Source organism: Drosophila sulfurigaster, unplaced genomic scaffold (genome assembly GCF_023558435.1).
Source record: "Drosophila sulfurigaster albostrigata strain 15112-1811.04 unplaced genomic scaffold, ASM2355843v2 contig_88_pilon, whole genome shotgun sequence".
NCBI classification, from domain to species: Eukaryota; Metazoa; Arthropoda; class Insecta; order Diptera; family Drosophilidae; genus Drosophila; species Drosophila sulfurigaster.
The window spans coordinates 116830-188918 of record NW_026909673.1 but is presented as its reverse complement, the minus strand read 5'-3'; the positions used below and the strand labels follow the sequence as shown (position 1 = coordinate 188918).

The 72089-nt window shown below is 37.7% G+C and overlaps 1 protein-coding gene and 1 pseudogene across 1 annotated transcript; both read left to right on the top strand.

The window, feature by feature from the left end:
• The first annotated feature begins 35838 nt into the window (after nucleotides 1–35838).
• On the top strand, nucleotides 35839–36757 carry LOC133849835 (putative nuclease HARBI1; annotated as a pseudogene).
• Nucleotides 36758–48192: 11435 nt separating this feature from the next.
• Nucleotides 48193–51271, top strand: LOC133849834 (uncharacterized). Its single transcript, XM_062285897.1, has 4 exons — nucleotides 48193–48200; nucleotides 48593–48794; nucleotides 49672–49904; nucleotides 51085–51271. Exons 1-4 carry the CDS (start codon nucleotides 48193–48195, stop codon nucleotides 51269–51271), a joined length of 630 nt encoding a protein of 209 aa, XP_062141881.1.
• The last annotated feature ends 20818 nt before the right edge of the window (nucleotides 51272–72089 follow it).

Below are 72089 nucleotides of genomic sequence, written 5' to 3'. Positions count from 1 at the left end.
AGCGGCTGAGCGAAGGCGATTCTAGAGACGTTCAAAGGAGCGTAGATCTTCCGGCGAGAGATCTACGGCTCCACAAAAACACGCCAGTACCATCTGCATTGGATTGTTTTCGTTCGTAAAATGCACTAAGAGTGCCAACATGGTTTGAAAAATAATTGTGAAATTAAATAGAATTTGTAATAAGTACTTGCCAAATCAACTAACTCATTTTTTTCGACCTTTATACAGCCAACATGGGGGTACATAGGAATTTGATAGCCTGATAACCATAACCCTTTATCATCTTTAACAGCTAACATCAACAAGCATATATGCTACGACGGATTCATCAGTTATCAGGCCTGCTAACATCGATGGAAAGTGCGTAAGTACGGCATAGCCGTGTCTGTATAAATAGTTGATTGGGGTTGTGATTGTGAGGTTTTCAATTCCGTGTGTTCCGTGTTGGTTCTCTATCTTTCGTATTATTAAGTCATGAAGACAACCGTTTAATCAAAACTAATTAACGTACGATAAATAAAAGCGCAAATAAATCAAGCACTATTGTTAACTAGAGATAATTTTTATAAACAAAATGAAGTATGCTTATTAAATTACTGTGTATCATGGAGAAGAAAACAATGATGTGTTAAACTTTTAATTCTAATTGGGCACTGAATATGCGAACGTTTGAGATAATGCGAAATGAGTACTGTCCCTCTCCCCTAGTATTACACTCTGTCTACACCTTAATTTATGCTGACTTACTACCCAGTCGAAGCCAAAGACCCACCCCAGCCCTGAACTGAGCCGGCAAGTTAGCTAGACAGAGTAGGCTTAGACGAGTAGAACCTCGTGGTGTTCGTCACATAATTAAATGGCGCCCAACGTGGGGCCTATGGAAAATGTGCCCCAAAATAAAAAATTTCCTCATCAAACTATTCATTCTTTTTATTGAAAACATAGATGTATGAATTTTCTGCCTTCTGGATTGGCTGTTTACTGATGAGAAAGTCGGAAGCAGACCAGGCGAAAAGAACATACAAGTACATAGCGGATTCATTAATTGATAGTGTTATCAATGAATTAAACCTGCTAAATACAATTTTCTGGCCAATAATGTGATTCAGGAAATTTTTGTAGAATTGAATGAATTTCGATTCTCTACCGAATCATTGTTAGGCCCAGTATACAATATTGTGTTGTGGTATTGAAATCGAGAATTGTTCAGTATTGGTTAATATCGATCTGTTCCTCTTTCAATTACAAACACTCATCAAATACGTTACTAATCAAAATAGATTCAGATTCTCAGTACTCACTTCGCATTATCTTGAAATCGTATTGAAGGGTAAGTCCCAAACTTAAAAACTTAAAACTTGAACACTATATTATCGCATATCGTAGACTTATTTTTGTCAATTACCTTGTCAATATCGAATACCGTACTAGTTCACATTCATACTTTAATTCAATATGCCGGTTACTCGCAGCCACGAAAACCTCGCATCAGCTAGTTCATTAATTCTTTGCAAAATTTGCAATGATTTAAAATCGTCTGAATTTGACTTAGTAAAAACCCCTTGTAGTCATAACTTTCACTCCGAATGTATATCCAATTGGCTCAATAGTAGCGAAACTTGTCCAACTTGCAAAAAGCCGTGCAGGTTAGGAGATATTTTTGGCTCAGAACAATCTGAAGGGTTAAGCATGCTTCATACAGTTGCAGCACCCCCAGTTTCACACGATGCCTCGGGAGCCTCTGGCACTAAACCGCGACCGCGACCCAAAACAAGAGCTAATCAGAGAGAGTATCTCATGAAAAATGCTGCACAAGCAAGTCGCCTACCCCGAGCATCAATAGGAAGTATAACCGCACCCGTTCCAGCTGTGTCTGAGCAACGAGTTCAAGGACTTATCACTTCTTCACTCGATAACTTTCGAGCTGAACTAGTCGCTACTATCGCTGATCAGGTTGAATTTGCCTTCAGAAACTTAAATATTGCCGCCCAACCGCCAATAGTTCGTTCCGAGGAACCGCAATTGGAATGGGATAACGAAATTCCAGATCAGAATAACGAAGGATCGGGACAATCAGGAAATATATCTGGTAGTCTCGATCGGCCTGACCGAATTTCCAGTACCATTGTTAATTGGCATCTTAAATTCAGTGGTACACCAACTGATATACCAATCGATGACTTTATATATCGAATAAATTGCTTGACCTCTCGTTGTTTGAGCGGAAACTTTGATACGTTGTATCAGTTTGCTCACTTACTATTCTCAGGTCCAGCGTTAACATTCTATTGGAGGTTTCATCGTAGCTCTCATCATAGGAATTGGTATAATCTTTGTTCTCGTTTATGCGAAAGATACCAAAATCAAAGAACCGATGAAGACATAAAAGATAGCTTACGGCGCAGGAAACAAAAGTTTAATGAACCTTTCGATGAATATTTGATGCTATGTTGAACATAGCAGATACGCTTAATTCTCGTCTATCCGATACCGAATTGGTCTCTTATGTTAAACAGAATTTGAAACCAGATCTTCGACATGAACTATTACATGTTCCAATTTCAAATTTAGCTATCCTTCGGAGAGAATGTCACAAACATGAAGAATTCTACTCACAACTGCCTAAGCATCAAAATCGATCGAATAACCCCAACCGAGTTGTTCATGAGATTGCTTTAGAAAAGACCTGGAGTTAGGCTCTGAAGATGAAGACTCAGAATCAGCAGATGTAAATGCTATGAAGTATTCTGATAATTTCAAATGCTGGAATTGCGATGAAATTGGTCATCGTTACCAGGATTGCCTGAAATCACGTCGTATTTTTTGTTATGGCTGTGGAAAACTTGACACATATAAACCAAACTGTACAAAATGTAAAACCAAACAGGAAAACTCGCAGAAGGGTATTCGCTTACCACCAAAAGCGGATATCCGCAATTAAAAATAGAAACAAATTCTCTAGAGTATTCTCAACCACCAGCTATATCGAATAACTTACCTGACTTACATTTTATACCTTATCATTTGCGATTAGGAAAAATACACCCATCTCCAAAATCGCGTGCTGCTCATCGTATGCATACATTTTGGTCGAAAAAGCGTGTACTAAATTCTTATAGGATATCAGCTATCGTAAATAAAGACAACGATATACGACCCTTTACTTACCTCAACATTCTCGATCAGCGTTGTTTGGCCTTGCTCGATAGCGGAGCAAATAAAAGCGTGATTGGAGGAAACTTAGCAAAGTTCATTCTTGAAAACAATATTAACTATCTTAAATCCAAAGGATTTGTTAAAACTGCTGATGGACACCCTCAAAAGGTCGCTGGTACCATTAACATTCCGATCGAGTATAATTCGACAAAGCAATCTTTTGAGTTCCTAATTGTTAGCGCCATCACGCAAGATGTTATTTGCGGAATAGACTTTTGGAATAAATTTGGAATTTCTGTTAGTTATGTTAGTGCAGTAACTGAATCTGAAATTGAAAATGAAACGATACCCAAATTGTCGCTTACAGTGATGCAAAAACGCAGATTACAAGCAGTTGTTGATTTTTTTCCGTCATGCGAAACGGACGGCTTAGGAAAAACAACACTTCTTGAACATTCTATAGACACAGGAGACAGTACTCCCATTAAACAAAGATACTATCCCATATCTCCAGCTAAAGAAAAGCGACTTTGTGCCGAGATTAACCGCATGTTACGTTTAGGAGTAATAGAAGAAGCTTCGTACTCTGCATGGTCCTCGCCTGTGGTTTTGATTGTTAAACCTGGCAAAGATCGCCTATGTCTTGATTCTCGAAAGCTAAATGCAGTGACGAAGAAGGACGCATATCCCATGCCTAGCTTAGAAGGTCTTCTAAGTCGATTGCCATCTGTTAAGTGCATTTCCAAAATCGATTTAAAAGATGCCTTTTGGCAAATTTCTCTAGATAAAGAAGCGCGACCAAAAACTGCTTTTACGGTACCAAATAGACCCTTGTATCAGTTTACTCGGATGCCATTTGGCTTGTGTAACTCCCCTCATACAATGTGTCGTCTTATGGATCAAGTAATTCCCTATGACATGAAGGAACACGTATTCGTATACCTAGATGATCTATTGGTCATGTCCTCTAACTTTGAAGACCACTTACTGCATCTGACCGAAGTGGCAAATAGATTACGAAAAGCGGGATTAACAATAAATGTTGCCAAAAGTCAGTTTGGAATACGAGAAGTAGATTACTTAGGCCATGTAGTAGGAGAAGGCACACTTCGAGTAAATCCAATGAAAGTGCAAGCCGTTTCCGAATTTCCGGTGCCACAGTCCAGACGCCAACTGAGACGATTCCTGGGCATGACTGGTTGGTACCAGCGTTTTATTCCCCAGTACTCAACGGTCATCTTTGCACTAACAGAGCTGCTAAAAGGAAAGAAATTTGAATGGAATGAAGAGGCCCAACATGCTTTCGAAGCAATAAAACATAGACTATGTGCTGCTCCGTTTTTGCGTCATCCCAACTATGAGTTGCCATTCATAGTGCAATGTGACGCTTCAACATATGGCATCGGCGCCGTATTAGCTCAACTTGATGCAGAAGGCAACGAACAACCCATTGCCTATATGTCGAAAAAGTTGAACAAAGCACAACGAAATTATTCTACAACGGAATTAGAATGCTTGGCAGTTGTATTAGCCATTAAGCGATTCCGTATGTATATAGAAGGCCAATCATTCAAAGTTATAACTGATCATGCAAGTCTGAAATGGTTGATGAATCAAACAGACCTTCATGGCAGACTTGCTCGATGGGCGTTAAAGCTACAAGGAATGGATTTTCAGATCGAACATCGAAAGGGCAGTCAAAATGTAGTCGCTGACACTCTTTCCAGAGCATTCGAAGAAAATGTAGATGTTGTTGAGCTCGAAATACTACCAGAGATAGATTTAAACTCGGATGCATTTCTCGAAAGTGATTATGTCGAGTTAAAAGAGAAGATGAGCAAATCCAATCTTCCGGATTTCAAAATCATAGACGGATATTTATATTACAGAGCAGTATTGCCTTCCGACGTCAGCGAAGATATTGGCGATGGCTGGAAACTGTACGTCCCTACATCTCTCAGAAATTCGGTGATAGTTTCAGCTCATTGTACCCCAACGTCAGCACATTGCGGCACAGCGAAGTGTCTAGAACGCATTCGTAGGCATTTTTATTGGCCACGCATGGTAGTGGAAGTGCGAGACTTTATCAGCAAATGCGAAATATGTCAAACCTCAAAATACCCAACACAAAATCTAAAGCCGCCAATGGGTATTCAAACAATTAGTGAGCGAGTATTTCAAAGACTCTACATAGATTTCATAGGTCCGTTTCCACGCTCAAAACTTGGTAATATTGGAATTTTTATCATCCTAGATCATCTTTCAAAATTCACATTTCTTATACCAGTTAAGAAATTTTCGACTTTAATAATCATTGATCACTTGCGCAACACAGTATTTAACTGTTTTGGCACACCAGAGTTCATAATCAGCGATAACGGCACTCAGTTTAAAAGCCGAGAATTCGCTGCATTTTTGTCTTCGTATGGTATCAAACACATGTTCACTGGAGCATATTCCCTCAAAGTAATGCAGCTGAAAGAGTCAATAGATCCATTAATGCGGCGTTAAGATCATTTATTCGATCAGACCAGCGAGAATGGGATATATATGTTAGCAGTATCAATTGTGCTCTACGCAATAACATACATCAATCCATCGGCGCGTCACCGTACTATGTTGTATTTGGACAGCATATGATGACGCATGGTAAAGACTACTCAGTGCTTAAAAATTTGAATCTCTTAAGTGAAGGAACTGCTCGACTCGAGCGTGCTGACAAATTCTCTAAAATCCGTGCTGATATTCACAAATATCTGAAAAAGGCATACGAAAAGAATCAGAGATCGTATAACTTTCGTACTAAACAACGAACCTTTGAAGTTGGCCAGACAGTAATTAAGCGTAACTGGGCACTGAGCAATATGGCAAACAATTTCAACGCTAAGCTTGCACCAGTCGGCCTTAAGGCACGAGTAAAGCGAAAAATTGGACAGGCCTTATACCTATTAGAAAATTTAGAGGGCAAGGAAATTGGTCAATTTCATGCTAAAGACTTGTGGAATTCAAAGAGTAACTACCTTCTTTCAGATTTTACGTCTTCGATTGAACTCTCGATTAAAATCTGCTGTTGTGAGGTAGTTGTCTAAATTAAAGTTGCAAAAAACAAGTAAGAAAGTTACAGTCGAGTGTGCTCGACTGTGAGATACCCGCTACCCATTTTAATAAGGGCAAAATATTGTGGTATTATTTTCAAAATATACCGAAAATACTAAAATATACCAAATGGTATGTTTGGTATACCGATACAGCACACCATTCAAAATATACCATAGACGGCACAATGTACCAGATTGTCGGCCAAAGCAACTAAGAGCCCTAGTAAGTGGGCGTTTTGCCCATACAAAAGTATTTCTTTAATAACTTCCACAATTTTTATCTGATCGCAACCAAATTTTCAGGAATCATAACTACTATAGTAATTATACTATATACCAAAATTCACAGCTCTAGCTTTAAATTTACGCTTGTTTTTCGATTTTTTTGGTTTGCGGGGGCGGAAGTGGGCGTGGCAAAAATTTGAAACAAACTTGATCTGCGTGCAAACATAACAAATACTGTCGAAAAAAAATTATAGCTCTATCTCTTATAGTCTCTGAGATCTAGGTGTTCATACGGACAGACGGACGGACACACAGACGGACAGACGGACAGACACACAGACGGACAGACGGACATGGCTAGATCGTCTCGGCTGTTGACGCTGATCAAGAATATATATACTTTATAGGGTCGGAGATGCCTCCTTCTGCCTGTTACATACATTTCCTGGCGGCACAAAGTTATAATACCCTTCTACCCTATGGGTAGCGGGTATAAAAAAATATAAACATCTGATTGTCACAAATCAAAGCATCAGCTGATGCGCCAAAGCCTTGATTAAGTTGGCAACTCCACTTAGCATAGCTCAACTGTTGAGTTTATCGAACGGGGAGTAAGTATTGCATTGATCCACACAGAGATGCTTTGAGCACTCACTAAGGGCAGCCATCTTCACTTTTGCAATTTTTTTCACTGAGAACGCTTACATCAGACCAGAATTTGCAAAGAAAAATTGCAAAAATAATTACAAAATAATACTGCAACCAAGCCAACAATTTTGGCATCCAGGGTTTTCTTTCGTCGATTAGTGGATTGGCCGGCTCTATTAGAAGAGAATTTAGAATTTGCTAAATTTTCTTTGCCACTGATTGGTAAGTAGTGTCAATCTGATTAGACCTTGCAGTAAAAATTTTATTTTATGCAGCTTTTGGCCATACCTCTGGCAATTGCATCCGCTAGACCCTCCATAGAGTGGAATAGGTGTTGCACATTGCGATCCTCGCCTTCCCCCCCCTTGTTGAACAGGTGCCACTAGTGAAGCGCACGCGGATTTTCACCCTAACCTGCAAGCCTAAGGGAGTATTGGTGAAGGCAGCGAACCTCGCTGCGAACAGCCAGCTAGAGTGGGAATAAGGCGATAATCTTGCGGCAGCGAATCTTCGCTGCAGATTATCTAAACGGTATTCGATAGCGGCTGAGCGAAGGCGATACTAGAGACGTTCAAAGGAGCGTAGATCTTCCGGCGAGATCTACGGCTCCACAAAACACGCCAGTACCATCTGCATTGGATTGTTTTCGTTCGTAAAATGCACTAAGAGTGCCAACATGGTTTGAAAAATAATTGTGAAATTAAATAGAATTTGTAATAAGTACTTGCCAAATCAACTAACTCATTTTTTTCGACCTTTATACAGCCAACATGGGGTACATAGGAATTTGATAGCCTGATAACCATAACCCTTTATCATCTTTAACAGCTAACATCAACAAGCATATATGCTACGACGGATTCATCAGTTATCAGGCCTGCTAACATCGATGGAAAGAGCGTAAGTACGGCATAGCCGTGTCTGTATAAATAGTTGATTGGGGTTGTGATTGTGAGGTTTTCAATTCCGTGTGTTCCGTGTTGGTTCTCTATCTTTCGTATTATTAAGTCATGAAGACAACCGTTTAATCAAAACTAATTAACGTACGATAAATAAAAGCGCAAATAAATCAAGCACTATTGTTAACTAGAGATAATTTTTATAAACAAAATGAAGTATGTTTATTAAATTACTGTGTATCATGGAGAAGAAAACAATGATGTGTTAAACTTTTAATTCTAATTGGGCACTGAATATGCGAACGTTTGAGATAATGCGAAATGAGTACTGTCCCTCTCCCCTAGTATTACACTCTGTCTACACCTTAATTTATGCTGACTTACTACCCAGTCGAAGCCAAAGACCCACCCCAGCCCTGAACTGAGCCGGCAAGTTAGCTAGACAGAGTAGGCTTAGACGAGTAGAACCTCGTGGTGTTCGTCACAAGCTCCAGCCTAATAATTCGTGTCAAGGTCCATCCACTATCTTTTTCCTGAAACTCACTCATTTTTGCGTCTATCACATTTTTATGCGATTCAAAGAAGCGGGTGAAGTCGGATCCAGTCGTAACCTGAGACATTGTGCTCTGGAACGATTTTATTTCTTGTTGAATATCATACTCTTTTATTAGCATGTACTCAGCAAACAACTCAAAATTGCATTTGGATGATAGGTGGGTAGTCATCACGCATTCCAAGTGAGGGATCAGTGCTAATCCAGCCTCATTTAGGAATTCAATAGGCATCCTTACATCCGCTCCCTCATTCTCAAACATGTATTGGAGAATACGTCCCTTGTATCCACTCACAATCTGCTTGATTCTTCCGTCCACCGGACAGATAGACTTGTATTTATGTATTTCGGTGCGAGCGTGGAAATGCCATTGCATACCTGCAGGTAGGTAATGCTGGCAGGAATAGCAATACTCCCCATTGATGGTGTTGTTGAAGTTGTTGGTATTCTCGGGATTCATGTTGATGTTTTTGTTTATTTTTATTTTGTTGATTGAATTTAATAAAGTTTATTATATTTGTAGTATTGTTTTTAAAGTATTTGATTATGTATTGTAAAATTGATTTTTATAATGTTGATTAAGAATAATTTTTGAATTTTACAATTAGTTTAAACAAACTTTCGAAAGTTATTATCAATTTTCACTGCACAATTATAATTTGTTTTCGACGAGGGTTTTATTGTTAATATTGAAGGTTTAAACAATTTTCACTACACAATTATTCACTTAACAATTTTAAATATTGTTAACTTTGGAGAATCGCGGAGTCGATGTGTATCTTCGAGTCACAAACTAGAAGTGATTTTAAGGATTTTAGGTTTTGGATGAAAACCGAGGAAAATTGAATAGTGGGCGAATATCTATGGGTATTCATAGTGTGCTACCCTCATTGCATCTTAGTTATAATATTCGGCTTTTCTTTAGATTTTCTATTTTATCTTCTTGTGTGTCTTGGAAATGGTGTTGTACTCTCGTCTGAATTACATCACGTTCTCATCCTTTTTAACGTTCATCACGTCTTCGTTCCTCCGCTCCGATTTCGAATACATTCGAATTGACGAGAGAAGTGGGCGTGACACCTTCGTTCGTTTTATATGTAGCGTGGCGCCTACGATCGTTTTACAGCTAGCGATGTGTCACGGCAAGGCGCCTTCGATCTACGAATCGTTTTCGACTGCGACCCCGACCCCTCACCGTCTCGTCTCGGGACACACGACCTCGAGAGCGTATCGTAGCACGTGTTCGTTGCACGTTTTCGCCCTCGATCTACGAATCGTTTTCGACTGCGCCCCCGACCCCGATCCTCACCGTCTCGTCTCGACCTCGAGAGCGTATCGTAGCACGTGTTCGTCATACGTTTCGCCCTCGATCTACGAATCGTTTTCGATTGCGACCCCGAGTGCGAGACCGAATGCGACCCCGACCTCGAGGGCGTCTCGGGACAAGCGACCTCGACCCCGACCCCGACCCCGACTCCGAAGGATTTGTGTGACGAAACGCCCCCGACCCCGATCCTTTCATCGCCCCGTCTCGGGTCGCGTACGATTCGTCACACAAATCCCACACTTGTCATTTCCACAGCTAACCCTAATTAAATTGCATCTTTATTACCTCACACTTGACATTTCAATAGGTGACCCTAATTAAATTGCATCTTTATTACCCCTAAATTGACATTAATGAGAGGTGACCCTAATTAGCACTTCCTTGCACAAGAACTTGATTTGTATAGAAACGTGATATTCCAACTACTGACGTCTATCTGCTTACTGTCATTCTCTTGTGTGAAACAAAACGGTTCCGGTCAAAACCACAAAAAACAGTGTTGCCATGCTAGCTTCAATTTGGTGACTCCCAAAATCTGGCAACACTGACTCGGCGACAGCGACGCCAGACGTCGTTTCATTACGGTTGTTCTCACAACTACAAAACCACAACGACCACTAAACAGGGTAGTGGTCTTGTAAACAATATAATAGACTCTCTACCTTTTGAGGCTTATATACCTTGATACAATTACTGCGGACCTGGGACAAAGTTAGAGAAACGATTAGCACGTGGTGACCGTGGAATCAATGCTTTAGATGAAACGTGTAGAGAGCATGATATTGCATATTCAAACAGTAAAGAGTTGAGTGAACGTCATAAAGCTGACTCAGTTTTAATTGAAAAGGCTTGGAATCGTGTAAAAGCGTTAGACAGTAGTATTGAGAGAGAGCAACAGCATACTTTGTAACAAACATGCTGAAGACGATGAAAATATTTGGAATGGGATCAAGTCAGGAGAGAAAGAAAAGAGTGAAAACCGTCTTGTATTTACCACCATACAGAAATGGATATCGTATAGAAATAATCAAAGACAAAAACGCGTTCAAAAAAACTAATAGGTAAGCTACCCAAAAGAGCATTATCAAACTTTGATGAAGTTTGCCTTTAGAAAGATTCCTCATTTTCGAGGTGTTTATATAAAGGATCAATTACCCAAATTTCCACATCATTTCGAGTGTGGAATAATAAATTTAGCAGACTCAATATCGAATGGAACGCATTGGGTAGCATATTCAAGATGATCAAATAGTCAAATATTTAGGAAAAACATTAAGTACAATTATGAACGTTTACAAAATTTTGGGACTTTAATCTTTGGACATTTGTGTTTAGAATTGAAGGGTAGGGAGACAGTTATCAGTGGGTTGGTTGTCCTTCTTTAGCACTTGAGAAGTGCTACGGGTAGCACCAGGTAGCAACAGGTAGAAAGTCAACTAATCGAAGGAAAACGTTCTTAGATAACGAAAACCTTCCAAAACAACAGTGGAAGGGGAAAGTGACAAGTATAAAATCAGCCAGCCAATCGAAGGAAAAAATCATTCGGTCATCAGCACTCACCAACAACACCAGCAGTAGCAGTATCATCACCACCAGGAGCACGCACGACCAACACTGAACAGCAGGAGCAGTAGCACTGAATAGCACCAGCGGTACTACACACAAACACACACACATCAAATAATCAGGATGATTGACTTCACCGAAGTTTATTTTCCTCTTATTACTCCTCTTGCTGAGGACATCCAATTCCTCTCCGATGACATCGAGTTTTAATCAACAGCGAATTATTTGAATAGAATAAAGGAGAAGAAGAAGCTCCCTTTCCACGCTCTACCAAGGAATAAGGAATTCAGAATCTATGGAGCGGCTAGGGTTCCTAGTAAATTTAATACTAATTCCACGCTATGATAAAGTTAGTGATGTGCTCATTAAAAATTAAATACTGGTAATTATACTCTATCAAAACTGGATGATGGAGATATTTTATTAAATTTGAAATTGTAATTGAATAAAAATAAGCAAAACAATAAATTCTATTAACAAAATAAATTTAAAAATTTTTTAAATGGGGAATAGGAAATTGGGGAATTTTCAGCTTTCTTTTCCAGCTTTATTACTTCAAATACTTAATTCAATTTTTTCAGCTTTCTTTTCAGCATTTTTACCTTTTACATTGCGTGAATAAATGTATTTGAAATTTAATTTCATCATTTTTAAATGGGGTATGGGAAATTGAAACAGGTCTGCCAACAGAAACAGGAGCGTTATCAGAACCGGATACTTGATCTGTACGACAAGGTCTGTTAAAAGAACAGCTCCCTGATCTATACAACCAGGTCTTTTAAAAGAACAGCTACCTGATCTGTTTAACAATCAAATCAGATAGCTGATCTGTACAACTAGGTCTATCCATCAAACCATGTTAACCCAGATGTACATATGTGTTTATTCCATATATATGATTATGCTTCGTAAAAAGATCACAGCACATTCATAACCACAAGACTAAAATAGTCAGAGCACCGCTAACAGCTAAATAAGATTAAAATGTATTAAAATGAATCAATGTACTTTAACCCAATTAACCAATAGCCGAAATGCCAGATAAACATTAACTTCAGCAAATTTAACCAAAAATCTAAATTTTGTGTTTCATAACTAAACTAACTTAATTGCATCCAATTTTGTTAACATTTTTTCTTAATCAGATTAAACACTACATAAATCCTTTTAAGAAATTTAAAACTTTTAAAGCCATTCCTTATTTGACAATCTAGAACCACTTGAGAATTGCAATATTCAAATTAATAAAATCTACTGTTTACCCTTTTCATTTTAAACAAACCTGAACTTATGCCACCGAAATTTGTCATTGAAATACAAAAGAACATTGCATACTTTTGAGTTGATCATTTCATCTGCATGAAAAAATTATAGCACCTACCATACATTACATAGATGCTTAAGCCCGTACAAATTTTTGTATCATTAAAAACAGTATTATTGCAGCCCCAGTCGGACCGTGCGCTGCGATTCGAACACCGAGCCTCTTCGGCTCATTCGAAAATTCGAAGTTCTAACGCAACGCGCAGCGTTGAGTTCAGTCGCAGATCAAATGCGGAGCGATGAGCACGGGTGTATTTCGTTGCGCTCTGCTCTCGCTTCTATGTATGCGTGTATGTATCTACATGCTCGCCTATGTCAGTATGTGTATGCATGTGAAGTTTTGCAACATGCAGTTGCCTCACTGACAATCAGCTAGCGCACGTCAATAGCAGACTCAATATCGAATGGAACGCATTGGGTAGCATATTCAAGATGATCAAATTTTTATACCCGCTACCCATAGGGTAGAAGGGTATTATAACTTTGTGCCGACAGGAAATGTATGTAACAGGTAGAAGGAGGCATCTCCGACCCTATAAAGTATATATATTCTTGATCAGCGTCAACAGCCGAGACGATCTAGCCATGTCCGTCTGTCCGTCTGTGTGTCTGTCCGTCTGTCCGTCTGTGTGTCTGTCCGTCCTTCCGTATGAACACCTAGATCTCAGAGACTATAAGAGATAGAGCTATAATTTTTTTTCGACAGCATTTGTTATGTTTGCACGCAGATCAAGTTTGTTTCAAATTTTTGCCACGCCCACTTCCGCCCCGCAAATAAAAAAATCGAATAACAAGCGTAATTTTTAAGCTAGAGTTACGAATTTTGGTACATACTATAACTACTATAGTAGTTATGAAAATTTGGTTACGATCAGATAAAAATTGTGGAAGTTATTAAAGAAATACTTTTGTATGGGCAAAAACGCCTACTTACTAGGGGTCTTAGTTGCTTTGGCTGACAATCTGGTATATTGAGCCGTCTATGGTATATTTTGAATGGTGTGCTGTATCGATATACCAAACATACCCTTTGGTATTTTTTAGTATTTTCGGTATATTTTGAGAATAATACCGCAATATTTTGCCCTTAAAATGGATAGCGGGTATCTCACAGTCGAGCACACTCGACTGTAACTTTCTTACTTGTTATTATTTTGATAGTTTTGGGAATTTACAACCACCATTAGAAGTAGTCAGATATTTAGGAAAAACATTAAGTACAATTATGAACGTTTACAAAATTTTGGGACTGTAAACTGTGGACATTTGATTTTAGAATTTAAGGGTAGGGAGACAGTTATCAGTGGGTTCGTTGTCCTTCTCTAGCACTTGAGAAGTGCTACGGTAGTCAACCAATCGAAGGAAAACGTTCTTAGATAACGAAAACCTTCCAAAACAACAGTGGAAGGGGAAAGTGACAAGTATAAAATCAGCCTCGAACTCGAAGGAAAATATCATTCGGTCATCAGCACTCACCAACAACACCAGCAGTAGCAGTATCATCACCACCAGGGGCACGCACGACCAACACTGAACAGCAGGAGCAGTAGCAGCACTGAATAGCACCAGCGGTACTACACATAGACACACACACACATCAAATAATCAGGATGAACCCATCAAAGGAGGGTACCAAGGAGAGGAGATTGACTTCATCGAAGTTAATCTTCCTCTTATTACTCCTCTTGCTGAGGACATCCAATTCCTCTCCGATGACATCGAGTTTCAATCAACAGCGAATTATTTGAATAGAATAAAGGAGAAGAAGTAGCTCCCTTTCCACGCTCTACCAAGGAATAAGAAATCTATGGAGCGGCTAGGGTTCCTAGTAAATTTAATACTAATTCCATAAAATTAACATTGAAATGAATTTTATTTACCTCCCGGCACGCTATGATAAAGTTAGTGATGTGCACATTAAAGAATTAAATACTGGTAATTATACTCTATCAAAACTCGATGATGGAGATATTTTATTAAATTTGAAATTGTAATTGAATAAAAAATAAGCAAAACAATAAATTCTATTAACAAAATAAATTTAAAAATTTTGTAAATGGGAAATTGGGGAATTTTCAGCTTTTTTTTCCAGCTTTATTACTTCAAATACTTAATTCAAATAAATGTTATTGAAATTTAAATTCGAAATTTTGATTAGGGAATGGTAAATTGGGGAATTTTTCAGCTTTCTTTTTCAGCACTTTTCACCTTTTTACATTGCGTGAATAAATGTATTTGAAATTTAATTTCATCATTTTTAAATGGGGTATGGGAAATTGAAACAGGTCTGTTAACCCTCTAAGCCCCAAGAGTGCCTTGAGGCACTCATTACATTATTTACAATTTTAAAAATAATAAACGCTATTTTTACGTTTAAATATTTTTAGCCGTTAAGAATAGATGCTCAATTATGTATAGAAGCTTTGAAAGCTCTCAGAAGCTTTTAACGGTACTTTTGTTTATACTTGCACAGAACATGTGTTTCGCCGCGTGTGAAATTTGAGCTGCAGTGAAGTGGGATTTCTTTTGAATATAAAAGTTAAAATATAAAACTAAACCAAACCATTAATTTTTACTGAGAGGTAAGTTAATTTAGTATTAAAATAATATTACAGATATGCAAATATGTAATTGGTATGCATTGTATCAGTGAAATAGTGATAAGTGCCTTGAGGCATCTTTGAGGCAGTAAGCAAACTTTTGTTCCAAGTAGCTATTTCACAATTATTTGCAATCTGCAGTGGCTTAAAGAGGTTTTTCTTAATAAAAATTTTAAATTAGAAAATATGGCAAATCGAAAGCGCTTCAAGTTATCCGACTTGACAGATGATCAGTTAATGGAATTATTTGAGTCAGTCCCGTCAGATGAGGAGGTCTCAAATATTTCTAGTGACGACGAGGACAATGATTTAAATGTGGTGGAAGCTCTAAACGCTGCATTAGAGGAAGCCGATTCTGTCTCTTTATAGTTGGCAATAAGGAAAATGTTTTAAATAGTGCCCAGGATCCTAAGTCTACTGGAAAGGCTACAAAACGTCCTCGATCGCCATTGCCAACTATAGAAGATTCGGGATGCGAATATTTACCAAATTCTGGAGGATTTAATGCTGCTGGTAAACAAATATAACTGAGATTTTTATATACATAAGTGATTAATAATTATACCCGCTACCCATAGGGTAGAAGGGTATTATAACTTTGTGCCGGCAGGAAATGTATGTAACAGGTAGAACGAGGCATCTCCGACCCTATAAAGTATATATATTCTTGATCAGCGTCAACAGCCGAGACGATCTAGCCATGTCCGTCTGTCTGTCTGTCCGTCTGTCCGTCTGTCCGTCTGTGTGTCTGTCCGTCCGTCCGTATGAACACCTAGATCTCAGAGACTATAAGAGATAGAGCTATAATTTTTTCGACAGCATTTGTTATGTTTGCACGCAGATCAAGTTTGTTTCAAATTTTGCCACGCCCACTTCCGCCCCGCAAATGAAAAAATCGAATAACAAGCGTAATTGTAAAGCTAGAGTTGCGAATTTTGGTATATACAATAATTACTATAGTAGTTATGATTCCTGAAAATTTAGTTGCGATCAAATAAAAATTGTGGAAGTTATTAAAGAAATACTTTTGTATGGGCAAAAACGCCTACTTACTAGGCGTCTTAGTTGCTTTGGCTAACAATCTGGTATATTGTGCCGTCTATGGTATATTTTGAATGCGCTACTATATCGATATACCAAATATACCATTTGGTATATTTTAGTATTTTTGCAGTATAATATTTTGAGAAAAATACCGCAAAATATATTTCTTTTATTAAAATGGGCAGTGGTATCTCACAGTCGAGTACACTCGACTGTAGCTTTCTTACTTGTTTATATATGGGTAGGTCTTGAATCGATTACAAAGGAACCCACTAAGATTCTCTGAGGGAGCAATCGATGCAGTTGCATGTAAACTGTATAGCCTTCGAGGAGATTCCTCGCTTACAGAAGAAATTGAGGGGCTGGAAACTCCATTTGAGATATTTTTCTACTTTTGATGGAGAAATTATGAAATTGATTGTCGAGGACACAATGCGCGCAGCTTTAACTGATAACATTTCAAATAATTTCAAAATTACCATCGATGACATTCATCATTACATCGGCATTCTAATTTACATGTCGATTTACCGCTATCCGAATTTGAGGAGTTATTGGGGACAAAATGCGTTCGGACCCATTCAAAATTGCATGACCCGACACAGATTTGAGACAATTAAAAGTATTTATCGTTGTGGGGGTCAACCAGGCTACGATCCATTGTTTCGTACGCGAAAACTAGTTGATTACTTGAATCAACGGTTCGACTCGGTGCCCAAACAAGCCCGCCTTTGTGTTGATGAACAAATGTGCAGCACAAAAATGAAGCACCACTTGCGCCAATACATGCCAAATAAGCCACACAAGTGGGTATCAAACTATTTGTACTATGCGATTCGTTTGGCTACGCATACCGCTTTGAAGTATACAGCGGTGCAGGAGATAATGTGATCTTGCCTGGTCACCCAGATCTTGGTGCTTCGGCTAACATTGTTGTCCGTCTGACACAAAGCGTTCAAAGTTTTAAAAATCATATTATTTACTTTGACAATTTTATACCTCACTGCCTCTGATGGTGTATCTACGTGCGAAAGGTATTTACAGTCTTGGCACGATTCGAGCAAATCGTATCCCCAATTGTGTTACCGAACGAAGGGACCATCAACAAATTGCCAAGAGGTTCTATGATTGAGTACGTAGGTTGCTCATATGGAATTGAACTAACAAATGTTCTGTGGAAAGACAGCAAAGCCGTTCGTTTCTTGTCATCATATGTGGGTGTTAAACCATTTGCAAGGAAGGATCCGCGTCAAGGAACATCAAAAATTCCACGGTTCGACAGAAAATCTAAAAAATACGTTGAAATTGATTGCCCTCAAATTGTTAAGGAGTATAATGCTCACATGGGCGGCGTAGACCTTATGGATGGTTTAATGGGCCGTTACCATATTAGAGCCAAAACTCGGGATGCCGCAACTCGAATTTTTATCATTTAATTGATATGGCAGTAACGAACTCTTATATATTATACAGACGTATACAAATGGCGAACGAGGCGAACAAGGAAAAAATGTTGGAGCTCCCAGATTTTAGAGAAGCGGTGGCAGCAGGTATGGTAACATACAAATGCAAAAATTTACCAGGTCGTCCATCTATGTACATATAGATCGCCGTGCTCTCAGCTAGTGCGAGCTATAAACTCACCATCCTCTCGGATAGAGCAAACAGCACGGTCTCCACTGTCTCACCGATCACCACAGCTTGGCCTTAAACAAGGAAAAAATCAAAGCACCCTATATCAAGCTTGCGTTTTGATCAGGTAAACCATTTTCCTCATTGGTTTGAGCGAGAGAGTGGAAAACGTCGTTGCAAATTATGCAAAACATCACAAACACAATGCATTTTCCTAAATGCAACTTACATTTATGTTGCACATCTAATAAAAACTGTTTCTTAGAGTATCATACCAAAAAATAAAATTTGACATGGCAAAACAAAATTGATTCTTTTACTCTCAGTGCCTAAGGGTGCCTTGAGGCACCTATTCAGTTTTTCTCACCTTACAGGTAAAAAAAGGTTCTACGTTCTTTTAATAGCATTTTTGAGTTAAGAAGGCACAAATCAATTTAGAAAAAATATTTCATTTAATTTCTTGCGTTATTGTGGAAAGTGGCATTAGAGGGTTAACAGAAACAGGAGCGTTATCAGAACCGGATACTTGATCTGTACGACCAGGTCTGTTAAAAAGAACAGCTCCCTGATCTATACAACCAGGTCTTTTTAAAAGAACAGCTACCTGATCTGTTTAACAATCAAATCAGATAGCTGATGTGTACAACTAGGTCTATCCATCAAACCATGTTAACCCAGATGTATCTGTTTATTGCATATATATGATTATGCTTCGTAAAAGATCACAGTACATTCATAACCACAAGACTCAAATATTCAGAGCTCCGCTAACAGCTAAATGAGATTAAAATGTATTGAAATGAATCAATGTATTTTAACCCAATTAACCAATAGCCGAAATGCCAGATAAACATTGACTTCAGTAAATTGAACCCCAAAAATCAAAATTTTGTGTTTTAAAACTAAATAACTTAATTGCATCCAATTTTGTTAACATTTTTTTCTTAATCAGATTAAACACCACATAAATCCTTTTAAGAAATTTAAAACTTTTAAAGCCATTCCTTATTTGACACTAGAACCACTTGAGAATTGCAATATTCAAATTAATAAAATCTACTGTTTACCCTTTTCATTTATGTAAACAAACCTGAACTAATGCCACCGAAATTTGTCATTGAAATACAAAAGAACATTGCATACTTTTGAGTTGATCATTTCATCTGCATGAAAAAAATTATAGCATTAAAAACAGTTTTATCACTAACCATACAATATGTTACATAGATGCTTCAGCCCGTACAAATTTTTGTATCATTAAAACAGTATTATTGCAGCACCAGTCGGACCGTGCGCTGCGATTCGAACAGCCTCTTCGGCTCATTCGAAAATTCGAAGTTCTAACGCAGCGCGCAGCGTTGAGTTCAGTCGGAGATCAAATGCGGAGCGATGAGCACGGGTGTATTTCGTTGCGCTCTGCTCTCGCTTCTATGTATGCGTGTATGTATCTACATGCTCGCCTATGTCAGTATGTGTATGCATGTGAAGTTTTGCAACGTGCAGTTGCCTCACTGACAAGCAGCTAGCGCATGTCAATTTTGTTTTGCCGCGACGAAAGTCTCGAAGATGAAGTCGAGTGACTGTGCGTGCCTTCGACTCTTCGTACCTATGTATATACTGGCAATTTACCGCCACCGAAAATCAAAGTGCGTTGGTTTTACTCGTAATGTGTTGGCGGGTGTGGAAAAGTGCTTGGGTTCAAATCCCGTCTTTTTATACCCGCTACCCATAGGGTAGAAGGGTATTATAACTTTGTGCCGGCAGGAAATGTATGTAACAGGTAGAAGGAGGCATTTCCGACCCTATAAAATATATATATTTTTTGATCAGCGTCAACAGCCGAGACGATCTAGCCATGTCCGTCTGTGTGTCTGTCCGTCTGTCGGTTTTGTATATACAATAACTACTGTAGTAGTTATGATTTCTGAAAATTTGGTTGCGATCAGATAAAAATTGTGGAAGTTATTAAAGAAATACTTTTGTATGGGCAAAAACGCCTACTTACAAGTTGAAATTATAAAATCTTAAAAATAAAAATCTAAGAAGCCTTATTAATCGCAAAGTCGTCAAAGCCAAGTTTGTCAGTCCGTATATGTGGGGTAACTTCTTTTTAATTATTAGTAAACGAAAACAAATAATTAGATTAGGTGGGGAACATGGAGATTTACAAATAATCTCAAGTCGACTCGGAGGTCATTTGATGACCCCATTGCACTTGCAATGGCCTCCTCGTGGTGTTCCCTGGATACCGATCAAGTAAATTTACTTAATTGGTAACTAATTCGAGCGGCGACAAACAAAAATAACAATTGGCGCGTGCCAATCACTTGTAGTTGCAACAACAACTCTTGCAATGTGTATACACATGCACACGGGCAAGCTACACACGCATACAACCCACCCCAATTCTAGACAGTTTGGCATTTAGAATTAGATAATATTTCTGAAATAAATAATAATTGTTTTTCAGCGACTAATAATATATTTTCTGAAAAAATATTGTTTTTTATTTTTCTATTTTGTAATATTTTAGTTAGTAAAAAATTGAATCAAAAGCTTTAATAAAAAAATAAAGAATTTATAAATGAATATTTAAATTTTTTATTTGTAAAAATGAAAAAAATGAAAATATAAATAAAAAGTGAAAATAAAATATAAATAAAAAATACGGGATTTGAACCCAATCACTTTTCCACACCCGCCAACACATTACGAGTAAAGCCAACGCACTTTGATTTTCGGTGGCGGTAAATTGCCAGTATATAGGCACGAAGAGTCGAAGGCACGAACAGTCACTCGACTTCATCTTCGAGACTTTCGTCGTTTTAAAATTTTTATTGACGTCCGCTAGCTGCTTGTCAGTTCCGCAAGTTCGCACGTTGCAAAACTTCACATGCATACACATTTAAATTTCAATTGTGATATATCGAGCATGTAGATATCTTACATTCTCACTAACATAACTGAGAGCGGAGCGCATAAATCCACCCGTTTCTCATCGCTCCGCATTTGATCTGCGACTTACTCTAAACGCTTTGCGCTGCGTTAGAACTTCGAATTTTGAATGAGCCGAGGAGGCTCGGTGTTCGAATCGCGGCGCACAGTCCGACTGGGGCTGCAATAATACTGTTTTTAATGATACAAAATTTTCATTGGCTGAAGCATCTATGTATTGTATGGTTAGTGGTATTATCACTAACCATGCATTATATAGATGCGTCATCCCATACAAAAAATCCTATCAATAAAAACTGAATTATGGCGACCCCAGTCGGGCCGAGCGCTGCGATTCGAACACCAGAGCCTCTTCATTCGAAGTTCTAACGCAGCGCGCAGCGTTCAGTTCAGTCGCAGATCAAATGCGGAGCGATGAGCACGAGTGTATTTCGTTGCGCTCTGCTTTCGTTTTATGTATGTTAGTGTATCTACATGCTCGCTTATATCAGTATTTATATGTATGTGAAGTTTTGCAACGTGCGGTTGCCTCGCAAACAAGCAGCTAGCGCACGCCAATTTTGATGAAGAGGAAGACAACAACAATAGCTCGCGTTTTATATGTTTAAGTTAAATGGCGCCTGCACAAGGAACTCGTTGACTCTGCTGGTGGTTTGCAATCCATCATGTTGAATATTTTGTTTTTTTATAAATGCGATTTAAATTTTGCATTTCTTTTAAGTTTACTGACAAGTAAAATCTAATCGCGCATTGATTTTTGATGATTTACAAATTTTTACATTAAAATATAAAAAAGTCGCAATTCCTTTTGCAAAAATTTTAAAACTCTATTTAAAAACAATTTGGTTGAACTTTAAAATTTTGTTTTTACATTTTAAGATAACAATAACATTTCCGAAAATTAGAAAAATATAAATAATACAATTATTGTTAGTAACAGTGGAAGGGGAAAGTGACAAGTATAAAATCAGAAATCCACTCGAAGGAAAATATCATTCGGTCATCAGCACTCACACCAGCAGTAGCAGTAACATCACCACCAGGAGAACGCAATCGCCCAAGGACCAACACTGAATAGCAGGAGCAGTAGCAGCAGTGAGAATAGCACCAGCGGTACACACACACACACACACACATTAAATCATAGCATATCCAGGATCCTGAACCCATCAAAGGAGCCGACCAAGGGAGAAGAGATTGAATTCACCAAAGTTAATCTTCCTCTGAATACTCCTTTTGCTGAGGACCTCAAACTCCTCTCCGACGACATCGACGTTTGCCCAACGGAGGAATTTTTTCAATCAAATAAGGGATAAGAAGAAGCAAACTTCCACCGCTCTACCAAGGAATGTGAAATATAAAATCCTCGAAGCGTCTAGGGTTCCAAGTAAATTTAATTCAAATTCCACAAAATTAACATTGTAACAGCATTATATTTACCTCCCGACTCGGTATGATTGTAATTAGTGATGAGTACATTAAAGATTTGAATTCGAATAATTATTCTCTAACAAAACTGGATGATAGAAATATTTATTTCCAATTGAAAATGTAATTGTATAAAACAAACAAGTGAGAAAGCTACAGTCGAGTGTACTCGACTGTGAGATACCCGCTACCCATTTTGAATAAAAGATTTCTTTAATAACTATTTATTTCTTTAATAACTTCGACAATTTATCTGATCGCAACCAAATTTTCAGAAATCATAACTACTATAGTAATTATTATTTATACCAAAATTCGCAACTCTAGCTTTAAAATTACGCTTGTTATTCGATTTTTTCATTTGCGGGGGCGAAAGTGGGCGTGGCAAAATTTGAAACAAACTTGATCTGCGTGCAAACATAGCAAATGCTGTCGAAAAACATTATAGCTCTATCTCTTATAGTCTCTGAGATCCAGTGTTTTATACGGACAGACACACAGACGGACAGACGGACATGGCTATATCGTCTCGGCTGTTGACACTGATCAAGAATATATATACTTTATAGGGTCGGAGATGCCTCCTTCTACCTGGTACATACATTTCCTGCCGGCAGGAAAGTTATAATACCCTTCTACTCTATGGGTAGCGGGTATAAAACCCACTTCTCCAATAAATTCTATTGAAAATTAAATTTAAAATTTTGTTAAATGGGGAATGGCAAATTTCAGCTTTCTTTTCAACACTTTTCACCTTTTACATAGCGTGAATAAATGTATTTGAAATTTAATTTCATCATTTTTAAATGGGGTAAGGAAATTGAAACAGGTCTGTTAACAGAAACAGGTCCGTTATCAGAACCGGATTCCTGATCTGTACAACCAGGTCTGTTTAAAAGAACAGCTAGCTGATCAATTTAACAGTCAGATAGCTGATCTGTACAACCAGCTCTCTTCATCAAAACATGGTAAGGCAGATGTAGCTGTTTATTGATATATATGATTATGTTTCGTAAAATAGATCACAGTACACTAATGACCACAAGACTGAAATAGTCACTGATCCACTAACAGTTGAATGAGGTAAATTTTAATCAAAATGTGTGGAAATGTAGCATCACATTGGATGCAATAACAGTATATATACATATATTATCGGAACATCTCATCACTAAAATGTTAAAACAGTATATATTACATATAAAGATATCGAATATCGATTGGCCTTTTCATGGCCTCACTTTTTCTAAACCTCTTCCTCTTTCGTCGTTAATTATCGAAGAATAAAGACGTGTCCGCTAGTTGCTGCATAAAATATACAACTATTTTATTTGATAAATTGAATAAAAATATATAAAACTGATTAAGTGATACATCAAAAGGATTGATTGGATTTCCAACAGGTTATATACCCAGGCACCCATCAAAGATAAGTGCACAATGTGAATTATAATCCTAAGGATGGATAAATCTAAAAGAAATATTAAGCCGTTTGACGGCGAAAAATATGAACATCTGGAAGTTTCGTATAAGAGCGCTTTTGAGTGAAAATGACTCAATTAAGGTAATTGACAACAATCGAGGTGTAGAAAATGATGAAAATACGGATGAGTGGAAGAAGTTAGAAAAATATGGATTTTATAAATCATTTTAATATTTTTGACGATTTAATAACCGAACTATCTGCATCTGGGTCAAAATTAGATGATATGGACAAAATCAGCCATCTTTTTTTTTCTGCTTCTATCGTATAATGGTGTCATTACTGCCATCGAAACACTTGTAGAGAACAATTTGACTTTAGCTTACGCAAAAACAGATTACTTGATCACGAAATTAAATTAAAGCAGAAATCTAAAGATACAAAGTTAAAAGTTTTGCAAGCTGTGAATAAATTAAAGAATTTTCAAAATAAAAATAAACAATTTCAACATAATAAACAATTTCAATACAAAACTAATAAGTTTCATGATAAAGCACAGTTCAAATCAAAGTTCAAATTCAACAATAATAAATCAAAATGTTTTCACTGTGGCAAGAAAGAAGGATTGCTATAAGTGTAAGAGAGAGAAAGAAAATGAGAAAAATAAAGTAAAAACGGCACAATTGCCTCAAGGGCAAAATGAAAAAGAAAGATCTGGTTTTGCAAACGTCAAATAACGTCACAATAATATTGGCGATAAGCATATTTCTTTCCTATTGGATTCGGGTGCATCTGATCACTTGACCAACAATGAAAATCTACTCTCAAACATTCGCCATCTTGAATCACCTATCAAAATTGCTGTAGCAAAGTCAGACGAATTTATAATTGCAACTAAAAAGGGATCAATGGAATTGTTAACCGATACTTTGACCAACATCAACCTAAACGATGTATTATTTTGTCTGGATGTATCACAAAACCTTATCTCTGTTAAAAGATGCAAGATGCAGATTTTACAATTGCATTTCATCCAGGAGGTGTGGTTGTGAATAAAAATAAAATAAATATTATGAACGCATATTTTAGTGATAATGTTCCTTCTGTAAGGTTCACAATACCTAAAAAGGCATTTGTATTAAATAAAAAAAATTATAACATATGGCATGAGAGGTTAGGGCAAGTCTGGGAAAATTTCTTGAAATTAAAAACCATAATTTATTTTAAGATACTAATATACTAACTAATGTTAATCCAGGTAATGATTTATGCGAAGCCTGCATAAAAGGAAAACAAACTAGGCTTCATTTTGAAATATAAAGATCACATAGATAGGCCATTATTCGAAGTACATTCCGAAGTACATTCCTGTGGTCCGAAAACTCCTCCCACAATAAATAAAAGGAATTACTATGTTGTTTGTATAGCTCAATATACACATTACTGTGTAGCATATTTGTTAACTTACAAGTCAGATGTTTTTGCTGCCTTTAGGGTTTTTTTTTTAAAGAGCGAAGCCCATTTTAATCTGAAAGAACTTAATTTGTACATAGATAATGGGAGGGAATATTTATCGAATGAAATGCGAGAATTTTGTGTTGAAAAAGGCATTAGCTACCATTTAACAGTTCTCCACAGACCTCAGCAGAATGGTGTATCCGAAAGGATGATAAGGTCTATAACTGAAAAAGCTCGTGTTTTAATTATAGGAGCCGACCTACAGAAAAGTTTCTGGGGTGAAGCTGTGTTAACAGCAACGTATTTAATAAATAGAAGTCCAAGTAATGCACTTAAAAATGTATTGAAAACACCATATGAAATGTGGCATAACAAAAGACCAAGCTTAAAATATTTATAAGTTATTGGTTCCACACAATATGTTCATAATAAACTACCTAAAAGGAAGTTTGATGATAAATCTTGGAAAGGTATACTTGTGGGGTATGAACCAAATGGATATAGAGTGTGGTGTGTTGAAAAAGAAATATTTGTAACAGCAAGAGATGTTGTTGTTGATGAAATAAATATGGTATAGTTTAGAGCTGTGGTTGAGGAGGACATGCATCTTAATAATGAAGATGGTGAAAGTATTCTGTCGAATACTGATAATGAAAATACCCTCAATAATAATGAGAATTCTGACCAAGCAGATGAACAGCCTAGCGACATGGTAGAATTGAGAATGCCGATCCAGAAATTTCTGGTGAAAAGTCTTATGAAAAAGGAGACTTGGAATCGCAGATAAATATTAGAAAAAGTGATTTAAATGACATAAACCAAAAGTATCTTATCGAGATTTAATAAATAATTGTGTGATCAATACTCAGTCTTTAATCTATTCTGTACCATATAAATTTGTCGAGGTTAAATACAATAAAGATAGATCACATTGGGAGAAAGCTATTTAAGAAGAACTGGACACACATATGTTAAATAAAACTTGGTCAAATGTACAAAAGCCTAAAAATAAATATATCGTGGATTGTAGATGGGTTTTTACAATCAAACAAAATGAATTCGGTGAACCAATAAAATATAAAGCAAGACTTATTGCTCGCGGTTTTACGTAAGAATACTTAGTTGATTATAATGAAACATTTGCACCTGTAGCGAGAATATCTAGATTAAGATTGATTATATCCATAGCAAACCAGTATGACCTTTTAGTACATCATATAGATGTAAAGACAGCATTTTCGAATGGAATATTAAAAGAAGAAATATATATGCAAATACCTGAAGGTCTTAAAGTTAGAGAAATTAGGTTTGTAGACTACATAAAGAAATTTATGGCCGCAAGCAAGCTGCTAGGTGTTGGTTTGAAATATTGGAAAAAGCATTAACAAAAATAGGCTTTATTAATTAACCAGTAGATCGTTGTATATATCTTCTTGATAAATGAGATATATTCTCTAATATATATATATTCTTTTATATGTAGATGACTTAGTGATATCTACCAACAACAAACAAGTAATGATGGAATTAAATTATACCTAATGAAAAAATTCAGAATGACGGATTTAAATTAAATTAAATTTTTCTTAGGTATTAAAGTTGATAGAAGTGATGGTCAACTTAGTCTTAGTTAATCTGCTTATATAAAATCAATACTTTTAAAATATAATATGGAAAATTGCAATCCTGTTAACTGTCCTCTACCAACTAAACGTAATCATTTTGCTCTTAGCTCAGATGATAAGTGCGATTCCACATGTCGAAATGAAATTGGATGTTTAATGTACATTATGTTATGTACAACACTAAATCTAAGTACAGCTGTTAATTTTTATACCCGCTTCCCATGGGGTATTATAACTTTGTGCCGGCAGGAAATGTATGTAACAGGTAGAAAGAGGCATCTCCGACCCTATAAAGTATATATATTCTTGATCAGCGTCAACAGCCGAGACGATCTAGCCATGTCCGTCTGTCTGTCTGTCCGTCTGTCCGTATGAACACCTAGATCTCAGAGACTATAAGAGATAGAGCTGTTGGCGCATTTGATGTACATTAGTTAAGATAATGAAGTTGTCAAATGAAGTTATTAGAATTAGGGCGAAGCGAGAGCGCAATAAAGCTTTCGTTTTGCTCTCTGAGCGAATTCGCCTCGCTTCGCCACTCTAGTTAAGTTAGGCTTAATGTAACTTAGCAGAGAATTATAAACACAGTTGAAATTGAGAATTTATCAGCGCGTCATCATTTACTCCGTTTTCGTTTTCGTCGTCTAACAACAACAATTAGGTCCAGTCACTTTGTTCGCGAATAAAGCGGAAAATATAATATTGCAAAAACTCTTATAATTTTTTCATGGCGCCCCCGGGTGGACCTAAGAAGATCAATTTTCTGCGGTTTGTAGAAATAGGGATCACACTGTAAATGTCAGTGGCTGGAAGATACCTGACAATATTCAGCTAGCGGATCCCTATTTCTACAAACCGCAGAAAATTGATCTTCTTATCGGCGCTGAAACATTCTTTGATCTATTGTCCGTTGGCCAAATCAAGCAAGGTCCAGAGTGTCCAATCCTCCAAAAGACAAGCCTTGGGTGGATTGTCTCGGGGCGGTACACTCCTGGGGAAAAATCTCACCAGAAGATGACTGTCAATCTGAGCTATCAGGAAGAAAGTTTGAGCTCGATTGACAAGACCTTGCTGAAGTTTTGGACTGTCGAAGATGTGCGCTCTCCCTCCAAAGTCCTTTCCGCTGAACAACAAAGTTGTGAAGATCATTTCACAAATAATGTGAAAAGATTGCCGTCTGGTCGTTTCGAAGTAAGACTGCCGTTTAAATCAGATCCGCACCAGCTTGGGTGCTCATTTGAAGTTGCTAAACGGCGGTTTTTTGTCGCTTGAAAAACGCTTAACTCGAGATCCCGAGTTAAAGCGAATGTACTTGGAATTTATGGAAGAATATGTAGAGATGGGCCACATGTCCGAAGTGAGTCACATCCTTCCAAGTACACCACACTATGTTATTCCGCACCAATGTGTATTACGGCCCCAAAGCACTTCGACAAAGCTGAGGGTCGTATTTGATGCTTCGTGTCGCACTTCGACACATATGGCGTTGAATGACATTCTTATGGTCGGGCCGACCATTCAAGAAGAGCTGTTTTCGACTCTGCATCGTTTTCGATTGCATAAATATGCATTAACGGCTGACATCAAAAAAGATGTACCGCCAAGTTATGGTGCACGAGGCAGATCGAAACTATCAGCTCATAGTGTGGAGAAAAGATCCATCAGACTCGTTGAGATTATTCAGATTAAATACTGTAACATATGGCACTGCGCCAGCGCCATTCTTGGCCATACGGTGTTTGATCCAGCTGAGCGAGATTGCGAAATCCTCGCACCCCATGGCAGCTGAGGTTATCAGGCAAGATTTCTACGTTGACGATATGTTGACTGGTGCCACATGCGTCGAGGACCTGAAGACAATTAAGTCTGAAGTGTCGCAGATACTGCTAGGAGCAGGTTTTGAACTTGCGAAGTGGTTCTCGAATGCTCCTGGGTTCTCCGCATCAAACAGTACACCAAAGCCGATAACGATCTCCGAGACTGACGCAACCAAGACTCTAGGTGTGACTTGGTTGCCAAATGAAGACGTGTTCCAATTCCGGATCGACGATTCATTCATGGGTCTTAAAGCGACAAAACGGAACATTCTCTCGGTGACATCGCGGTTATTCGATCCGCTTGGCCTATTGAGTCCCTTAATTATAAAAGCAAAGATACTGCTTCAAGAGCTCTGGCTTCAAAAGTTGGAGTGGGACGAATCCATACCATTGAGTTTGGATACATCGTGGCAGCAATTGAAGTCAAATTTGACACAATTGCAAAACATAAAAGTGCCACGATATTTGTTCACAGAGCCAACGTCACCGATAGAGATACATGGCTTCGCCGACGCCTCAATAAGAGCGTATGGGGCGTGTATTTACGTTCGTACGCAAACTGCAGAAGGTTGTAAAGTATCATTACTAACCTCAAAATCAAAAGTAGCTCCCCTCAAGACTAAGACTCTTCCTAGACTTGAGTTGTGTGCAGCTCACCTTCTTGCAGAACTCTGCCACCGCATCCGAAGGCTGATCCGATCTCCAATTGAACGGACGGTTCTTTGGTCAGATTCGGAAGTCACTCTTCATTGATCCGGTCACATCCTTCCACTCTCGCGACATTCGTGTCGAATCGAGTGGCCGAGATTCAAGAGTGGTCAGAGAGCGTGGAATGGCGTCATGTTCCAACTAAGCAGAACCCCGCAGACATTGTATCGAGAGGTTGCGATGTGACTGAACTGTGCGCGTCAATGTGGTTTAGTGGTCCGTCATTCTTGATGGAACCACACGACGCATGGCCAGTTAACCACCATTTCGTCTCTGAAGAGACGCGCAATTTGAAGTGCGCAAAACAGCTGTTGGACTGACAGCTATAGTGGTAAAGTCAGATCTAGTGGACTCGATCGAAAGTTTTTCGTCGCACACAAGTCTGTTGAGAGTGTTCGCTTATGTGTTCCGCTTCATTCGAAGATGTAAAGACAAAACAGTTCAATTTGAACTGGTTCCAACGGCATCAGAACTGAAAGAAGCATTCAGTAAAATAGTAGAAGTAATGCAGGATTTCGAATTCAGAGACGATATAGAAAGGGTTCGTAAGAGTACACGTGTGAGCTCGAGTCTACAACGACTCAATCCTTTCATACATGAGTATGAAGGATCTTGGTGTTCGTTTTCGTTGTTGCGAGTCGGGGGGCGACTGGTAAATGCTCCTATTTCGTATGATGCTAAGTTTCCACTCCTCTTGTCGAAGCGCTCACAATTTGCTCGCAGCTATGTGAGGTACCTTCACTTGACCAACTGTCACGCTGGCCCAAGAGCGCTCGTGAGCATTCTCAGAGAACGACTTTGGTTAGTCAATACTCAAGAGCTTTGTCGTCAGACAGTACGATCATGCATCCGTTGCTTTAAATGCAAACCTCGGTTGCTTACGCAAATAATGGGAAATTTGCCTGCTGATCGACTCCGAGCGCTCCGCCCATTTTCAATTTGTGGCGTAGATTTTTGTGGCCCGGTTGAGACAACCTATAGGATTCGCGGAAAGCCGCCGTACAAGTCATACATAGCTTTGTTCGTCTGTTTTGCGTCAAAAGCGGTTCACTTAGAAATTGTATCCGATCTGTCAACTAACGCATTTCTAATGGCTTTCCAAAGGTTTGTTGGTCGAAGAGGATGCCCGAGCCGAGTCCATTGCGACAACGCGACGAACTTCGTCGGAGCAAGTCGCCATCTGGAAGAGCTGAGGAGGCGAGTCGAGGCCGAGGAGAACGCAGTTCGCGACTTCACATCAAGAAGCGGATGCGAATTTGCGTTCATACCGCCGAGGGCTCCTCACTTCGGAGGACTATGGGAGGCAGGTGTGAAGTCTGCAAAGCACCTACTCCTACGGACGGTGGGCAACGCCCTGCTCACGGCCGAGGAGCTGCAGACAGTGGTCGTGGCGGTCGAGGCGGTGCTCAACTCCCGCCCGCTAGGAGCCGTAAGCAACGACCCCAACGACGGCGAGGCACTAACCCCAGGGCATCTACTGGTGGGCGGTCCACTGGTGGCACCGGCAGCATCGCGGACCCCGGACCAGGAGGGTCTGAGTTGCTTAAGGCGATGGCGAGCTGTCTCGTCGCTCAAGCGAGCGTTCTGGCAGCGATGGTCCCGGGAGTATGTGCTGGGCCTGCAGGCACGGGCCAAGTGGGACCGGTTGCAGCCAAATCTGCGAATCGGAGAGCTCGTCGTCGTCGCAGAGGACAACCAGCCGCCGATGCATTGGATAGTGGGTCGAGTCGAGGCGGTGTATCCAGGAGCGGACGGGGCGGTGCGCGTCGCAAACGTGCGAACTAGCGCAGGAGGGCTGTACAAACGGCCAGTACACAAATTGGCGCCTCTGCCAATAGCATGAAGGCACAGCCGTTCATCGGGGCCGGTGTTGGCGCATTTGATGTACATTAGTTAAGATAATGAAGTTGTCAAATGAAGTTATTAGAATTAGGGCGAAGCGAGAGCGCAATAAAGCTTTCGTTTTGCTCTCTGAGCGAATTCGCCTCGCTTCGCCACTCTAGTTAAGTTAGGCTTAATGTAACTTAGCAGAGAATTATAAACACAGTTGAAATTGAGAACTTATCAGCGCGTCATCATTTACTCCGTTTTCGTTTTCGTCGTCTAACAACAACAATTAGGTCCAGTCACTTTGTTCGCGAATAAAGCGGAAAATATAATATTGCAAAAACTCTTGTAATTTTTTCAAGAGCTATAATTTTTTTCGACAGCATTTGTTATGTTTGCACGCAGATCAAGTTTGTTTCAAATTTTTGCCAGCAACTTTTTCTTTAGTTTACTTTTACTCAAAATTTTAGTGATGTTTAAATTGAATTTAACAGCTGAAATGCTAAAAATATATTTCTATTGACAAAATATCGATATTTACTTTTATCGAATAACTTCCCTCAAAAGTTTGCACCTAAATTGAAGCGACTGGCATAACTAACATTGCACTATGGGCAAAAAGTCGCAAAGTGCGGCATTTTTACATTTTTTTTTGTGTTCGGTATTATTAAATTGACTTTATTTTTTGAGTTAAAATACTTCAAATATACTGAAACATATTTTTACAAAATTTTAGACATCGCTGGTATTTTGTTATTCGGACGAATAACAATTTAATAATACCGAACACAAAAAAAAATGTAAAAATGCCGCACTTTGCGACTTTTTGCCCATAGTGCAATGTTAGTTATGCAAGTCGCTTCAATTTAGGTGCAAACTTTTGAGGAAGTTATTCGATACAAGTAAATATCGATTAAAGACTATGATCTGATCTATGATCTAAAAAAAAAGAATTTGGCGCGAAAGTTTATGATTTTTTCTGTGAGTTGTATCTTCAAATTGTAAATTAAACAAAAAAGCTTAGATATGGAATTTAATCGTCAAGGTATGTAATATTAATTATTGAAACTACATTTTTAGTACATGTGTTATGTTGTCCAATCGTACAATGTGTTGTTGGTATGTTTTTAGGCCGCTGCTAACAAATGTATCTGTGTTTCTGTGGATTGTAACTTGTGCGTCTAGTGTATTCAGTAAAAGGCGGTGAGGTCGTGTTCTTCAAACCACGAGCGAAGGTTCGCTCTAGTGGACGTTTATTTTTCGAATAATTCTTTACATTTGTTCTTATACTTAAGTAAACTATTTGAGACGCTGCTAAGTCGCTGCTTCGTTGAAGAAGTGGCGGCAGCGCTGCTTATTATACATAAGTATTATTTAATATATAATTATATATATATATGTAATATATGGAGGAGCATGTGTTATGACAACGGTTGGCCGGCGTATGCTGACGCGGCTTTTAGTGCCGGCTGCAGTTCAGGTGACATCATATTGTGCACTTGAACTGCGCTGGGCATTTGTTGTTTTCTTTTATATTAAAGTGGATTGTAACTTGTGCGTCTAGACCGGTCGAGGCAATATTAAAGCTGAATGTTATTAACCAAACTGTTAACAATCAAATAGTGGTTAACATTTTTGCACATTTTTGCCCGATTTACGGCAATACTCAATGTTGCAGTTGCAGTTACATTCTTACATTCAACGTTGCTTGATGTTTGGAGCGACAACAACCGCCAACAAGCTGCTGTGCAGCAGTTTGTTTTACAAAATATTGATGAGGCTGAATTAAGTGATGTCCAGCAAAACATAATAAAAGATAAGCTCAGGGTATTCTTTGGATTTATTACCACTAATTTGCCAAAATGCAACAGAATGCTCGACCGTTTCAAAAAAAAGCATGCGCAATGGCTCGCATCATCTTTAAAAATTGAGTTTTTTAAAGATGATATTCCACGCGACAAGTCTGGTCGCAAACGCTTGACAGACATTGAGGCAGGACCAAGGTTAAGGCGAAAATTGGCATCTGATCTGGTCGATAAAAGTGAAGATTGCATGCCACTGTTGTTGCATGCAACTTCTACATTGGCCAAAAAGTTGAAAACGGGCGACACTTCTCCTCTACTGCAAAAAGCATTGAATAAAGATAATATAGCTGGTATAACGAACCAATTTAAGCAGAAAGAGGTGACAGTAATAAGTCCTGAAAATGCTTTAGCCTTTTAATTGAAAACAATTTAACAAAACGACAATACATTAACATAAAAGCCATAAGTAAGCTCCATGGATGCGATATTTATCCCCCTTATTCGGAAATTACAAAAATGAAATTGAAATGCAGACCAGAACAAGATTTAATAACTTATTCTGAATATAAAGTTCAAGTATCACTTCAGAATTTATTAAATCATTCTGTTGACCGCATATTTGAAATGCAGAAAGACGTAATTACTCATTCGCAAGCAACGCATTGCAAATTAATGGTCAGCTACGGTTTTGATGGCTCAACAGGTCAAAGTATATATAAACAGCGATTTCACACGGATCAGCCTGTTGGATTGGATCAGTCACTGTTTGTAACTACAATAATTCCTTTAAAATTAATAGATTCTAAAAATCAAATTATTTGGTTAAATCCATCTCCTCAATCGGTCAGATTCTGCCGAACCCTGAAAATGGAATTTATTAAGGAAACAACTGATCTTATAAAAAATTAAAAAACGGATTTGGACGAGCAAATAAAAAACCTTGATGACCACACCTATACTTTCGGAGAGCAAAAAATAATAGTAAAATATGAAGCATATTTGACTTTAATAGACGGCAAAGTTTTAAATGTGTTAACTGATACAAATTCCTGCCAATGCTGTCCATTATGTGGTGCTAAGCCCAGTACACTTTTGATGACGAAAAATATTGAGTCAAAAAACTTTCATATGTATTCTGATAGCCATATATATGGTATAGGTCCTTTACATGCATGGATACGATTCTTCGAGTTCGTATTAAAAGTAGCATACCGAATGGAGCTAAAAAAATGGAGAGTCACAGGCTCAGACAAAGATGGCCTTGCGTTACGGAAAAAAAGGATTCAACGTAGATTATGGGATGAAATGGGTTTGAACTTAGACAACCCTAAACAAAATGGAAGTGGCAACAGTTATGATGGAAATACCGCCAGAACAGCTTTTGCAGATACCAAAACGTTATCAACAATTTTAAATTTCAACGAGAACATTTTGTATAATTTTTATATCATTTTAATTGCTGCATCGTGTGAATATAAAGTATGCCCAGCAAAATTCAAAAATTTATGTACGAAAACGTTCAACCTATATGTTGAAACTTATGATTGGTATCCAATGTCACCGACTGTGCATAAAGTATTGGTACATGGGCCTCAAATAATGGAAACCTCCGTACTTCCTCTGGGTGAAAATGCGTCAGAAGCCCGCAATAAATTGTACAAACGCGATAGGCTTTCCCATGCAAGAAAAAACAGTCGGCTGAATACTATATCAGATGTGTTTAATAGAGCATTGGATTCCTCTGACCCACGGCTTTCAACCATAAATCTAAAGGAACGCCAAAGACTAAATTACAAAAAAAGGCTACCAAGAGATGTTATATCTCTTTTGGAATCTCCTGACATTGAGCTTCCAACAACAGGGGCATGTGTAGACCATAATGTCGAGCAGGTAGAAAAAGTCGCAGATAATGAATTTGAAATACTCGGGCTGGATTCCCTGAAGTTGGAGGAAGAGCTTTGGGAAGAATAAATTATTAACTGGGCATCAAGGTATGGAGACACAAAACTTAATATTGGGCTCTAAAATTTTTCAGGTATCCATATCAACTTTATAATGCAAATTTGTTAAAAATATATTATTGGGCTCTAACTAATTTTTAATTTAATTTTTCAGGTATCCATATCAACTTTATAATGCAAATTTGTTAAAAATATATTAATTTAAAATATTTTATACAATTTTATTAAATATATTACATTAAAATATTAAAAAAAAAATTTTAGGAAAAAATCGAAAATTGCAATTTTATGGTAAGGTGGGAGGGGGGTAAGACGTGGTCCAATTCGAAAAAAAAAATCCGAAATTCTCAGGCATGCTCCGGTTTTCACTTTTCGTTTTCGTTTTCGTTTTGGGACCAAAACCGAGATTTTCGTTTTTAGATGCTCCGGTTTTCACAAGTTTTTAGTTATCGTTTTGCTATCGAAACGTTTCATTTCTCATCATTTCTTGCTGCCGAAACAGCTGATTTGAGGTTTGGTCAGCAGCAAACAACGCGAAAAAATGCCTTTTTTATTTTCAATTGCATCTTTTGAAGCCAAAAGAAAGCAAAAGTTAATTGACTTAAGAAAATCTAAGCAATTAAGATGTAATACATGTGTTTTTAATATGTCTGACGACCGGTAAGTCACACTTGCAACATTCAAAATGTTGCCTCTAATTTATGTTTATTGCAGATTTGTCCAATCATTTAGGATTGATAAAGACACTTTAAAGTCACTCTATGCAATTAGCTTCTGTGTTGCGATATCTTGCTACTGGATGTTATCAGTTCTCAATCGCCAAGGATCACCATATAAATATAGGACGAAGCACATTTGGGAAAATTCTCCATATATTTATTCCGTTGCTGGACAGGCTTCTTTGTCAGGACACAATTTGCCTTCAGATGTCTAGCCAGCAAATGCGGAAATCTAGCGAATACTTCTTTAGCAGATATCAACTGCCAAGAATAGTGGATGGAACTCATATAAAAATATTGAAACCTGTAAATAATGCCTCTGTTTTTTTAACAGAAAGGGCTATTACAGCATGAACGCCATGGTTGTAAGTAGAATGTCTAAATTGGTTATAGTTACGTTAAGATTTTACTTTTACCTACAGGTTTGCAACTATAATATGGAGATTATCGCTATTGATGCGACGCACCCCGGATCCTGTCATGATTCTTTCATTTGGAATCATTCAAGCGCCAGGGAATATTTGTCGAGAACAATAAATGAATATTATGTTTTGGCAGATTCTGGCTACGCACAGGAGAGTTTTGTGTTAACTCCCTACAGGAGCGCAGAGATTGGGACGCAGCATCGATTTAATTTAAGACATGCTGCAGCCAGAAACATAATAGAACGAACAATTGGTGTTCTTAAAAGCCGTTTCCGTTGTTTACAACGATGCTTAAATTATCAGCCCATTTTTTGCTGTCAAATTATTAACGTATGCTGTGCTCTGCACAACATATGTAGAAGACGGAATTTGTCAATAAGTGAAGACTTTCAATTGGAGGATATTGAACAGGCTATAAATGATAACGACATTGAAGGAAATGATGACGGACCATCTGTACGCGACGAAATTGCTGTATCTCTGTCAATATAACAAAATAAATAAACAAATTATTCATTTTAGTTATTAAAATTTATTTATTCTTATTTTTTTAAAATTTGTTCTAACTTTAAGAGTAGCTCCCTTTTTTAAATTTAAATCTTCTTCTCTAAGAGTTTCCATTTTTTGAAAATGCTCTTTTTTTAAAAGCAAGTCCTCTTGTGCAAGACTTTCCATTTTTTGAAAATGCTTGGACATTGTTGCATTGATTGATTTCATTTCCTCAACTTGAGCTACGCACAGACTCTGCAAATCAACCTCAGCAGCTGTGCGGCGACGCTTGCGGCCCGGTTCCTCCTCCTCTGTGGCTATCTCCTCGGCTTTTTCCTTAGCCACCTCTTCTTCTATTATGGTGGTTGTTGGTGCTCCATATGCCACAGCACCAACTCCCTCGACCATCTCAAAGAGTCCGCAGAGCTTTGCCACGTCCTCCTCCATGGCTGTCAGCGGTTGCTGGCAGTAAGGACCCCCGCCCGTAGCCCTGACCTCTGCCTTATTCTGGGCAATTTTTTTGCGAATTATCGCCTTCCAATCGCACCAAACCTGGAATGTAATATTATAAAATATATTAGTTTGTAATAATTCTGGGGATACTCATACCTTTTTCCATCCCGCAACATCTTTAATCGGAGGTCCAATTGCGTTCAATGCACCTGCAAGCTCGCTCCATTTAGCTTCTGAAGCCACACGATCGCCTTTGGCGAATCCACGCGCCATACCTTCATTGTCCTGCATAAAATTTAGAATGACTTCATCCTGGAATGTTGATTTGTGTTTTCCCCTGCAAACAATATATTAGTATTTTTGTTTTTTATAAAAATAAAATTTTTTTACTTACATTTTTAAAATTCTGTTGAACGGCAATCAGCTGTTTCCCACAAAAAATGGGGATGCCACCTTTTTAATGCATTTCATTCCGGTTATTCCAACAATTTTTTTATACACTTTTAGCACATAACTAATTAAATTAAATTAATTAATTTTTAAAAAACATATTTTACCCAACTTCAACAAATTTATCGCCATCCGTTTGATTATACAAGTATTTTTAACTTGCTTTTTCATTCTATCGAAAGTATGGCAGCTTAGGCGATAACTCATGGTGTCGAACCTATCGGTCGCTCACCAAAACGAAAATTGTTGTTGCCGACGGCAAAATTTGATATCCAAATTTGAGGTGGGGTCAGAAATTAGTCGTTTTAAAAATAATTACAAGCCTAATTGATCTGCTGGGGGTCTTAAAAGAACGACAATAAACCAATGAGTCAACTACTTTTTTCCTTTTGCAAATAAGATCCGATTTAACATAGAAAAAGGCATTTACTTTTCATTTCGGCAAGTCAAATTTTCTCGTTTTGCAATTCGAAAAAATCTTGTGAAAGTGAAAACGGGAGCACCAATTTTGTCGTTTTCGTTTTCAAAACGAAAACGAAAACCGAAAGTGAAATCCGGAGCATGCCTGTCTATCTTTTTTTTTAGGTATGTGTACCAAATTTCATGTTTCTATCTTCAAAAATGGTAAAAATGCCGCAATTCGGGGATTTTTGTCCATAGTGCATTGTGAAATTCGCTTGCGCTAAAACAAATTTATGATGCCAAAGGAAGTCTACAAGCTGCGAATGGTTTTGGATTTTTTTTTTCTGTTTTGTTTTCTTATCTGATAATTGCAAAAATTAACATATTCGTACGCAAAATTAACGAATTTACATATGTATATATTTTATCATAAAACAGAACAAGTTCCTAAAATCAATCTTAGCTCTAAATATAGTGCTCATCCAAAGCTTTAAGAATAACCTTCACTTATTCTTAAAATTGTTTCAGTTTATGTTTTTTTCACTGTAAAGATGGTAGCACGTGACATCTGTCAGATAATTACAAATTATATTTTATATTACTTATTGAACTGAGGATTTATAAATGAAAAACATACACCACATTGCTTCAATAAAATAATAATTGGTGCGTGCCATTCACTTGTAGTTGCAACAACTCTTACTTTTAAAACCTTTCCTTATTTGTCAATATATAACCACTTGAGAATTGCAATATTCAAATTAATAAAATCTACTGTTTGCGCATATCATTTATGTAAACAAACCTGAACTTATACCACCGAAATTTGTCATTGAAATACAAAAGAACATTGTATACTTTTGAGTTGATCATTTCATCTGTGTGAAAAAAATTATAGCATTAAAAAGAGTATTATCACTAACCATACAATACATAGATGCGTCATCCCATACAAAAAATCCTATCATTAAAAACTGAATTATGGCGACCCCAGTCGGGCCGAGCGCTGCGATTCGAACACCAGAGCCTCTTCGGCTCATTCACACACTCAGTTTAGTCGCAGATCAAATGCGGAACGATAAGCACGAGCGTATTTCGTTGCGCTCTGCTTTCGCTTCTATGTATGCGTGTATGTATCTACATGCTTAATACTTAACATAAATTATATAATATACATTAATGTAGAAAAGTTAAGTATATTTAAGATATCGTCAATATTATCGGCATCATCCACTCCTTAAATTCCGTGCTCTGCAGCCAGACATCTCGGGCAAAGGTGCAGCAGCTACGTGCTTGGGCTCCCTTTGTCGGGACATTGATGACGATCTTTAGGCATAAGATGACCGAATATAAGTGGATAAAACTGAAAAACCATAATTACAATGCTAATCAAATCTCTTTTATATATAGCATGTCGTCGGCGATGTTTGCGTGCTATACCGAGTACAGGCTGACAAGATTGGAGACTATGCTTAACGAAGCCAAGATCAAATATGACAGTGTAAGTTGTTAGTTTACAGTCGAGATATATCGATTTCATCAGACTAGCTAATTTCATTATTTCATATCATTTACAGTTATATCATCACACGGAGTTGATCGTGATTGATGACGATGCTAATCTTCCACAACAGGCTTTGCATTGGCAGACAACCAAAAAGAAAAGAGTGCGTGTTGCACGTTGTGCGCAGTTAGAGGAAATGCTCAAGGAGTCTGAGCAAGCCACCAGCCAGCCAGTGGCTGAGCTGCAAAAAGAGTCAGTGTGCAGTGTCAGTGACTCCCTAGGCATGCCACCAACTCGACCGAATGAGGAGCACACAGTGGTTCCGCCAGTATGGGAGTTGCGGCCAAAAATACTTCTGGTTGTTATATTGCTATGAAATTTTGCCCAGAATTCTATAAAAATGTTTTAATTATAGAAAAAAAAAGTTACGAATTTTGGTATATACAATAACAACTGTAGTAGTTATGATTCCTGAAAATTGCGATCAGATAAAAATTGTCGAAGTTATTAAAGAATTACTTTTGTATGGGCAAAAACGCCTACTTACTAGGGGTCGTAGTTGCTTTGGCTGACAATCCGGAATATTGTGCCGTCTATGGCATATTTTGAATGCGGTACTATATCGATATGCCACATATACCATTTGGTATATTTTTTAGTATTTTTGTAGTATATTCGGTATATTTTGAGAATAATACCGCAAAATATATTGCTTTTATTCAAAATGGGTAGCGGGTCGAGTACACTCGACTGTAGCTTTCTTACTTGTTTTGAAGTGTGATTGCGGGAAAAATATGAAAACAGCGGGCAGCGGGAATTCTGGCTTTCTGACCAAATTTAAGCAGCTTTTGCTTTAGTTTACTTTCACTTAAAATTTTAGTGATGTTTAAATTGAATTTAACAGCTGAAATGTTAAAAATATATTTCTATCGACAAAATATCGATATTTACTTGTATCGAATAACTTCCCTCAAAAGTTTGCACCTAAATTGAAGTAACTTGCATAACTAACATTGTGAAATTCGCTTGCGCTAAAACAAATTGACGATGCCAAAGCAAGTCTACAAGCTACGAATGGTTTTGGATTTTTTTTTTTGTTTTGTTTTCTTTTCTGATAATTGCAAAAATTAACATATTCGTACGCAAAATTAACGAATTTACATATATATTTTATCATAAAACAGAACAAGTTCCTAAAATCAATCTTAGCTCTAAATATAGTGCTCATCCAAAGCTTTAAGAATAACCTTCACTTCTTCTTAAAATTGTTTCAGTTTATGTTTTTTCACTGTAAAGATGGTAGCATGTGACATCTGTCAGATAATTACCAATTATATTTTATATTACGTATTGAACTGAGGATTTATAAATGAAAAACATACACCTCATTGCTTCATTAAAATAAGTTTTTTTCCTAACTTTTATACCCGCTACCCATAGGGTAGAAGGGTATTATAACTTTGTGCCGGCAGGAAATATATGTAACAGGTAGAACGAGGCATCTCCGACCTTATAAAGTATATATATTCTTGATCAGCGTCAACAGCCGAGACGATCTAGCCATGTCCGTCTGTTTCTCTGTGTGTCTGTCCGTCCGTCCGTATGAACACCTAGATCTCAGAGACTATAAGAGATAGAGCTATAATTTTCGACAGCATTTGTTATGTTTGCACGCAGATCAAGTTTGTTTCCAATTTTTGCCACGCCCCCTTCCGCCCCCGCAAATCAAAAATCGAATAACATGCGTTATTTTAAAGCTAGAGTTTCGAATTTTGGTATATACAATAGTAACTGTAGTAGTTATGATTCCTGAGAATTTGGGTGCGATCAGATAAAAATTTTGGAAGTTATTAAAGAAATACTTTTGTATGGGCAAAAACGACAACTTACTAGGGGCCTTTGTTGCTTTGGCTGACAATCTGGTATATTGTGCCGTCTAAGGTATATGCGGTACTACACCGATATACCACATATACCAGTTGGTATATTTTTAGTATTTTTGCAGTATATTTGGTTTATTTTGAGAATAATACCGCAAAATATTTTGCTTTTATTTAAAATGGGTAGCGAGTATCACATAGTCGAGTACACTCGACTGTAGCTTTCTTACTTGTTTCTTTGGTATTCCGTTTTTTGCTTTTTATGTTCGCTGATCCAGCTTATTTTGCTTAGAAAAAAATGACACCACTGCTTCCAATGGCCCCCTCGTGGTGTTCCCTCAAGTAAATTTATTTAATTGGTAACTAATTCGTAACTAATTTAACTAACTAATTTTGAATGCGGTACTATATCGATATGCCACATATACCATTTGGTATATTTTTTAGTATTTCTGTAGTATATTCGGTATATTTTGAGAATAATACCGCAAAATATATTGCTTTTACTCAAAATGGGTAGCGGGTCAAGTACACTCGACTGTAGCTTTCTTACTTGTTTTGAAGTGTGATTGCGGGAAAAATATGAAAACAGCGGGCAGCGGGAATTCTGGCTTTCTGACCAAATTTAAGCAGCTTTTGCTTTAGTTTACTTTCACTTAAAATTTTAGTGATGTTTAAATTGAATTTAACAGCTGAAATGTTAAAAATATATTTCTATCGACAAAATATCGATATTTACTTGTATCGAATAACTTCCCTCAAAAGTTTGCACCTAAATTGAAGTAACTTGCATAACTAACATTGTGAAATTCGCTTGCGCTAAAACAAATTGACGATGCCAAAGCAAGTCTACAAGCTACGAATGGTTTTGGATTTTTTTTTTGTTTTGTTTTCTTTTCTGATAATTGCAAACATTAACATATTCGTACGCAAAATTAACGAATTTACATATATATTTTATCATAAAACAGAACAAGTTCCTAAAATCAATCTTAGCTCTAAATATAGTGCTCATCCAAAGCTTTAAGAATAACCTTCACTTATTCTTAAAATTGTTTCAGTTTATGTTTTTTCACTGTAAAGATGGTAGCATGTGACATCTGTCAGATAATTACCAATTATATTTTATATTACGTATTGAACTGAGGATTTATAAATGAAAAACATACACCTCATTGCTTCATTAAAATAAGTTTTTTTCCTAACTTTTTATACCCGCTACCCATAGGGTAGAAGGGTATTATAACTTTGTGCCGGCAGGAAATATATGTAACAGGTAGAACGAGGCATCTCCGACCTTATAAAGTATATATATTCTTGATCAGCGTCAACAGCCGAGACGATCTAGCCATGTCCGTCTGTCTGTCTGTCCGTCTGTCTGTCTGTCCGTATGAACACCTAGATCTCAGAGACTATAAGAGATAGAGCTATAATTTTCGACAGCATTTGTTATGTTTGCACGCAGATCAAGTTTGTTTCCAATTTTTGCCACGCCCCCTTCCGCCCCCGCAAATCAAAAAAATCGAATAACATGCGTTATTTTAAAGCTAGAGTTTCGAATTTTGGTATATACAATAGTAACTGTAGTAGTTATGATTCCTGAGAATTTGGGTGCGATCAGATAAAAATTTTGGAAGTTATTAAAGAAATACTTTTGTATGGGCAAAAACGACAACTTACTAGGGGCCTTTGTTGCTTTGGCTGACAATCTGGTATATTGTGCCGTCTAAGGTATATGCGGTACTACACCGATATACCACATATACCAGTTGGTATATTTTTAGTATTTTTGCAGTATATTTGGTTTATTTTGAGAATAATACCGCAAAATATTTTGCTTTTATTTAAAATGGGTAGCGAGTATCACATAGTCGAGTACACTCGACTGTAGCTTTCTTACTTGTTTCTTTGGTATTCCGTTTTTTGCTTTTTATGTTCGCTGATCCAGCTTATTTTGCTTAGAAAAAAATGACACCACTGCTTCCAATGGCCCCCTCGTGGTGTTCCCTCAAGTAAATTTATTTAATTGGTAACTAATTCGAGCGGCGACAAACAAAAATAATAAATGGCGCGTGCCATTCACTTGTAGTTGCAACAACAACTCTTACTTTTAAAACCTTTCCTTATTTGTCAATCTATAACCACTTGAGAATTGCAATATTCAAATTAATAAAATCTACTGTTTGCGCATATCATTTATGTAAACAAACCTGAACTTATACCACCGAAATTTGTCATTGAAATACAAAAGAACATTGTATACTTTTGAGTTGATCATTTCATCTGTGTGAAAAAAATTATAGCATTAAAAAGAGTATTATCACTAACCATACAATACATAGATGCGTCATCCCATACAAAAATCCTATCATTAAAAACTGAATTATGGCGACCCCAGTCGGGCCGAGCGCTGCGATTCGAACACCAGAGCCTCTTCGGCTCATTCACACACTCAGTTTAGTCGCAGATCAAATGCGGAACGATGAGCACGAGCGTATTTCGTTGCGCTCTGCTTTCGCTTCTATGTATGCGTGTAAAAACCATAATTACAATGCTAATCAAATCTCTTTTATATATAGCATGTCGTCGGCGATGTTTGCGTGCTATACCGAGTACAGGCTGACAAGATTGGAGACTATGCTTAACGAAGCCAAGATCAAATATGACAGTGTAAGTTGTTAGTTTACAGTCGAGATATATCGATCTCATCAGACTTGCTAATTTCATTATTTCATATCATTTACAGTTATATCATCACACGGAGTTGATCGTGATTGATGACGATGCTAATCTTCCACAACAGGCTTTGCATTGGCAGACAACCAAAAAGAAAAGAGTGCGTGTTGCACGCTGTGCGCAGTTAGAGGAAATGCTCAAGGAGTCTGAGCAAGCTACCAGCCAGCCAGTGGCTGAGCTGCAAGAAGAGTCGGTGTGCAGTGTCAGCGACACTCTAGGCATGCCACCAACTCGACCGGATGAGGATTAGCTGCTTGTGATCAACGAGTGCAAGCTGGAACAGAGCGAATATATGCTAAGCTTTTCACAGGCTGAGCGACTTGAACGCGCTACGATACCGCCTGCAGAGGCAGAACCATTAAATTTAATTAAAACATCTTTAAAAATCAAGTAAAAGTAAACAAAAAAAAAATATGGTTAAATTTTCTCAAAAAGCCAGAATTCCCGCTGCCTGCTGTTTTCATAATTTTCACGCAATCACATTCAAAAAATTCCAAATCTGACGGGAAAATAACGGAAATGACACTTCTCATGGAGGCAAGGGGCACGTGGAAAATGGTGAGCTTCCTATTGCAGAGCAAGGCCAATGTGGATGAAAAGACGCAAACGGGAGACACGGCTCTGACGGTTGCGTGTTAAAATGAACGTACCGATGCGGCTCATGTGCTCTTATCGTATGGCGAAGAGCTGGAGCACAAGTCGGAGGGCGGACGTACGCCACTGATGGAGGCTTGTTTACTAAAAGAGTAAGAAACAATAAAAATTTCATTCAGCTCTCTGCCGGCTGACGGAACAGTTCCTTATCAAAAAATTCTAGAACCACTTGAGAATTGCAACAGGCAAATAAGTAAAATTTTCTGTTTACGTTTTGAATTTATGTAAACAAACCAATTATGTTATACGAATTTGTAATTGGAGATCGAATTATTGCATACTTTTAAGCTGATCATTTAAAGAACATAAAAAATCAAAAAAACTACAGTCAAGTGTGCTCGACTCTGAGACCCCCCGCTACAAATTTTGAATAAAGGCAAAATGTAGCGGCAATATTTTTTTAATATATCAAAATACTCGAAATTTAGCAAAGGCTATTCTAGGTACATTGGTACAGAATTATAGTCAAAATATACCATTGAGTGCGAAGACTGTCAGTCAAAGCAACTAAGACCCCATACAAAAGCATTTCTATAATAACTTCGACAATTTTTATCTGATCGCAACCAAATGTTCTGGAATCATAATTACTATAGTTATTATTGTATATACCACAATTATTCTAGCTTACAAATTACGCATGTTATTCGAGTTTCATCGATTTTTGGGGACGAAAGTGGACGAGGCAATAATTTAAAACAAACTTGATCTACGTACAAACATAAGAAATGCTGTCGAAAATTATTGTTCTATGTCTTATAGTCCCTGAGATCCAGTGTTCATACGGACAGACCGACATGGCTAGATCGTCTCGGTTGTTGACGCTGATTAAGAATATATATACTGTTGAGCTACTAAGCTTTTTTTTAGTAGTTTTTACGTGTAAAACTATTCTTTATAAAAATAAAAAGCGTAAGTTTAAATTTAATGGTTTATTGTCGTGGTACATCTCATCCTTTTGCAAATTTACGCTGCGCGCTGCATTAGAACTTTGAATTTCGAGATGAGCCGAAGAGGCTCTGGTGTTCGAATCGCAGCGCTCGGCCCGACTGGGGTCGCCATAATTCAGTTTGTAATGATAGGATTTTTTGTATGGGATGACGCATCTACATATGTATTGTATGGTTAGTGGTATTATTGCGACCCCAGACGAGCCGAGCACTGCGATTCGAACACCAGAGCCTCTTCGACTCATTTCGAAATTCGAAGTTCTAACGCAGCGCGCAGCGAACGTTCGCAAAAATTCTCCAAATGTAATTATTTAAAATGCATTTTAAAGTTGAAGGTAGTAACTTTAATAAATTGGTTTTATGAAATTTACTGACTAATTAAATTTTATTTGTGTATTTTAGATCGATGAACCCTTTTTTGTTTATTTTGTGAACGTCTTTTTCATGTTTAGTTAAAGTTTTAGTTGTGATGCCACGAAATCCCACAAATAGTATGTATGTTAATGTGTTCGTCTGACTTTTGGGGTACTGTATGCCAAAAATCAGCTGCAGAAATTTGCAGAGGTTAATATAATCGGAAAAATACTGATGCCATCTAGCGTTTGCCAAGGGAAAGTTTTTCCGTATTGTGCTTTTGTTTTGTTCTCGTCGCTCGTGTTTGTAATGTTTTTTGAAATATTTTTATTTATTTATTTCATTGAAATTCACTTTTTAGGAGATTCCCAGAAGTGTGCATTTACAAGACTATATATTTTTAATCTTTGGTGTGCAGAAGGTGGCACCAACGCTGGAAGATTTAAAAAAATTACTGAAGTTATGCAAGAGCAAATTGCAAAAAACGGTTACATTCCCGAGCTAAGCCAACTACCAAAACGAATTTATTGCATATACAAAAAAATTGCTACTTTTTGGGATAGCTACAAGCGGAAGAAAACTGCAATTATGCAATATCAATCAAGTTGGCTTAATGAAATAGAAACAATTGTGTTGACCTGTGGTCATGAGTTGTCTCAACCAAAACAAGAAAGTGCCAATCTTGGACGGCAGCAAATTCATTTTACAGATTGTTCGAATAGAGCAAAACGTCGAAGGATTGCTATAGCGAAAATGGATAACTCTGCTGCTTCCTTGCTTCGATCGTGCAGCTTGTCTTCAGGCCCAAAACATTGCCAAGCCAATATTGACGAAGTTTTATCACTTTTTGTGGAGACGAATTTAACGAAACATCAATATTTGCTTATTCGTAAGTTTATTAATACGCTTGTTTCATTTGATATATTGCCTATTTACGAGCAGGTTTTGAAAGCAAGAAAAAAAACAGCTACCCAGAAGATATCAGCGTTACTGAAGCAAAAGCTGAAGTTCAATTGCAATGTTTGTTAAACCATACAGCCTCACGGATTTTAAAACTTCAACACGAAGTTATTGAGAACATTAAGGATGATTCCGATAAAAACTTAATTTTGATAGGAAAATGGGGATTCGATGGTAGCACCGGACAGTCTGAATATAAACAGAAAGCGCTTAACAATAATTTGGACGACTCTACTCTTTTCGTTACCTCATACGTACCATTGCAGCTGATTACAAATTCCAGTGATCCCAAAGGTCAAAAAATAATTTGGAAAAATCCCCGACCGTCATCTACACGCTTCTGCAGACCAATTAGGTTCCAATTTGGAAAAGAAACAGCTCAATTACTTATTTGTGTTTACAATTTTTGCTATGGCAGCTGTATGATATAGTTTTCCGATTTGGACCATATTTGGCAAGCATATATAAAACTGGTCCAAGCATACTGTAAGTTTGGTTTACATATCTTGAAAAACAAAAAAGTTTTTCATACTTATTTCTATCCTATCGTTCCTATGGCAGCTATATGATATAGACGTACGATATGACCAATTTTTTTACTATGAATTTCAAATATTTTTTTAGAATTTTGGAAAAAATTTTACATTTATATCTCAACGGAAAGTATTTATGGCCGCGGCTCCATACATGCCCAACCACTGTGCAGCGGGAATTATACTCCACCGAATGGCTGCACTTATAGTAATGAATAACAGTAAGTAGGCTGTAAGCGTAACGTATCATACATTTATGTACGATATTATCACGGTTGCCAGATTTGGCTCTTTTTAGCCAAAACTGGCTCTTTTTTTTCTCGTTGGCTCTTCGGACCATTTTTATTGAATTTGTCTCTTTTTTGCTAATAGCTATACAAATTATAAATTTGAAAAAACGAATTCATTTTTTATTAATGCATTTTTGTTGCAATTCTAAAAGTGATAAATGTCTGAAACCTAAAACTGCCTGATCGAAACTAAATTGTTCCGCTGGTATGATAACTCTAAACAAGGTATGGTATTGGTATGGTAACTTTCACATGTGCTTCTAAATTTGGCGGGGATTGTGGTGTCTCAAAGTGTGCGAAAATAAATTGTACAAAATGGACAAGTAAGTAAAGAAATCATGTACTATATTGTTTATCTCTGGTTTAAGCAGGAAATTTTTCTCGTGGATGGTAGCGTTCGTCGTCAAATTTCGTGTTCGTCAAAATGTTCGCATGAGATTAAAATTATTCTCTTTTGTCTGTGTTTGCACGAACATGTTCGCCAATGGATGGCAACGTTTGCACGAACATCATTTGCGCAATCGTTTTGTAGAGCACGTATTTGCGCAGCGCAAAATGAGCAAACAATTTTTACAAGAATTAATTTTTTCTCTGGAAAATCAGCCTGCTGTATGGCATGCCAAATGCGATGCTTATAAAAATAAAAATTTACGAAATAAGTCATGGGAAGTGCTATTGGAAAAATATAAAGAAATCGATGAGGACGCCACAATAGACACAGTGAACAAAAAGTTAACTCGTTGCGTGCGTCATATAGACGAGAATTGCAAAAAATAAGAAGCGAAAAATCTGGCGCTGGAACGGACGATGTGTACCAGCTGAGCCTGTGGTACTTCAACGATTCTTCTTTTCTGCATGACACAGAATCCTCGGTCGATGGAATCACCAGTTTTGATGACGGCCAGGAAAATGAAACAGTAAGTATTTTAATAAAATTAAAAGCAAAAGTTTATTGTGCATATTAAGAACATATTTTTATATTATATTCGGTCATTCTGCCAAGGTACTGCTCCAATAGTGTTGAAATATTCGCGAAATTTATCACGAATTTGTTTTGCATTTTCTGGGCAATTCCCACCTCTCAATGGTTCCAAATCGTCCATTTGATGGTTGGAATGAAATGAGTAGTCTGCATCTGCTGAGTCTCGCAAATATACTGCGCCATTCTTTTTTGATAAATAGTTGTGCAAATAGCAACAACATAAAACAATAACAGAAGCCTTCTCCGGCTCTAAAGGGATAGTATTTAGAAGAATTCTGAATCTGTTGGCCATAATGCCAAATGCACCGCTCTTGAGAGGCGGTAATTAAGAAATGAGCTCCTCCTTTTCCAATTTTTGACGACTGTACGGCTTCATCAAATTTTGCGACAATGGAAAGGCGTCGTCCCCTACTACCACATATGGCAGTTCATATGAAGTACTTGGTATTTGGCGAGGCTTCGGAATGAATAGCGATTGGTCATCATAGCGCCTTTTGTATTCAGATTGTGCAAATACACCAGCATCTGATGCCCTTCCATTTGCTCCAACTTCCACGCAAATAAATTCATATTCTGCGTTGACAATCGCCATCAGGACAATGCTGAACGTCTTTTTGTAATTAAAATAGAAAGATCCTGATGACTTTGGTCTCTTGATATGCACATGCTTTCCGTCGATAGCTCCTATGCAATTTATGAAATTCCATTTTTTCTCATAGTCATCAGCAGTTTCTTTCCACTCTTCTTCATTTCCTGGTATCTGAAATAATATAATATGAAATACGTAATTAATAGTCAATTTTATTTTTTAGCCGAAGGCGTCGAAACGAAGACATTATGAATCATCGGAGTTCCTACAGAAGGCAATAGCGCACTTGGACAACATCAGCGCAAAGCAACCAAAATGTGAAGCTGACATATATGCTGAAGGATGGGCTGCCATGTTCAAGCAGTTGTCGAAGGAGCAGCAGCTTTTTGCCAAAAAAGGCATGGACGAGCTCCTTATGCAAGGGCGGATGAATATGCTGACATATCAAGAAGGGGTGTCAAGCATTGCAAATATTCCGAATAAAATAAATATAAATAATAGTCAAATGCAATGCCAGATGCCAATCCCGGTGTATCCTCGACAACAAATTTTTCGTGCGAGCACTCCACTTATGAGCGACTCATCATCTTTTCAATCATCACAGTCGCAAGACATAAACAATCAAATAATAATTTCAGAAAATAGAAACGTTCCTGCTGCATCCTTTGCAGATTTATTTAACAACGATGAATACGTTTAAACCAATTGATATGTATTACAAAAAAATTTAATATAAAATTTTTTTACCTTGATATAAGGCTTTAGTATTTTAATTATCGCTGTATACGTTTCAATAATTATGCGTCCAAGGCTCTGTGGAGAAATTCCTGTTAAAAATTTCAGGTCTTCATAGCTTTGGTCACTAGCCAAAAATTCGCAAAGTCGCTAAAAGGCGTTTATTTGCGCTTATTGCCTCACGCATTAGTGTGTCCTGTTTTCGTATTTCAGGCTCTACGAAGTTTAAAAGTTCTTCATAAATAGCACTGCCCATTCCATAGGAGACGTTTCATTTAACTCCTTTAAAAGATTCGTATGTGTGAATTTTTGGCGCTTAGCGTACCATTCCTTCATCCACATACTGTGCTTCCTTTTTTGCACTTCCTCTTTTATTTTCTTTTTTTGTTGTAAGCAAATGTGTATTGCCATCAGTTACAATTACAATTGCAATCATTTTGGTATAACATTTCAATGACTACAAATGGATTAAATGAAAGTGTGTTAATTTTGTACACAACTTATTATCACTCCCACACAGCTCTGCTGCAGCAGAGCTAAAATTTTTAGCAATTAACAGCATAACGCTATGCAAGGAATTAATTTTTTTTAAGATAAGATAAGATAAGCTGTTTCATTGAAGAAAAATGGTTTGTCTATGTTTTTATATTACTTTCTAATGATAAAAGTTAGAAAAATCAAAATAAAAAATAAAAATTTGGCTATTTTTTATTCAAATTGGCTCATTTTAATCGTAGCAACCGTTGATATTATGTGTTTATACATTGTCTATAAATGTAAATGTATAAATACATAATAAGATAGAGAAATAATAATAAATGAAATAATAAAAAAAAACAAACAAAATCTGCTTATTTATTGTATTGTTGTTGTCAATTGTGTTTCAATTTTTTTCTTCTAGAATAAAAGTTTTGTTGGGAATACAGAAGGAATTCGAGGGACGAAAAGATTCAACGCCACTGATAGAAGCGGCTTTTGCGGGTCATAATGACATTGTCATGGTGCTGCTCAGCCACAACGTCGATGTAAATGCACGTTGTGCCAATGGGAACACGCCGCTCATGCTTGCCTGCGGGGCGGTTATGTGAATGTAGTGAATGTACTGCTAAGACATGGCGTCAACGTTGAGGAGCAAAATGTGGTCGGACCATATCGCTTATCCCGCATTTGCCGGCCATGTAAAAGTAGACGAGGTTAGTATCGAGTCATGGGCAGTAAATTGACCATTGACAAGTGATTATAATCCTAGATTTGATTGAATCGAATCGATTAATGATTTCGTTATTAGATATCTTATGTATAGAGAATGTATAAACTACTCCCGCCCTTTAATCTGTTGATTAATCTAATGCTAAATGTCTCTCTCATACTTCTCATACTTAAATGTCTCTCTCATACTTCTTCTCAACACCCGATCGAATAATTTCAACGAGAGTGCATTGTCACTGGCTAGCTACATGGGTCATTTGGATACGGTGTGTTTCCTACTGCAAGCCGGCGCCGATCACGTGCACTTCGCTCTCATAGCGGGTTCAGCTTACTAAAGGAGGCTATTGAATGGACTGTGATTCTTTAGTTCAGACGTTAATTTATTATTATACACCTGGCTTTTTTTTTTATTTAAAAATTTACTTCCATTACAGAATATATTAAATTCATTACAATTGAAAGTTAAATTCTCGAATTTGATTTCTTTCATAGCTTGAATTCAGCACTGCACTATAGGAAAAAAGTCAATATTTTTGGCATAAAATCAAATTATTTTACAAATTATTTAAAAAAAAAAAATTTATTTTTTGAATTTACATACCCTAATTAGCCAAGAACCGTTATCTAAGATTTTTTTACTAACAACATCATAGTGTTGATAAACGAACAAAGTCAGCTGTTCGATTGACTTTGTAGTGAAAAAATCTTTGCAAACTTTCACTGTTTATTTTGTGGTGCAACAAATTGATTTATTATTTCTGATTATGGCAAATCGTAGCAAAGGTATTTATAAATGTATCTTAGATTACATGTTTTGATTATTATGACTTGTTGTCCAACTGTGAAGTGTTTTATATGTATATCTTTTTAGCTTAAAACTAACAAGTTTGTTTGTGTTAATTCCAGCAACTTATGAGCTCCCACACGCTGCACTTCTCGAAGTTTGGGAGAAAAACAGGCGCTCGGAAGATGCTCTAAGGAGCTACATACAAATACAACTTTACGGCGAGCAATTTGATGAAATTTTAAATCAGCAAATATCAACCAATATTAAATGTTTCATTGGTTATATTAAAAAACATTTATTGGTGGGGGGTGGGGGTTATGAAGGCAATGCACTGTGGTTGCGCCCGTAGGCCATAAATCGAAAAATCGACTTAAAAATAATTAGTCAAAATGTAAAAATTTGACTCAAAATTGTCCACATTTTGTCATTGCAAGCTAGTTTTTTCCGGAAATCTAACGGGACATTCTAAAAATAGAATGCAAAGTGTGAACACGTCTTCAATTTTGGTGCTGCAGCTGCCTTTAGTGAGCTTTTCGTCAAAACAAAAGTGAAGTTCAAAGTGGTCGGACGTTCGCAAAAATTCACCAAATTGAATTATTTAAAAAGGGTATTAAAGTTGAAGATATTTACTTTAACAAGTTCTTTTACGGAAATTAATTTGAATTATTTATTATTTGTTATTGTTAAATTTTAATTAATACTAATTTTCAGTGAATTGTGATCGTCATTTTCTCTGTTTAAGTAGATTTTTAGATATGTTGCCCCTGATTCCCCCTTTATGAGTGATATCAGTGCATTTGCCAATGTTTTCAGGTAATAAAAATGTTAAGTTCAGCTGCAGATTTTGGCAGATGTGTATATACTCATTAATAAACTCAAGCTATCTTACTGTTTTCAAGGTCAAATTTGCGACGCAATCTGCTGCTCCTTCTTTGCCTTTGTGATGTTTTTTTTATGTTTGTGGACAATTTTACATATTATTTTTTTTCGATTATTTTTATATTATCATTTTTTATTTGCGCTTCTTATAACTACGAGCTTTTACGCATGTACATCTTTGATCTTTGGTGCACAGAAGAGGGCACGAATGCAGAAAAAACTCGAAGAGAAATTAGTTTGATAGAAGCAAGCAGAAAGATAATTAAAATACTCTTATACATATCTTGGATGCTAATAATCAAATTTTAGCATTGTAACTCCACCGGAAGTATTTTGGCGCACTATCGGCATATAAGGTTGTATGGGAGCTATAGGATATAGTATTCCGATCTAGACAATTTTTTTACTATATATACAAAATATTTTTTTAGATTTTTGGGGAAAATTTCATAGCGATATCTCTACGGGAAATATTTATGGCCGCGGCTCCATACAAGCCCAACCACTGTGCAATGGTCCGATTCAAAAAGCAACAAAATCCGAAATTACACATTAATCTTAATAGTATATATAACAAATTTCAAGTTTTTATCTTTAAAACTAGAGTTTATGCCAAAAAAATCGACTTTTTTCCCATAGTGCACTGTTGCAAATTACTGCTGAGACAAGTTAATTCAAGTGACTCTATCGATTTATTTATAATATTTGACAGCTATCGATTGTATATTCATTTCTTGCTTAGTTAATCGTGCCTTTCCACTTGTCCCTTAAATAACTTATTGAGCTTGAATCTTCTTACTCATATTTGCTTTTATTTTGCTTGATTGTAGATAATAAAAAAGACAATATATGTGCATACATATATAAAAATTAAAGTTTATTATTAATTACTAAAATTCTTATCAAAATATCTTCAAATATATATATGTCGCTACCGTTAGTAACATAAAGTAAAAACATATTTGAGATAAAACATATTTAAGCAAGTACAAGTAAATAAAAGAAAACTTTTTACTGAAAGTAAACGTAATTTTAAAACAAGAGATACATTTTTTTTAAAGCAATTGCATTTGTTTATAATTTCGGAATATTCGTATTATTGAAAACAAGTAATAAAGAAAAATTTTGAATAAAAGCAAAATATTGCGGTATTATTTTCAAAATATACCGAAAATACTATAAAATACTAAAAATGTACCAAAGAGTCTTATTTGTTATATCGATACAGTTCCACATTCAAAATATACCATAGACGGCACAATATACAAGATTGTCGGCCAAAGCAACTAAGACTAAGACCCTAGTAAGTAGGCGTCTTTCCCATACAAAAGTATTTCTTTAATAACTTCCACAAATATCTGATCGCTACAAAATTTTCAGGAATCATAACTACTACAGTAATTATTGTATATACCAAAATTCGTAGCTTTAGCTTTAAAATTAGGCTTGTTATTCGATTTTTTTGATTTGCGGGGGTGGAAGTGGGCGTGGCAAAAATTTGAAACAAACTTGATCTGCGTGCAAACATAACAAATGCTGTCGAAAAAATTAGAGCTCTATCTCTTATCTCTGAGATCCAGTGTTTCATACGGACGGACAGACGGACAGACACACAGACGGACACACGGACATGGCTAGACCGTCTCGGCTGTTGACGCTGATCAAGAATATATATACCTTATAGGGTCGTAGATGCCTCCTTCTACCTGTTACATACATTTCCTGCCGGCACAAAGTTATAATACCCTTCTACCCTATGGGTAGCGGGTATAATTAACTCTCCCTCTCTTGGTGTTGTTGTTGGCTATTGTCTATCTTGTCACAAGACTCTTGTGTCTAGCTCGGCCCGCGCTCTCTCAGTGCTTGTGCTTTGTGCTCTCTATGACTCTTGCTCTCAACGCTGTTTAGAAGGGTGACTCTCCTCCCTTGGTGTTGTAGTTGGCTATCGCCTATCTTGCGTCTCGCTCGACCTGCGCTTACTTTTTGTGCTTTGTGCTCTTTGTAAGTACAGATCATTTTAGTTTGCAATTCATTTACCTATCATACTTTGTTTATATTTCTTAGTTTTGTTTTTGTTTGGTTTAACTAACTTTGTCTTAGCAATATGTTAGTCTGCTATAACAAAAAAATGGTGACAAAATGGGTAGAGACCCCGAAGGCGATATCGCTGGGTTTATACGGCAGACGCGAACTGATTTTAAGAATGTATTGGCTTAAAAAAAAACTCCCTGATAGCTTCTCCGCATTGGATTCTGGTTTTAAGAGTATGAAGCTCTTGAGGCTCCTGTAGATGTTCCAAGTTTATCCGTACTACCCTCTGGCAAATTAATGTCATTTAGTTCACCGTCTCCTCAACTCCCGGTAGCTCTGGAGGCTCTACACCATGACATTACGTCATTAAGTATGGAATTTTCTGCTACTGCTGTGATTTTAGTGTCGGCTGAGATGGAGTCGGTTGAAGAAATTCAACCATCACAATCCTCTATCGAGATCATCAGTTCTGCAACGATTTAAGAATCGCCTCCAGCTCCTGTTTTAGTTGTCTACAACACGTTAGTTGCGGTGCAACCGCTTAAACAGATTTTTGTCTCAAGGCTTGCCCCTGATATGACATCTGATGATGTTCGGGCTTATATTAAGTCCAAACCTCAAGCCAGTGTTAGGGTGGACAAATTTCATTTCTCGTACGAGCAGGAAGTTTCATCTTTTAAAATAAGTGTTCCTGCTGAACAATTTAGCATGATGTGGAGTAGAGTTTGGTCGGATCACCTATTAGTCAAAGAATTTGTTGCTAAAAAGAAAAATCGGTCTCCGGTTTCTCTTCCCAAAAGTAACAAGAATTTTAATTCAAAGCCTTCTTCTATGTCTGTCAGTTCAAAAACTAACATCCTCTTTACTTTTTGGCTATCAGAATGTATGAGGTATTTGCAGTAAACTTACTGACTTATATTTAAATAGTGTATCTTTCCCTTTCAATGTCATTGCCTTTACTGAAACATGGTTAAAAAATGACTTCCTTGATACGGAAATCTTTTCTAGTAGATTTTCCGTATACAGACGTGACCGCAAGGTACGTCGCGGTGGTGGGATTTTAATTGCAGTAGAGACTCAATTTACTTGATAATTGATAGATCACACTTCTGATATTGAGCTTGTGTCTGTAAAATTATCCTTTGGTATTTTTAACATTTTTAGATGATGATGCTTCAGATGATGCTCTGTATTTAGCCCATTTTTCTATAATCAATAACATTTCTAACATGCTTTCTGATCGTGATTACTTTATAGCCCTTGGTGATTTCAATATTGCTGGTATCTCATTCCGCCAAGAATTTTAATGGACTGTGCCCCTCTACATCCCATGTTTTTATCGATAGTCTTTTTTGGAGTATCATTGTCTCAGATTAATGGTATTCCAAATTGTTTGAACAGGTCTCTAGATTTTATTTTTATTTTAGACCTAGAGTCCTGTTCTCTATCGAGAATATCTCCTATATCCTGTCCTGAAGACCCTTACAATCCCACTTTAGAAATTATGTTGGAGCTTCCATATATTGCGTCAGGGTCTAGTGTACGTTGTGGTGAGCGTTCTCGTTGTTTTCGGAAAACAGATTTTGAGAAACTTTCCTTGCTTATATATCAAACTGACTTGTCGCAACTTTCTTTGTCTGGGAACATGGATATAGCGGTTGGTTTTTTTTTATACTACTTTGAACTCGCTATTTGATGCTTGTGTTCCATCAAGAATTCTATATTTGTCTAATAAACCCTTCTAGTTTACTAAAAAATTATCGAACTTAACAAATCGTAAGTCGAGACTTTTAAAAAAAAATTAAAGAAAACTGGCTCTTCTCTTGATTCTGTTGCTCAAGCTGCTTTCTGCACTCATAACAATGAGTTTTATAATAATTATTTGAGTAGATGCAGATTAAGATTTCAGCGTGATCCAAAACGATTTTATGACTTCGTTAACTCTTAGCGTAGATCCGCGTCATCGCCAGCATTTATGTCTTTGGAGAATATGACAGTATCTAATGATCCTGGTATTGCCGATTTATTTGCTGACTTTTTCGAAACGAAATATTCTGTTCCAAGTTTTCAAAATTCCTTCTCTTATCCTTATCAAGTAAATTCATCTAATTGTATTTTTGGTCCTTTAATTACTGAAAGCTCTATTTTAACGGAACTATTGGCTATAAAGCCAGTTTTTTTCGGAAGGCCCGGATGGAGTGCCTAGTTGTGTGCTGGTAGTATCTGTAAACCGCTTCTTAAATTGTTGTATTATCCGTTACCTCATGCTCTTTTCCAAAAATCTGGAAAAAAATCATATATTATACCTATCCTAAAAAAAGGAAACAAAACTAAAGTTCAAAATTATCGCGGTATATCTAAATTGTCTGCGATTCCAAAAGCATTTAAAAACTTTTAACTTTTCAACTGCAACTTCTGTGTAAATCTATAATTTCGCCTTACCATCATGGGTTTGTGACCTAGTTAGTTATCCACTAACTTATTGGAGTTCTCCTCAATTGTAATTAAAGGATTCGTGAATAAAATGCAAAGAGGGTGCTGCTCAACAACTAGCAGATACCCTCAACAAATGTAGGGCTGACATCACTGCTATCCAGGAAATGTGATGGATAGGACAAGGCTGCATAAAGAATAAGAACTGTGACTTTTACTACAGCTGCCATCCAGAACGGCATGAATTTGGTTGTGGTTTCGTTGTAAGTACGAGGCTGCGGCGCCGAATCTCTCACTTTCGGCCAACAAACGAGAGAATTGCAACGATCCGAATTACTGCCAAATTCTTTAACATCAGCCTGATATGCGCACATGCCCCAACGGAGGAAAAGGACGATGCCACCAAGAACGCTTTCTATGAGGAGCTCGACCGAGCTTATGGCCGCTGTCCTTCCCATGACAATTCTCCTCGGGGACTTTAATGCAAAGGTAGGACGAGAAGACATCTTTAGTGCCACCGTCGGGCGATTTAGTCTACATGAGACCACCTCGAGCAATGGTCTCAGATTAATATGCTTTGCAGCTGCGCATAATATGGTAGTTCGTAGTACTGGATTCCGTCATTTGGACATCCATAAGGCATCTTGGCTCTCTCCCGATCGAGTGACCAGAAATAATATCGATCATGTTGTGATTGATGCAAGGCACGCATCTAATATACTCGACGTTCGATTCTGTCGGGATCCCAACATCGACTCCGACCATTATCTTGTTGCAGCTAAGATTCGCACACGGTTATGTGTGGCGAAGATTGTACGTCGAAGTGCGTTAAGAAGGCTGGACATCGGAAAGCTGCAATCACAACAGGCGAAGAATGCATTCTCCACTCACGTTTCGAGGCTATTAAGCCGAGCACCTTTAATACCTGAAGACATAAGGGATATGTGGGCGCTCATAACTCACTCCTGCGAACTTCGGCAGAAGAAGTGCTTGGATTCCAGCGTCCTCTAACAAGGAATCCATGGTACGATCAGGAGTGTCATGACGCAACAGCTGCAAAGGACGCCGCCTACAAAAGAACACTGCAGGCTGGGGCGACACGAGCTATTATGGATGTCTACAGGTCGAGAAGAAGAGACAAAAAACGCCTTTTCAGACGCAAGAAGAAAGAGCAGGAAAGGCGAGAGTGTGAGAGCATAGAGAGCAGCAGATGCAGGAATGAAGCACGTAACTTCTACCAGAGGGTCAAGCGTCTGACCCAAGGATTTAAGACTGGTGGTGACACCAACTACCGCGGAATTAGTCTTCTTCAGTTGCATACAAGGTCCTAACGAGCGTATTGTGTGAAAGACTGAAACTCCATGCTGAAGCACTGATTGGACCTTATCAGTGCGGGTTCAGGCCTGGCAAGTCCACTGTTGACCAGATTTTCACCTTGCGCCAAATCCTGGAGAAGTCTTACGAAAACCAGATCGACACGTACCATCTCTTCGTCGACTACAAAGCCGCATTTGATAGCCCCCGGTGAGATCGCATATATACGCCATGTCTGAGCTTGGTATACCAGCAAAGCTGACTAGACTTTGCAGAATGACATTGAGCAACACCATCAGCTCTGTCAAGGTAGGAAGTGGCCAATCCGAAACCTTTACTACCAAGTGTGGCCACAGACAAAGTGACTCGCTGTCTTGTATAATCTTCAATATTCTCATGGAGAGTATTAGAAGAAAGGCTGGTGTGCATCGGACGGGCACGATATTAACCAACAGATGTGTCCAGCTCCTTGGTCACACTTATGATATTGATATTGTTGGCCGCACCAAGCGTGATGTCACAGGAGCCTTCGGGGCTATTGAAAAGGAATCAGCAAAAGTAGCACTAGCAGTGAATATGGAGAAAACAAAGTTTATGGTGTGCTCTAGCAGAGAATCGCGGCGTCTTGATTCTCAGCTGACTGCAGAGAACTATAGCTTTGGGTCCGTCAAGGAGTTTATCTACCTAGGCACTGCTATAACAAGCACAAAGGATGTCAGTCTGGAGATTAAGCGGAGAATAACACTTGCGAACAGGTGTTAGATGTCAGTAGGCAGTTCAATAGTAGAGCTCTCTCTCGACGCACAAAAACCACACTCTACAAGACGCTCATTCTTCCAGTACTCCTATATGGTGCAGTCAGATGCAGCTGCTTTTGGAGTGTTCGAGCGAAAAATTCTTCGCAAAATCTTTGGTCCAATCTGCTTGGGCGATGTTTATCGCATCAAATACAACCACGAGCTGTATGAGCTGTACGGTGATGTTGACGTAGCCAGTCAAGTGAAATCTCAAAGACTTCGCTGGCTGGGCCACATTGCCCGTAAGGATGAAGACGCTTCGGCTCGTAAAGTGTTTGATGCGGTGATTGTTGGGACACGAAGGAGACGACGACCCCGAACGCGTTGGCAAGACCAGGTGATGGAAACCCTGCCCCCACTTGGTGTTACCAACTGGCGAAGGCGCGCTCAGGACAGAGACGCGTGGAGGCACATTGCGCTTCAGGCCGAGACCCGATAAAAGGGTTGTCATGGCCATAAAATAATAAAGAATAAAATGCAAACGGATGTCATTTACACCGATTTTAATAAGGCTTTTGACTCAGTAAATCATCACCTCTTACTGTATAAACATAATATTTTATGGTTCCTCATAGACTAATTAAGTGGATGGCTTTGTATCTAAATGTGTGCAAGTTACTTCTGGTGTGCCCCAGGCTAGTCATTTGGGTCCTCAATTGTTCACTTTGTTCATAAATAATCTTCCTTCTGTTATTGAGCATTCCCGTGTACTTATGTACGCTGACAACGTTAAGCTTTGCCTGACATTTAACGATAGTCTTGTGAGTTCTCTGTTGCAATGTGACCTTAATCGTCTAGAATCTTTGTGTTATTCTCAGGCAAAAACTATGTTTTATGTGATGGTCCTCTAGAACGGATTGAATCGGTAAATGACATTTTAATTCTACTTTATGCAAAACTAAAATTTGATAAACATATTCTGTCTGTTGTAAGTAGGGCCATGGGTGTACTAGGATTTATAAGACGCCGGTCGAAAGAATCAACAATTCCTACACTACTAAAACTTTGTACGTCTCACTGGTTCGTCTTATCATTGAGTACGGATTTCCAGTCTGGAATCCTCAGTATAGGGTTTATCAAGATAGGATTGAGTCGGTGCAGCAATAATTTTTGATATTTGCTCTTCGTAGTTTAAATTGGAACAATAATATTAGATTACTATCCATTACTAAACTTTCCTTCTCTTTCTGACCGTAGAACTATGCAAAGTGCTGTTCTCGTACAGAGACTAAGTAATGGTGAAATAGACTCTTTGGAACTGTTAAATCAAATTAGTTTTGCGGTTCTGGTCAGGATCACTAGGAATTTTCTTCCTCTTCTCATTTCACGTGGAACTACTAGCTTTACTTGTCATAATCCCTTCCGTATTCTGTGTGTGAATTATAATAATCTCAATAACGTAGTTGCTCCAATAAATCTATTCCTCTGCTTAAAACCTTATTATTAGCATATTTATCGAGTATTTAATTGTTTTTTTATCCTCTTCTAAATATATCCTAACATATTTTGCTTCCCTATTAATATAATATTACTACTCTATTTAATTAGCTGTCCAGCGTCTTTAATATTTATTCGAGGTTTTCGATTAATGCATGCTGTTTACAAATTTATTTTGTTTTGTCCGCGCGTCAACAAGTCCGTGCTTGGTATCGCTGGGCCACTTGATGACACTGCCGCTAGTACGTCAACGTCCAAATAAAAAAAAAAATTGCAATTTGCAGCAATCAAACCGATGCGTACTTACATATATAGTTCTCTGCCATTAAGCATCAAGCGCACTTGTTGCATCGCCAGCAATCACACCCAGGCAGCATTGATCTCGATGAACAGCAGCAGCAGATACCTTAGAGGAAGCAGTAGACACCACGGAGGAATCATCAGCTATTACACGGAGTAATCCAGCAGCCATTAAACACATGCTGGCGGCGCTATGGGGCGGCTAGTGCATGTGAGTTTTGGAGACAGCTGTCTTCGGCATTTGCACGCATTGAACGCTCCATCGTGTTACCGGTATGTACTACCAGATGATCCCGACTCGGCGGCCTGCAGCAACACATCCGAAGACGCACCACTTGGATCGACGATTTGCACCTGGTATTCCTCTATGTTTGTGCCGCATATATTGTGCGGCCGGCATGCACACACAGCAGCAGGGCTTCCGACTTTCGACAGCTTGACGCGACACACGGACACAAAAGCAGCAAAACACCATGGAGGAATCACCAGCCAATACACTAAGACACGTTGTCTCATACCAACACACATGCACCTGCATATAAACAAGGTGATACCGATTAGCGGTTCGGCAGCACTACATCCGACATACGCATCACTCGCTAGCTGATAACTGCAATCTTAAAGGGCTGCAATACTGGACAAGATGCTAGGCTTAGGTCGCGCGCTCAGCGCGTTTGGCATCACATTCAGCAGTGTCGAATTACCGAAGAGCAGCAGAATTACCGAACACAAAGCAGCAAACATCATGACGTATACCATAAGCAAATACACGGAGTCACGCCATGTCTCCAACACACATGCAATTTCAATTGCATGCAATCGAGGTACACCGACTGGAGTTTTTGCAGCACCATATCCGACACGACGCACCACCCATTTTGCTGCTACCTGGAATCGCTCGACATGCTGCTATATGGGAAATTTAGGCTAGGCTTAAGTCGCGCAATTTTCTTTTTGATGTTTGTGCGACCGGCTTCTTAGCAATGCCACGTCTGCCATGCGTAAAAAAACACTCCAGTAACTAAAGCTCTTTTTGTGCTTTTGTCCCAATTGTGCTTGCAGTGCTAAGCGTATGAAAATTGGCATCTGATCTGGTCGATAAAACTGAAGATTCAATACCACTGTTGTTCAATGCAACTTCTGCATTGGTCAAAAAATAAAAAAAGGTCGACACTATTCTGCAAAAAGTATTCGCTGACTTAGCGAACCAATTTAAGCAGAATGAGATGACAACAATAAATCCTGAAAATGCTTTAGCCTTTTTAGTAGAAAGCAATCTAACTAAACGAATATAAAAGCCGTAAATAAGCTGCAAATCATTTTGCTGACCGCATATTTGATATGCAGAAAGATTAATTTTCTCATTCGAAAGCAACGCATTGCAAATTAATTGTCAGCTATGGATTCAATGGGTCAACATACAAACCTGTTGGATTGGATCAGTCTCTGTTTGTAATCACAATAATTCCCTTGAAATTAATAGATTGAAAAAATCAAATTAGGATTTAACCAATCCTTCTACTTAATCGGTCAGATTCTGCCGACCCCTTAAAATAGAATTTATTAGTGTAACAACTGAACTCATAAAAAAATGGAAAAAACGAACTTGGACGAATAAATAAAAAAATTTTAAGATGAACACATCTACAATTACGGAAACCAAAAAGTATTAGTGAAACATGAAGAACATTTGACTTTAATTGATGACAAAGTTTTAATGTGCTAACTAGAACAAATTCATGTCAATCCTGTCCATTATGTGGTGCTAAGCCAAATAGACTTTGGAAGTCCAAAAATATTGAGTCAATAAACTTTCAGATGTATACTGATAGCCATAAATATGGAGTAATGAATGAATGAATGCATGGATACTGTGGGAGCCTGTACCTCCAATGATCTCTGAGAGCGAGAGAGAGAGTCATTAGAACTCTCAATAAGACTACACTCTGACTCTCTTGTATTCTTGTAGTTTAGTCTAATTCGTTGAGCCGGAGTGAACAGACTACCTCGCATAAATACATATTTGCAAAGTGATTAATGATTGATTTATTATTGGTACGGTCACCGAGTTAATACATTGGCGAAATAATAATAAATAAGCGCAGAATAAGAAAACAAAATACGCATAACAAGCATATACAATTTTCAATTGCACTATCCTTTTGCACACCGTTCGTCACGTAGGCATAGAACTGGCATAGAACTGACTATACACGTACGTATGTATGCCGGTATATATATATATATATATATATATAAAAACGAAGACATATTACACACGAGATATATATGTACATATGTATGTGTGCAAATATAAAAATGTGTGGAAGTGAAAGACTATCTGACAAAGATCAGAGGCAGTTAGCCCCAAACTAAGCTGACAAAAGTCAGAGACAGTAATAATAGAAAAAAAAAGAAAGGAAAAGAAAAGATGTAATCTGTAAAGAAGTTTTCAGAAGCAGTTAGCCATATATGTATGTACTAAGCTGACAAAGATCAGAGACAGTAAGACAAAAAAAAAAAAAAAAAAAAAAACGTACGTATATATGTTCATACGTTTAGCAAAGTATGTACATAGTACAGGATACGAACTGGCTAAAGTCAGTGACAGAGTTGTCAGTCAGTTAAATAAATGTTATATATATATACATATATACACATATATATAGAGATATTCAAATTTATTACAGATGAACGCGGAATTATCTATTAAACCATTCTTGTGCGAAAGCATTGACAAAGCACTGCTTCGTTGTGAGTGGGAGAAATGGCTGAGAGCATTTCAGATCAATTCCGAGTCAGAGGAGATAACTGCGAACAAGCAAAAGAGGACTAAATTACTACATTTAGGTGGAACACAACTGCAATCAGTAGCGTATTCACTGCCCGATGCCGTAGTCGATTTCAATGAAGTTGAACAAAATGATGTATTCCAGGTATTGGTGGACAAGTTAACAGCGTTCTTTTCACCCAAACAAAACTCGTCATTTGAAAGACATATGTTCAGGAGTTTGATTCCATCTGGCGACGAAAGCTTTGCCAAATTTGTTTTGCGCCTAAGGCAACAAATAACAATGTGCGATTTTGGATTTTGGATCAACGAAAGCTGACATCGAAGTGATTTGTCTCAAAAGTAATCGACGCATTGGCGTCGGGAGATTTAAAAAGGAAACTATTTGAAAAGGAACATTCATTAGATGAGATACTGGAGGCTTGTCAAGTGGACGAGGAAATAAGAAAACAATCACAGATGTTGACAAAGTGTACAGAGGAGCCGGTAAACAGGGTCATGGCAAGTAAACCGAAAGAAAATAGGCGAAATTTCGAATGCGGGAGATACGGACGTACTGGCCACAAAGATGAGTGTCCTACATGTCCAGCTCGACAGTCAAAATGTAATCGGTGCGGGCGCCTTGGCCATTTTGAACGAAAATGTAGGGCGAAGTTAAAAAGACAACATTTCCCATCGAGATTTTCTAACCAAGATGAGACGGGCTCCTATGCTAAAAGCCAAAACGAAAGATTGTTTCAAAATTAATTGCGATGAGCAAGAATAATGGATTAAATGCAAAATCGGGGGGACAGACATATCTCTGATCATCGATTCAGGGTCTCGCTATAATCTAATCTGTCACGACGACTGGTACACTCTAAAAAGGAATAAAGCCACAGTGTTCAATGTTCGCCCCAACTCACAGAACCAGTTCAAAGGATACGCTTCAAACCAAATTTTAAATTTAATTTACGTATTTGAGGCACCAGTTTCTGTTGGTGAACATGCTGAAATGATTGCCTCCTTTTCGTCATTGAAAAAGGAAAACAATCATTGCTGGGACGAGAAACTGCCATTAAATTGATGTGCTACGGCTCGGACTACACCAATGGTTCTGGTTTTCAAAGAAAATGGAGACATTCGATTATGCCTGGATATGCGGCGAGCAATTCAAGCCATTTTGAGGAAAATCACCCTTTACCGACATTTGAAGCGTTCATGACTCAACTCAGAGATGCTAGATATTTCTCCAGGCTAGACCTCAAGGATGCATACCACCAACTCGAGCTACATGAACAAAACCGAGAAATAACAAATAAGAAAGTTACAGTCGAGTGTGCTCGACTGTGAGATACCCGCTACCCATTTTTAATAAAGGCAAAATATTGCGGTATCATTTTGAAAATATACCGAAAATACTTAAAAATACTAAAAATATACCAAATGGTATGTTTGGTATATCAATATAGTACCACATTCAAAATATACCATAGACGGCTCAATATACCAGATTGTCAGCCAAAGTAACTAAGACCCTTATAAGTAGGCGTTTTTGCCCATACAAAAGTATTTCTTTTATAACTTCCACAATTTTTATCTGATCGCAACCAAATTTTCAGGAATCATAACTACTATAGTTATTATTATATATACCAAAATTCGCAACTCTAGCTTTAAAATTACGCTTGTTATTCGATTTTTGATTTGCGGGGGCGGAAGTGGGCGTGGCAAAATTTGAAACAAACTTGATCTGCGTGCAAACATAAAAATGCTGTCGAAAAAATTATAGCTCTATCTCTCGTAGTCTCTGAGATCTAGGTGTTCATACGGACAGACGGACGGACACACAGACACACAGACACACAGACGGACAGACGGACATGGCTATATCGTCTCGGCTGTTGACGCTGATCAAGAATATATATACTTTATAGGGTCGGAGATGCCTCCTTCTACCTGTTACATACATTTCCTGCCGGCACAAAGTTATAATACCCTTCTACCTATGGGTAGCGGGTATAACAACGTTTATAACTCCGTTAGGATTATTTCGGTATAAGCGATTGATGTTTGGAGTCAACTTGGCACCAGAAATATTCCAAAGGAGTCTTGAGCAATTATTGTCGGGTTCCTCAAATGTCCTAAATTACATAGATGACATCATCGTTTTTGGAAAAACTGAGGACGAGCACGATGAAGCGTTGAAAAGAGTTCGTGGCATTCTAAATGAAAACAATGCAGTATTAAATGAAAAGAAATGCGTCTACAAAGCCTCCAAATTACATTTTTTGGGTCACATATTATCGAATCATGGCATCGAGGCAGATCCAGAGAAAATTAACACCATCACATCATTTCGACCTCCAAAGAACAAGGAGGAGACTCGGAGTTTTGTGGGCCTTGTAACATATGTAGGGAAATTTATTCCAAAGTTAGCAAATAAAACAGACCCATTGCGACGGCTGCTCAGAAAAGAGCTGTATTGTTGCAGTTTAATGGAGAGGATGAACCGAAAATAATATATTTTGCGAGTCGAATCCTGACAGATGCCGAAAAGCGCTATTCGCAGACCGAGAAGGAGAGTCTCTCATTAGTGTGGGGAGAGTAAAAATTCTTCTACTAACTAGCTGGATTAGAGTTCGAACTAATAACGGATCATAAGCCACTTGAGACAATTTTTAAAACATCGTCGATGCCTCCAGCAAGAATCGAAAGATGGCTTTTCCGTCTCCAAGCTTTCAAATTTATTGTCAAATACAAAACCGGAAAGGAGAACATTGCGGATACCTTTTCTCGACTGTGCAGATTAAGCCCAGGATATTGCTATGACATGAAAAGCGAACATAGCGTTCTGCACGTAATCGAAAACGCGACTCCGTCGTCCATGACGATCACTGAAATTGCGGAGAAAAGCATTCACGACGAGGAGATCGTCGATGCAATGTCGTGCCTGCAGGATGAATCGTGGAACACTTCATCATCAAACAGTCTGTTCCCGTTCAGACATGAACTCTCACTTATTGATCTATTATATTACGAGGAACCCGCATAGTTATTCCATCGGCGTTAAGACAGGCGACTCTAACGTTGGCACATGAGGGCCATCCAGGAGAGTCGGCTATGAAGCGACGATTGCGGTCCAAGGTATGGTGGCCACAAATAGATCGAGACGCGGAGAAGTTCGTCAAATCATGCAGAGATTGCATAATGGTATCGCAAGCATTAAACCCCACGGCTATGAAACGAACCACATTTCCAGAAGGACCATGGATTTTTGTAGCTACAGATCTATTGGGACCACTACCTAACAACGAACACATCTTGGTCCTCATCGACTATTATTCGAGGTACATGGAGTACAAGTTTCTAAAATCTATCTCATCAATGTCGTTAATCAGTGCCATGAAAGAGATTTTCACCGGAGTAGGCTATCCTAAATAGCTGAAAACGGACAACGAAAGGCAATACATTAGTACAGAATTTAAGGAATACTGCAAGCAATGCGGAATAGAGCAAGTAACATCACCACCCTACTGGCCTCAAGCCAATGGGGAAGTAGAGAATATGAAAAGGTCGTTAGTGAAAAGGCTCAAAATTGCATATACAAACAAAAATAACTTCAAGGAAGAAATTCAATCATTCGTCATGATGTATAATGTCACTCCCCATGGAACCACAGGATCTGCACCAACGGAATTAATGTATAATCGAATAATAAGGGACAAGATTCCGGGTATTCAAGATTTAATGAGAGTATACAGTGATTCAACAGAAAGAGATCGTAATTTGGCAAACAAACAGAAAGGAAAAGAAGGAGGAGACAAGAGGAGAGGAGCCAAAGAAATCAATGGGGAAGTGGGAGACAAGGTTTTTCTCAAAAATGTAATTTTTCCTCACAAACTTACACCCAACTTTGACACCACCGAATACGTCGTAGAAGAAAGAGAGGGTGACATCATAAAAATAACAAGCGGAGGGAAGACGTTGACAAGAAATGTGAGCCATGTAAAAAGGTTCCACAAACACCATTTTACCTGATCACTCTTCACACTACCAAAGCACAGGTGGCGTTCTGCAGCCTTCCATTTTCAGGACACCTGATGAATCGACGACTGAGACGACATCGACACCCGGAGGACTGAAGCTGAAGCTCGTCAATAAGGGAGGGATGTGGGAGCCTGTACCTCCAATGATCTCTGAGAGCAAGAGAGAGAGAGTCATTAAAACTCTCAATAAGACTACACTCTGACTCTCTTGTATTCTTGTAGTTTAGTCTAATTCGTTGAGCCGAAGTGAACAGACTACCGCGCATAAATACATATTTGCAAAGTGATTAATGATTGATTTATTATTGGTGCGGTCACCGGGTTAATACAGATACGCTTCTTCGTGTAAGTGTTAAAAGTAGCAAACATAATGGATCTAAATAACAGGCTCAGACAAGGATGAGTTTGCGTTACGGAAAAAAGTACTCAACTGAGATTATGAGATGAAATGGGTCTGAACTTAGACAACCCTAAGCAAAACGGAAGTGGCAATAGTAATGATGGAAATGGCGCCACAAGAACTTTTGCAGATGTCAAACCGTTATCGACAATTTTAAATGTAAATGAGAAAATTCTGAATAATTTTTATATCAATTTAAATTTTTTGTACAAAAACGTTGAACTTATACGTTAAAGTTTATGATTGGTATCCAATGTCTCCAACTGTGCGTAAAGTATTGTTACATGGGACCCAAATTATGAAAACCTTCGAACTTCCTCTAGGAGCTCTCGGTGAAAATGCGTCAGAAGCTCCAAATAAATTTTACAAACGGATAGGCCTTCTCATGCAAGGAAGAACAGCCGCCTGAATACTATATCTGACGTGTTCAATAAATTCCTCTGACCCACTACTATAGCTCTTTTGAAATCTCTTGAAATTGAGCTTTTAGCAACAGGGGCATGTGTAGAAAATAATGATAATCAATTAGAAGAAGGCAAAGATAATGAATTCGAAATATTCGGGCTGGATTCCTTGTAGTTGGAGGAAGGGCTTTGGGAAGAATAAATTATTAACTGGGCATTAAGGTATGGAGTCACAAAACTTAATCATTTTTTTATTTAAAATTTATAATGCAAATTTGCTAAAAATATATTAATTAAATACATTTAGTGCACATTTATCAAATATATTACAATAAAATATGTTAAAATATAATCGAAAATTGTTAGCGAGGTCAAATCTATTTTTTTAGGTACAGTTTCATGTTTCTATCATCAAAAATAGTATAAATTCGAAAGCGAAATAAAGCGGAATATAATATTACAAAACTGCGATTTTTCAAGGCCTGTGCCTTTTTACAACAAATCTAATTTATATATTTTTGAGTCTCCTTTTTTGATAGTTAGTGTCCAAAAGTTCTCATTGTCGAACGTTAAGAATTGTTATACTGCGATCTTAAATTGTTTGACTCACTTTCACTATCACTGAAAGGCTCAAGGATAAATAACAACAAACAATTTTAACTTACTTTAATATAACTTTTGTATGTTGTGTAGACCTACCGCTCACCTTAATATTTAAAACTACATCAAAACAAAAATTTGCAAATATTCAAATTTGAGATAAGATCAACGGAACTTTTTCGGTGTCCTTCTTCCCCCTAATTCGGTTTCTCTGAAATTAAGCTAAAAATTGCGGTATTATTCTCAAAATATACGAAAAATACTAAAAACCCTGCAGAACTGGAGTTTTCGATTGGCCATGGGTAAGTGCTTCGTAAGTACATATGATCGTGCCGGTCCACTCATAATTTTTGTGTTTGTGCATCCTACCGGATACACACACTCATAACCACCGACACTGGCTTTACCCTAGTGCGTAAAATCAAATCACAAAAATCATGTGCATTTTCATATAAGTGATTTTAGACACCGGTACTCATGAGTATAAGTGATTTTAGACACCGGTACTCATGAGTATAAGTGATTTTAGACACCGGTACTCATGAGTATGTGTATTTTTTGGCACTCATACTCATGAGTACAAGTGTATCGAAAACGCACATGAGTAACCGGTGCACCGGTTGAGTATGCCGTGCCGGTCTCTGATTCACACGCAACAAATTTCCTTCGCTGGTCTAGAGATCGAGGAAAAAAAAGAATGATTTGATTAAAAATTCGCAATTGAATTGAACAGTTTCCGAATGTTGCTTAAAATTATTGTTCATTTATTTGATGAACTAATCAAATTGAAGAATTCAACTTGGCAGATTAGAGCTGAAAACTTGACAGATTGGAGCTGCCAACTTGGCAGATTGGAGCTGTCAATTTGGTAGAGCTGTCAATAGATGAAAAGCTGTCAAGTCACCCAAGCAGCATATTTTTGGAGTTGTTTAGAATTCGACTGAATTGTAAACTGAAAGGTTAACACAATTGCTAACGTTCCTAGAGTGTTAATTATTATAATTTTAAAAATTGTGTCAAGATGGCTTTTTCTAACGGCTTGTTTACATTACAGCCACAATGGCAACGGGTGTTGAAGGTGGGACGACGGGCGGCAGCAACTACGAGCGTACGAGGTACTTCAGGATGAAGGAAGCCGAACTCCGCTGCAGAGAGCAAGAGCTGGCCACGGAGACCAAGATGCTTGAGCTGACGAAGGCAAAGCTGGAGCTCTTAAATATGCGTGAGGAGCATCGACTGAATGTCGAGCACCAAAAAAATAAAGATAAGCATGATACAGAGGCAGGAGGAGCAATTGCGAAGACAACGCAGCTCATGAAATGTAATTTTGCATATTAATATTTTATTTCTATTTTGAATATTCTATTCTATTTTAGCATTTGCAACGACATCAATTGGAGCTAAATACCGATCTAGATATTCTCCAGTTCGTTAAGAATAATCAATAAAAATCAAGCTAAATGGACAGATTAAAATGCCTAAGCCAAAAGCTTAAATTTACTTTAGGTGGAGTTCGGTTTGGCACAATGACTGGTCCAAAAAAAAAAAGCGGACCCAGAACCTGAGGCATCACCACCAGCTACTGACCCATCGTTCATGTCAGTGACAACCACTAGAGAGGCTCCAAACAAACCGAAACTAGAACCACTTGAGAATTGCAACAGGTAAATAAGTAAAATTTACTGTTTACGTTTTTATACCCGCTACCCATAAGGTAGAAGGGAATTATAACTTTGTGCCGGCAGGAAATGTATGTTAGAGGTAAAAGGAGACATCTCCGGCCCTATAAAGTATATACATATATTCTTGATCAGCACCAATAGCCGAGACGATCTACCCATGTCCGTCTGTCCGTATGAGAAATGAGATAGAGCTATAATTTTTTTCGACAGCATATGTTATGTTTGCACGCAGATCAAGTTTCTTTAAAAATTTTGACACGCACACTTCTGCCCCCGCCAATCCGAACCGTCCTTTTTTTCGTGGCCCGCGGGCTTACACAGGCCCGGACCTTAAAATTAAGATTCGCGCGGGCCCGGGGCTTAGCAAAAAAGCCCAGCCCGTAAAAACCCGAAATAGGCAAGAAAACAATTTAATTTGAACATTAGAATTATCACATTTTAATTGCTTTTCGATGTTACTATCGATTTGCTTATACAATATTTTAGTTGTTTGCACATCCCTAATTCACAATTGGCTGCCTATTGTGAAATTAACAAATTTGTGAAAAATAAAAATGTCGTGACAAACCATTCAGGACGCTGCACACTGGGCCGAATTGCCTATTTGGTGGCATAAAGTCCAAATTTTTATGGAAGAAAATTTTAATTTTTATTTTATATATTTAAACCAGATACCCTAGATAGAAAGTATCAATAAATATTTTTGTTAAAATGAATCCTTGCAATTTTTATAGATATTTAAAGTCAGGTGATTGAACAGCTGATTGTTGTGACAAAATTGGTGGGAAACTTTTGGTGACTTTGTGCACTTGGC

Coding starts and splice junctions, on each gene's coding strand:
- LOC133849834 (XM_062285897.1), top strand. Junction 48,795..49,671: donor ACGGCCAGGAAAATGAAACA/GTAAGTATTTTA, acceptor TTTATTTTTTAG/CCGAAGGCGTCGAAACGAAG. Junction 49,905..51,084: donor CTGACATATCAAGAAGGGGT/GTCAAGCATTGC, acceptor TTTTTCTTCTAG/AATAAAAGTTTTGTTGGGAA.